General features: G+C 37.0%; 1 long non-coding RNA gene across 1 annotated transcript; it reads right to left on the minus strand.

Annotated features, from left to right (window-relative positions):
• Positions 1-20,323: 20,323 nt before the first annotated feature.
• Positions 20,324-40,543, minus strand: LOC309389801. Its single transcript, XR_014175007.1, has 4 exons — positions 40,340-40,543; positions 39,168-39,308; positions 22,040-22,176; positions 20,324-21,475 (listed from the first exon to the last, which is right to left on the minus strand). It is a non-coding gene; the product is annotated as an uncharacterized lncRNA (long non-coding RNA).
• Between the last annotated feature and the right edge of the window lie 31,546 nt (positions 40,544-72,089).

Here is a 72,089-nt window from a genome sequence, read left to right on the forward strand (position 1 = left end):
AATGTGTAAATGTATGGTAAATATTTGATATGAATATTGCATTGCTTTGGGGACAGTATGGGGACTTTTTTCCTTCTCTTTCTTCTTCTTTCTCTACCTCTCCAGCTGATATAGTAACAACCCGATCACACTGAGAAATGTTTTTCTTCCTTCTGACTGGCTCTACTGAATAATCTAATATGAAGAAAAATGAGCCCCTGTGGAAATGTTATTAATTTCTAGCACTGACACTCTGAGAAATAAAGAAAGAAAATAGTCCTAACACTATAATAGTAAAGAATATTATGGTTGGATTGTGTGTGGTGTTAACATTTGTTCCTGAGTTAGAAATGTTAATTTAGTCTAGTTTTAATTTTATCTCCTGGAGTGCAGTTTATAAAAAAAAAAAAAAAAAGGGAAAGGATAAAGCACAACCGTTTCAGCTAAGGGTTTATTTTTTTCTTTGACTTTATCCATGCTGAACTGAAAGCATTTAAACTAATTTGAGACCGTGCAAATATTTTCTTTGTTATTAAATCTTACTTTCTGATAAAAGAGGAAAAAAAGAAAAAATATATATTTCCAGCGTAATTGTAAAATCTTTATTATAATCTAGTCTGAATACATGAAGAGAGAAGTGGGACTAAGGATTCACGTTCCACATTCTGGAAATCCCACATACTTAAAAGGTGGTCTCTTCAGGAATATTGGCAAGTTACATATTGGCTCTCATTAAACTTTGCCTCTATCCAATTTTGAATCTACCTCTCATCAAAACATGTTTAGTCTTCTCTAAAAACTTCTAAAGAAAAAGAGTATCCGACATATTACACATACATGTATGGGACAAAATGTCTGTTTTATTTTGATTAGTTAGAGACTTGGAGCTTTTCCTGACCATTTTCTGCTAAAAATTTCCTCCCCAGGTTATTCAGTCCCTTGAATTATTCAGATTTTGGATAAGGGTCATTTGGGAACAGATTAGGAGTAAATTTAACTGGAAAATGGCCAGCAGGAAAAGGAAATGATTAAGCCTTGTACCTCAAAACTACTATGCCAGTTTAAAACAGAAACAAGAACCGGTTTGCCTCACAGCTATTTGCTTGTTGTGAGCTACTGCAAATAAATAAATATCACACCTCATATATAATTGATGCACTTTTGGAGAATATTATGAATGATTATTGGAAATTGCATCAAAGGAAAATATTCTGCCTTTTGAATGGTTACGCTCTTGGTTGATCACTCTTATTAAAAGCACAGCATATTCTTCCTTACATTATACTTTTAAGTTGCCTCCAATAAGTAAATGGTTGCAAATCTGTAATATATGTTCTATTGTTTAGAGCTTTCTCACTGCTAAAAGAACATTACTGTTAATGTATTGCCCTGTATTCTTCACACACTAAGTAAATGCCTAAATGGGCACATTAATTGCATATTGGTCATAGGACCACATGGAATTTAGAGGTTTCCCCCTTTTAAATCTATATTTAACTCCTGCAGCACCATATGTAACTAATCTGTTTTTTGGTGTTTTAAGATATAGCTGGAAACACCTCCAAAACATTTTTTATTAAGAAAATGGAAGCATCTGCTAATTCTAAGCTTTAAAAGATGAGCTAGTATCCTTGGCTTGCTGTCTGTATCTTTATCACCTTTTTTTTCACTGTTTCTGAAACATTGAAAGTATTTGATTATTACAATTATGCAGGACTTTGGATTCAAAAGCAAGAGGGTGCTTTTGAGTATCTAGGATTTCTAAGTATAAAGGCTGTGTTTATTGGTAATTCCTTAAACAAAAGATACATTTTCCTGGGTTCTGTGGCAATTATAGAGGGAAAAGATACAGCTACTTTCAGGAGTTGTGCATGAGAGGGGGTGACACTCATGACTCATAGGCTGCAAGGCACATTTTTGCATTCTAAAAACAACATAGCAGACACCTATTGTTTATTACAAACAAACATTTTTACAGCAAATAATTTGCTGTAAAATAATTTTACAGAACACAAAGTAATTTCAATGAAATTATCTTTTTAAAGGCACAAAATCCAAAACTTTTGTCTGAGCAACAAAACAAGCATCACAATAGTGGGACATCTGTTCTGCCATGCATGTGCATGGAATGCAATCACACAAACACAAAAGGATCTGTGCTTGTGTGATAAATGTTTCCATTTGTTATTTGGAGATATTATTAGTCAGACTTGGTCAAACATAAGACTCTTATGCTTATGGGATGGGTACATTAATAAATCACCCTATTTGAATTATCTTTCACATGTAAACAATAGTGGTCTTAAACAGGGAGACCTTTTCATCTGTGGAAGTTCTTGATGATTGCACTGTTCTCCATGCAAAGGATCCTATATTACATGAAGAGGTTCCTGGAACAAAGGATGCTTTCTTTTACAGATGTTTGCCCTTTGTAATTGAAATCCAGTGAGAAGAAGATGTATTTAGTATGCTGATTTCCTTGAATGGGAAAGGTAGGAAGTCATTACTATTATGTCCAAAGGGGTCTTCAGCTGAAAAGGAATCACAGGTGACTTTTAGCCATGTCCTCAAGATTGGGTGGTTTCTTCTGGTTCCATCAAATGTTGAACAAAACGTCCACAGAGAGAGAAGTTGTCTGCCTGATTCAGAATCTTGATAACATATAAGAGACTATGCAGAAAATGCTCAGTGCTGTATTAGTTTCTTCCAGTGCATAAAGGTCCAGGAAAAGTTGTACATGACAAAATAGACTGGTGTGCATTTCCATAGCTAATTTGTTGCCCTTTCTCCTGAATTATACCTGAATGGCATTTGCGTTGTGCTAGGTTAGGAGGATACAGATCAGGGTTCCATAAGAGATCGATCAGGGGGTTGATATAGAAGTTAAAAAGGGAGGGGGACAGGATGCAACCCTGCCGTACCTCTTTTTGTACCCTTACTGGCGCAGTTAAAGTCCCTTGAGGATTGCACCTCACTTTCAAGGTGGAATCAGCATACAATTTTTGTATGAAGAAAAGGAGGCATTTATCGATAGTAGTGCACTTTAATTTGTCCCAGAGGGTGTTCCTGGATATTGAATCAAAGGTTTGCTTAAAATTAAGGAAGGCCATGAAAAGAGAGGAATTTTTTTATTTGTGTATTTTTGTATTAGATGGTGGAGTACCAAGATATGATCCACCATTGATCTTCCTTCTCTAAAACAGGCTTGTTCATCTTTGATTATCCCCCCTGAAATTAGCCAGTCTTGAAGTTTATAGTTTAGGTGTTTGACATATAGTTTACTAATAATGCTCAGAAGACTAATGGGTCTATAATTGCCTGGGTAATTTCTATTACCTTTTTTATAAATTGGTATGATAATTGCTACTCCCCAATCTCTGGGCATATGGCCCGTTTTATCTATAAATGTAAACAGAGATGCTACATTGCTGCTATATGAGGTAGGCTCAGAGATTGACTGACTCTATTAAAAATAGGGACATGTACAGCCAAAACCTTTGCTAGAAAAAGCAGGCAAATAAAGTACTGTGTATGCCTCATTTTACCTTCCAACTTCCTATTTTCTGGGTATGATAACATCCCAAAAGGAGTATAATGGGAAAACAAAAAGCCATTTTCCCCATAGGCATTGTCCTGCCATGGATCAGAGCTTGTCTTGATGAGAGTGGCTACTCTAAATCCATAATCAGGCTTACAATAATGGCATCTTCACTATTATTAAAAAATAGTTGAACTTTGAAGGAGTTATGATCTGTAGAACAAACAGGGAATTGAAGAAATGGATAAGGGAAGGTTACTATATGGTACTTCTTTGATCTTAAAATATTTTTAAAAAGTGAAGATCTGTAAGGATGTATTCAATATTTAATATGCTATTGATATCTTAATATTCAGATGGATCTCTGGTAATTCAACTGTAAGTTTAGAAAAACATTTACTGATGAGTAATTCTAGCTCTGTTGGCTTTTTAGCTATGTTTTCTTTTCTTTGCGTAGTTGTAAATATTATTAATAAAATGAATAATTAACAGAATAACATAGTTGGAGGGACTTTGGAGGTCTTCTAATCCTAACCCTAAACCATTTCAGACAAATGGTTGTCCAATCTCTTCTTAAAAATCTCCAGTATTAGAGCATCCACAGCTTCTGGAGGCAAGTCATTCCACTTATTAATTGTTCTACTATAATTGCCAGGAAATTTCTCCTTAGTTCTAGGTTGGTTCTCTCCTTGATTAGTTTCCACCTATTGCTCCTTGTCTTGCCTTCAATTGCTTTGGAGAATAGGTTGGCCCTTTCTTCTTTGTGGCAGCCCCTTAGATATCGGAACACTGCTATCATGTCACCACTACTCCTTCTTTTAATTAAACTAGTCACACCCAGTTCCTGAAACCATTCTTTATATGTTTTAGCCTTCGGTACCCTAATCACTTTGTTGCTCTTATCTGCACTCTTTCAAGCATCTCAACATTTTTTTATATTGTGGCGACCAAAATTGGGTGAGGTATTCCAAGTGTGGTCTTACCAAGGCTTTATAAAGTGGTATTAACACTTCATGTGATCTTGATTATATCTCTTGGTTAATGCAGCCTAGGAGTTAAAAAAAAGTTGATGGAATTGAACACTGCAAGGCAAAGAAGCTGGTGAGTTGAAGGACACTAACAGTGACATGGACATGGCACTTTGAATAGATATCTTACAAATTCTCTTGCTGCATTTTTCAAAAAAAAAAAAACTTTTTACTTTCTACATTGTAGCTGTACCAGGCCAGATGTATTTTGTATTCCAAACTAAAACTTACAACAGGCATTAATTTTGAGTGCTATCAAATAATTTGGCTCTAGTATAGCTTCTATCCAAAGCTATAGATTTGATTTATTGCATTTCCAAGAGTTGTAGTAAAGGAAGGCAATCCCTTATGAAAATGCTGCATGCTGGCAGAACAGGAAACCAATTAGAAACCAGTAGATGATAAATGGGCATTTGTAGCAGCAGTTTACTTAATATCCCCATTAAATAAGCCTCTTTGCATTGATCATTTAATTTCCTCCCAGTCTTTGTGGTTCTTTAATTGCTGTCTAAATGAGCCTTGTGCTGAAGTCCAAATATACTCTTGGATTGGAAGGGAGTGATCCTTTCCATTCTTCGTCTTCCTAGTTGCCAAGATCTGTCAGGAGTGATCATGTAAATTTCCACTTTTCTTATAGTCTCACTGGAGAAATGGAAAAATGATGGGAGAACAACTTCTCAAAAGAGATGAGCTTTATTGCAAGGAGCCTTCTTCTCAATTGTGTTTCTTGCACTTTTTTTCCTCTTAACATCATCCTGTAAAATAAACTGAAGTTGTAATGTTGCATGGCACTTTTTTCATTTTGGAAAAGTTACTGGGGGTTGAACTAAATTTGCGGCTGTAGCAATGATGTGCTACCGAGATTTTGCAACAATTTCTGGATAGAGGCGACTGGAAGTATTATGGACAAAACATGAGATTGGGACAGAGAATACAGCTTTCAGAACTAAATAATGATAGCATAACATAAAGAACTCCAGAGGAATAGCTTTAGCGTTTCCTTTTATTTTTCTCTGTTAAACTAAAACTCTGAGACGGAGAACGGATCTCCAGAGACCAATAAGTGATTAAAAACTGCGTGTTTATTTTACTTTATTTTTATTTCCTCCAACTTGAAGATCTGAATGTGAATAAAATTTTAATATTTTGAAAACAATAAAAAGAATAGGCATTTTGAAACAGAATTGACAAATTCAATATTATATAATTTTAAAGTGATACAATAATATGTAAATAATTAAAGGTAGCACTTATTTTTGCCCTTTTAAAAATAAATTTGTAAACTCTTTGATGCAAAGCCCCCCCCCCAATATTGCTATGCTGCTTTATAGTCTTTTTTCATATATTTATATGTGTGTTCATGCGAGAGATGAATGAGGAATGTCAGGAATATCGTATTTTTCGGAGTATAAGACGCACCAAGGTTTTGAAGAGGCAAATTAAAAAAAAAAGTAGGTAGGTAGATAGAGGGATAGAGAGGGAAAGAAAGAGAGAGATACAATAGGTAGGTAGGTAGGGAGAGAGAGAGTAGATAGGTTGGTAGGTAGAGGGATAGAGAGAGAGAAATAGAGAGAGAGGGAGAGAAATACAGTAGATAGGTAGGGAGAGAGAGAGTAGGTAGATAGAGAGAGAGAGAGAAATACAGTAGGTAGGTAGGTAGATGTTTCCAGGTGTATTTATCTATGTGCTGGAGAAGGAAATCACTGATAATCTGTAGCACCTAAGACTTTGTTTCTGCTGGCACAGCACTTGATCAATCAGTTAAAGAGCTTTCCAAAAGGGGGAAAAAGTTTTTGCACTCTGCAAACCTCCCCAAATTGGCCCGTTTTTCGTGAAAATGGGCCCAGTTTTTTTCATTAAAAAGGCATGACTAGCCTTGGAGGGGCTTGCAGAATGCTCCTTGGGGGGTGGCCCCCCCAAAACAAGCACAAAATGGGTCAAAACAAATTGTATGCATAACCTTATGGAGGCTTCTAGAGTGCTGCTGGGGGCTGGGGGAAAAAAACGGCCCATTTTTTTGCTCATTTCTGCCCACCCCGTGACCCAGGAGCTCTCTGAAAGCCTCTGTATGCACAGCCATTTTGGTGAAGGGAGGCGCTTCAGGAGGCAAAAAATGCTATATTTGATGTATAAGAAGCATCCAGATTTTCAGCCTCTTTTTTGAGGAAAAAAAGGTGCATCTTATATTCCAAAAAATATGGTATATGTCAATAGTGTATATTCCCAGCAGGATCACCCAATATATGAAGGTCATCCCAGCTACCCAGCTAAAACAAGCAGGCATCTATACTGGGCAGCAACTATATGGGAAGATGCCAAAATCACTTTAATGACAGCGGTAAAAGCATCAATTCATACTGTGCAGGAGAAGCAATAGCAAAGAACTCCTGTTTGTAAAATATAAAGTGATTGATGACATAGAGTTGGATGGCCTTCAGGTTGGATGGCACTCAGTATGCAGCTAAGGAAGAGCTGAGGATCTTTAGGAATACTAATTATGATCAAGGACTTCAGAATATCAAGTTGCTGTTTTACCATACTGGAAAAGAATATCAGAAGCTGCAAAGGTAGAAGTATAGTAAAAGGTAGAATGTAAGAAGCATGAATATAAGAAAGCTCAACATACTCAAAGGTGAAAATGAAATGAGTACAAAATAACATCTTAGGCAGTGAATTGAGTGAATTGAGGTAGACTGATTGGACACTTTTAGTCAGAAGATCACACCACTTATTATTTGGAAAAATAAAAAACAAAGAATAAGTGTTGCTTTTATAGTTAGGAAATGCAAACAATGCATGAATAACATTGATTAGACTTCATGGCCTTTAATATGATGATAATTCAAGTTTATGCTCCAGTCACTGATGCAGAAGAGGGAGTTGATAACTTCTATTAGCAGATTCAATTTGAAATGAATGGAAGATGTGAGGAAGACTGGAGTGCCCAATTTGGAAACATGAAAAAAGAAAATTGAGTTGTATTATTTGGTTTAGGAAACCAAAAGAAACCAGGAGAGCAATTTATTAATTTCTGCCACTCCAATGATTTATTTGTAGGTAACACTATCTTCAAACAATAATGCCTCTATGCATGGACATCACCAGATGGGTATATAAAAATCAAATTGACTATATGATTGCTAAAAGGAGATGGGAGTGCTCAGTATTATTAAAGACATGGTATTGGAACAGATCATGAACAAATGATGGAAATTGCCAAAAAAACACAATAATCTCAGAAAGGAACTTAACAAAGAGTTTCTGCTTGAAGAGAAAAGAAACAATAGTACAGCATCTGCATAAATGTTGAATATGAAGACAGGCATGGAAAAACGAGGAAAGGTTTTCACAAGTTTATCTTAACTCAGAAGGAGGTTTCAGTCTCAAATAGGTATGCTGAAGAATGCCAATGGACATATAGTAACTGATTCAAAGGAGATCAATGGAAGATGGAAGGAATATACAGTTAGGAGTGTACTGAAACATAATACAATGAGTCACATTCAAAATACCTTAAAAGATACCCCTTACTTAAAAGAACCTCTAGTACTTGGAAGATAAAGTTAGTTTTATACTGGTCATTTTCCAGTCAGGAGCCTATAGGAACTGATTCAATAACAGAAGAAAAATCAATCAAAGTTCTAACCATGTTATACCAGCAAATCTGGAGAATGATACAGTAATTTGATGAGGTCAATGTACATTTCAATATCAAACAATGAGATTTAACAGAGTGTGCAAACTATTGTACAATACCCATAATTTCACATGCTAGCAAAATAATGCTTAGGATCATTCCACACAGATTAGAGCCCTATAAGAAAAAAGAGATGCCACAGTCAAACTGTGGAAAGTACTCAGAAAATTGGGAATCTTAGAACATCTTGTGGTCTTCATGAGAAACTTACAGTATATATGTCAGGAAGCTACACTATGATAGAACACGGTGAAACAAACTGACTCCAGGTTAGTGAGAGAATACAAGACTGCATAATTTCTCCTTATTTATTCAACCTATATGTGGGATGTATATTAAAGGAAGCTGGACTGGAAGATGACTGTGGTTTTAAAATTGGAGGAAGAAACATCAACATCTTGCTATGCTGATGATACTGCCCTGATAGCTAGAAATACAATTTGGAAGTCCAAGTACTAAAATACGATTTGGAAGTCCAAGTGCTAAAAGTAAAGCACAGTGAAAAAATACTACTACTCTAACTGCTGCCCAAGTGACCACCAGGCGGCAACGCTGTGACTGGCAAAACCAACCCGCAAGCGACCTAACCACGAACTGCTAGCAGACCCCTGGTTCCAAAACAACCAACACATCTTGACAAAAAGAGATGACCTTGCATGGAAGGGGTGAAACTCTACGTCCCAGAATCCCTACGCACCCTAATTCTCCAGAGGAGCCATGACGCTAAACCAGAAGGTCACTTTGGGTTCCTAAAGACTTTACACTTAGCCCGGAGACAATTCTGGTGGCCTGGCATAAAGAAAGATGTGGATAGTTATGTGAAAAATTGCACCATCTGTGCCATAATGAAGAGATGACTGGGAAACCCCCCAGACTGCTGCAAACAGTAGCAGAGCCAATGAGGCCGTGGGAGGAGATCGCAATGGACTTTATAGTAGAGTTGCCAAAAAGTGGGGGAAACATGGTGATTTGGACTGTAATAGACCTGTTCTCCAAACAGGCACACTTCATACCATGCAGCGGACTACCCTCGGCTCACAAGCTGGTTAAACTGTTTTGTGAAGCATATCTACCGACTGCATGGAGTACCTCAAAGAGTTATTTCAGACAGAGCGGTCCAGTTCACAGTTAAGTTCTGGAGGGAGTTCCTGCAAGGTCATCACAGGGCCTTAGTTCAGCTTTTCATCCGAGCACCAATAGGGCAGCAGAGAGACTGAACACCATGGTAGAGCAGTACCTGAGGTGCTATGTGAACTATCAGCAGTCCAATTGGGCAGACCTTTTATCTTTTGCTGAGGTTGCGTACAATAATACTGTTCACAGTAGCACAGGACTCACACCATTCAAAGTAGTGAGCGGCATGAACTTCGTCCCAATGCCTGAGTATCCAAGGGACCCCCCCCGCCTCCTTGGTCATCTTGACTGATTGGATCTCGATGCTGAAAGCAACCTGGGAAAATGTCAAAAAGGCACTGGCTAAAGCGGCACAAAACTATAAGAAACAAGCAGATAAACACCAGGCTAGCAAGAAACTGGGATTTATAGGACCATTCCCCATAGTAAAGATAATCAACCCAGTCACAGTGCAATTGAAACTGCCTTGATTTCTGGGAAATATACACCTGGTGTTTCATAGTAGCCTCTTAAAATCCGTGATCAGATCCACTCTGAGACCAGTACCCCAGGAGCCGCCAGGCCCTGTGGTCATAGGGGGCCAAAGCCATTATGAAGTTCAATGAGTCCTTGATTCGAGGTGGCATAGGAGACAACTTCAATACTTAATCAAGTGGAAGGGCTATCCCTTATCAGAGGCATCTTGGGTAAAAAGTAGGAATATCTAGGCTGATCGCCTTATAGCAAAATTCCATGCAGAAAATCCAGGCAAGCCTGGGGGAGGAATGCATCCCTAAATTATATACCTGTACTCAAATTGTTTTTGTGTCACACAGGTCACTTTTGGGAAGTGAGGGGAGCCGGATGTCAACTTGTAAAGCGTTGCTATGACTATTATCAGGTTGGCATTCGAGGGAGGATTCCATGCATACCTTCGGCCAGAGTTGGATCTCATATTTCTACAACCTATTTCGTGAATATGATCTATGATGCATGACAGAAGGGAGGCGATAGAGGGGTAAAGTTCAAACGCAATTAAGTGGAAGCCAGTTTTGGCTCTGCAGGAGTACATGCCAGAATGCTGATCCTAATAAATGAATGGATTTCTTTTGAACTTTGCCTTGAGGCTCATAAATTAATTAGGTCATCTTCTGGGAACTTCACACATACGGCTTATCAACTCAGACAGCTCCGATGAGTACATCAGATGCAGCATGGAACTCAGCTGGGCAGCATGGACACGGGGAATGAGCCAGAAAGTTAGTTAAAAATGGAAAGGATAGCGCAGGGCCGGGTGGGCAGGCCCAGCCAGTGATCACAACTACCGGTTCACCTGAACTGGTCTGACCAGCCTGCGACTCACCACGGAAAGAAGACCAAACTAATGGCAACAGGTAGAATAATCACTGAAGTGGTGTTTTTTTTAGGATCAATTATCAAGTAGTCAACCAATACGCCACAGACTAATGCTTGGTAGAGTAACCATCAGGGTTTTGGCAAATGCTCTGACATGTCTATACAGAATCATGCAAACCACAGTATTCCATATAACACTCTGTTAAGTAATTAAGCTCCCCGTTGGGAGAGTGAGTATGCAGAGAAGCATAATGAGAGTGATATGGAATAACACGCAGAAACCAACATACGGAGACACTGAATAGTATAAAAATATAGTAGTTTACTATGTAGAAATATAGTGGTATTCAGTGTCCGGTTAACAGTCCACGTCGTTCACGGTTCAGTAATTCAGTTATCAAAATAGTCAGTCTAACACACAAAGTATAGCTAAACAGTAGCAAACCACAATACCTCAAAATACACCAACCAGCTTCTAACAAAACAGAGAGCTAACAGCCATTCTGGCTCCCTCTTATAGCTGCCTGAGGTAACAAGCCAATTACATCTCTCTAACATTTAAAGTAACAGTAAAGTAATCATAGCTTATATACATTGCCAAGCCAAGCCTAGGGTTACATCCCTAACACTCTCCCCTCTTGGGTTGTCAATGTATTTACACACAACTTCACATTCTCAAACCATAAACATCACAACATTGTTTATGTTTGACCGTACCTTGTGCTTTGGTAAAATGATCAGCAACATTCTCTTCAGACATACAATATTCTAGTTTAATCATTTTACAACTAACACTTTGCCGTACATTCATATATCTTAAGTCAGTATGCTTTGACCTTGTCTTTACAGCAATATTTGTTGCCATCTGGATCACTGATTGGTTGTCCTCGTATACAACAATAGGCTCATGAACAGTAATTCCCATATCTATCAGTAGTTGCTTGTAACAAATTAAATCGGTACATAACAAAGATAAACATGAAAATTCAGCCTCCATTGTAGACAAACTTATATACTGTATTTATTCGAGTATAACGCGCACACGTGTATAACGCGCACCCCCTAATTTTCGATTAAAAATCAGTATAAAATTTTGTTTCACACCAAGAATTGTAAGGGTCTATTTATCTATTTCATTAACTTTTACTGAACCAATGCAAGTACTATTATTTTAGTATAATTCTCATTACATTTTGTTTATATGCTAAATGTATTATATCATTTTGTTTGCTGTCCTATATCTCATGGAATCTTTTAAAAAATGATTTCCTTTTGATTTTGTTGCATATGCAAAAAGAAATATTTTTGATTGAATACATGTATAGAATAGAAATTTGGAAAATGTCTAGCTTTTTAAAGCTTAGAAGGAAGATGGGTTATTAAGGAAATAGGTTATTAAGGAAAAAATCCCACTGACAATGTAGTGAAGCAGAGGCACATGGAGAAGAGAAAATATGACATCAGTATAATGGGGGGAAATTATCTTTTTACCATAAGTTCTAAGAATCACTGTACCTGCTACTCCCAGTAAAATATCTGCGTGCATTTATGCTATAAGTAGAAATTCTGTTGCAATTGCCTCAATTGGTTCACATTTAAGGGAAATAGGACCCGTTCACAGGACCCGCCTCTCACCCTCTTCCTCCTGCCGACTGGAGGAAGAGGGTGAGAGGCGGGTCCTGTGAACGGCGGCAGCAGCGGCGGCAATAGTTGCAACTCAGCTGCCTGCCGCCTTTCCCCTCCTTTGTCTCCCAGCTGGGGCGGCCTGCCGCCGAGTTGCGACTATTGCCGCTGCTGCTGCCGCAGTTCACAGGACCCGCCTCTCACCCTCTTCGCGGGTCCTGTGAACGGCGGCAGCAGCGGCGGCAATAGCTGGGAGACAAAGGAGGGGAAAGGCAGCAGGCAGCTGAGTTGCGACTATTGAGCATGGCGCGGCGCCGCCTGAGGCCAGGATCGAGGCTGCAGTCCGTAAATTTACAATTTACAATTCGCCTGCGCCCTCAAAACCCCAGCCCTCGTTTATAACGCGCACCCACACTTTGATTCCTTTTTTTGGTACAAAATTTTGCGCGTTATACTCGAATAAATACGGTAGTTTTGATGAATAGACCGCCATCCAAGCAACGCTTTTCCCAAGAATATTGCGATACCTGATGTAGATTTTCGTGTGGAAACTTCAGTTGCAAAACATGCATCAACGTATGCGGTTAATATCAGCTCATCCTTAGGCTCTAAGTATAATGTATAGTATATTGTCTGTTTCAGATACCTTAATACACGTTTTGTTGCTTGCCAATGCCGTTCAGTGGGTTCGGCATTAAACCTTGCCAATTGATTAACGCTATATGAAATATCTGGTCTAGACCAATTGCTAAAATAAGATAAACTACCAATTAGGGATTGATAAATATTCTTATCAAACACTGGGCTTTTGTTATCATCATTGCTAAATTCCTGACTTATAGGAGTTTTAGCAGGTTTACACAGTTCCATCTTGTAATTAGTAAGTAACTGATTGATTTTATCAGCCTGTGATATTTTATATTCTCCCCTAGTCTTATCTATCTTCACTCCAAGATATTTCTTTATTTCACCAAGATGTTTTATTTTAAACCTCTTTTTAAACAGTGAAATAATTTCAATGGCCTTCTGCTCTGTTTAAGTTATCAATGCTATATCATCTGTAAACAATAACAATAATGAAGTCATACCATCACTTTCTACCTTAAATAAACAAGGATCAGCTAATCCATTTTTAAACCCTATCCTTGCTAATTCCTTCACTATGCATTGATTCCACTCGTAGCCTGACTGTTTTAAGCCATACAGGCTCTTCTTTAATTTCCAACAATCAGTGTTGCTATCAGTATTTAACCCTTCAGGTTTCTTTAAATAAATAGTGTGTTTCAACGGTGCATGAAGATATGCTGTTTCAACATCTAAATGATTTATTACATATCCATGCTTAGCTGCCCAAACTAATGATGCACACAATGTTATGGCTTTTAAACTTGGTGCAAACACTTAATCATAATCAGTTGCCGACTGATTAAAACCTTGTGCTACCAATCTAGCTTTATGGGTAACTGTCCCATCCACACTTGTTTTAATCTTATAAATCCATTTATACCCTATCGCCTTTTCACCTGGTGGTAATCTTACATTCTCATATACTTCCAGATCTTGTAAAGATTTCAGTTCCCTGTTCATTGCTGCTTTCCAAACTATTTGCTCCTCTTTAGGACACATTAATAGTTCATTATACATTGCAGGAACTTTATCTACTTGACATGCAACAGATGCCTGATACCTATCAGGTAGCCTCGTTACACGGGCTGACTTTCTGGGTAATTCAGGGCTTATAGGTGGACTATCTTGAACGTCCTCCTGCTTTATCACTTCCTTCTCCTGAGTAGACTCCTTCCCTTCATCACATGTTTCTGGTATTCCTGATACCTTATTTTGGTCTAGTCGGGTTTCAATTACTACATCATTGTTTATTTCCAGTTTATCCCAACCAACATGCTCTAAAAACTTCACATTTGCTGTGATAGATCTTAATTGTCCCTAGTTCCCAGAACCTATAAGATCTATGGTTTGAGTTATAACCAACAAAAAATAATTTCCTAGCTCTATGTTGTCCCTTTAATCTAATCTGTGCTGTAATATGCATCCATGCAGGAACTCCAAACATGTGCAAATAGCTCAAATCAGGTTTCCTACCATGCCAACGAGTAAATGGTACCTCTCCAGTAGAAGCACTTACAATGTTGTTCAGTAAATGATTAGCACACATCATGGCTTCACCCCATAATGTTTCAGGTAATCCTGAATCGACTAACATGGTTCTAGTCATAGCTTGTAACGTTTGCCCTCTTCTTTCTACAAATGAATTATGTTGAGGTCTATAAGGAGCAGAACGTTTATGCTCAATACCAGCTGTTTTTAACATAGTTTGGAACTTATAATTTGTAAACTCCATCCCATTATCAGTAACTACAGTAATAACATTGGCTTTTATCTTCCTTTCCGCAAATCTCAGCCAATTAAAAAATTGTTGAAATGTTTCTGTCTTGTCTTTCATTAAGTAGCAGAAACCATATCTTGAGTAATGATCCATGATGCTCAAAACATAACAGGCACCTCCCAAACTGGGTTTTATAGGTCCAATTAGATCAGCAAAAACAATTTCTAAAACTTCCTTCGTTTTAAACCCATTATGTCTGTTTGCTGGAGTAACCTTGCTTTTTTCCTTACTACATACATTACAATTTAAATACTTACTGCAAGGTTTTAATTTCACTCCCACTGACAACTTTACAGTTTGTTGCAGCGTCTTGAAATTAATGTGCCCCATACGCCTATGTAGCATATGTATGCATTCATCATGTGGCTTAGTATTTGTATACACAGAATTAACTACACTTTCATCAGACATTACATACAAACCATTCTTTAAATTAGCAGTAACCATTTTACCTGCTTTCTCTATGAGACATTTATCTCCCCTAAAGGTTACTACATAGCCAATCTTAACTAGAGCTCTTACTGATAATAAATTAAATTTCAGTTTAGGTATATACAACATGAATAAATGCTCATTTACAAATGAACACCTTGCCATACCTTCACCAGATGCTTTCACCCTCCATCCATTTGCCAAAGATACATGTTGCTTGCTGGCAGACATTTTTATAAAACAATTCTTATTTCTAGTAATGCACTGTGATGCTCCACTATCAACAACCCATGAATCATGGCTTATTGGTGCATTTCTAGAGATAGTCAAAGTAGACATACCTAAGTTGACATTAGCATTTTTCTTGGCCTTTCTAGTATTCTGTTGTTTAGCATTTTTACAGAATCTAGCTATATGCCCCTTAGCCCCACAAGAAAAACATTTTCTAACAGTACAGGCAGTTGAAGGTTCATGTTGTGGTGATTTCACTCTCAGTTGCTCTCTTTCCAACCTTCTTCTGGACTCTTCCAACAGGCGTGCAGTTATGTCAGTCAATGTTAGTTCATTTCAGGTTAGGACCTCAAGGGACGATACAAAATCATCATAACTCTCATCCAATGATGACAGAATGATGTAAATTTGATGTAACTCTGAGAAAATAAGTTCTTTTTCATGTAGCTCTTGAAAAACTCCTTGTATAAAGTTTAAAGGAGCTAACATATCTCCTCCCTTCAGAAGACGTGCTCTAAACAATTTGCGGGTAAGATGTATATGTGCAGCTATAGTGTCACGTACATATATCTTCTTCAAATTCTCCCAACATCTTGCTGCAGAATTCTCCCCACGAATATGAACTAACTGTTGGTCAGTCAACGTTAGACCAATTATACACAATGCTCGTTCGTTGCATCTTTGAAACTCTGCTATCTTCTTGGCATCATCCTCGTCATCTGGATCCCAAGAAATCACGTCCGGTGGATTCTGTACAGCATCCCACAATCCTTCAGTACGCAGAAGTAAGCTGCACTTCATTGACCAGGAAACATAGTTTGTTCCATCCAACCGGGTTATCAGTGATAAATTTGCTGATGGTGTGTGTGCCATCTTCTTCACAATAGTAAAACTTATAAACTAAACAGCTATCTGTATATGGTATTGCATATCAGTACCAACTCTCTCTTTTCAGCTATGTCTGGCACACTCTGGGCCCATAACCAGTGTTAAATAATTAAGCTTCCGGTTGGGAGAACGAGTATGCAGAGAAGCGTAATGAGAGTGATATGGAATAACACGCACAAACCAGCATACAGAGACACTGAATAGCAGTGACGTGCGGTGAGGTTTATGACTGGTGAGGCACTGACACAGTGCTGAGTTTCAAATATTTTTAGACTTGTGGACTTCAACTCCCAGAATTCCACAGCCAGGCGTGCTCAATTCCAATTTAAAGTGACAGCATTTGTTTTTCTCCTTTGCTCCTTCTTTCTTTTTCTTTTTCTTCTCCTTCCCCTCCTTCCTCCCTCTCTCCCTTCCTCCCCCTCTCTCAAACACACACACACACACACACACACACACAAGTTGGATTGGACTATCTCTCCTACCCCTTCCCTCTCTCACTCACTCTCAAACAAACCCCCCCACACACAAAAGTTGGATTGGATATCTTTTCCAGTGGCTTGAAAGCAGCTCCTCTGCCATCCCCCCCCCATTCAATACAATACAATACAATACAATAGTAGAGTTGGAAGGGACCTTGGAGGTGTTCTAGTCCAACCCCCTGCCTAGGCAGGAAACCCTATACCGTTCCAGACAAATGGCTATCCAACATCTTCTTAAAGACTTCCAGTGTTGGGGCATTCACAACTGCTGGAGGCAAGCTGTTCCACTGATTAATTGTTCTAACTGTCAGGAAGTTTCTCCTCAGTTCTAAGTTGCTTCTCTCCTTGATTAGTTTCCACCCATTGCTTCTTGTTCTGTCCTCAGGTGCCTTGGAGAAGCTGCCCCTGCTGCCTTTCCCAAACACCTCCACAATTGCAAAGGCAGCCTGCTGTCTGGGTGGGAAATGCCTGGAACACAATAAAGCCCACCCACCACCTCCTGCTGGCAGGCTGGGGTGAGAGGAGAGGCAGAGAAGCCGGAGGGGAGCCGAGCCTTCCAAAAGAAAGAGGCTGGGGGGAAGTGTGTGTACTACAGCATGGCTCTTTGCCTGGCTTCCTGCCTCCTCCTGTGGTCTCCTCAGTGCTCGCTTGTGCTCTCCCTCCCCAAGTGTAGTTTGATTGCAGGTGGAGCCACGTTGCCTTTTCAAACTTGTAATCAGTGAAGGTGGGCTAGATTTTTATATAGTTTTATCCAGCTGTGTGTGTGTGAGAGAGAAATGAATGGGGGCCTGGGGAGGAAGTCACTACACTTGGGAAGGGAGAGCACCAGTGAGATTAAGCAGAGTCATCCACGGTGAGGCAGCAACTAGCTCAGCTTTTTCCTTTTACTTTTTTTTTCATGATGAGAGTGGGGAGGCTGTGCCTCACTTGCCTCACCTGACTGCACGTCACTGCTAAATAGTATAAAAATATAGTAGTTTACTATGTAGAAATATAGAGGTATTCAGAGTCTGGTTAACAGTCCAGGTCATACACGGTTCAGTAATTCAGTTATCAAAATAGTCAGTCTAACACACAAAGTATAGCTAAACAGTAGCAAACCACAATACCTCAAAATACACAACCAGCTTCTAACAAAACAGAGAGCTAACAGCCATTCTGGCTCCCTCTTATAGCTGCCTGAGGTAACAAGCCAATTATATCTCTCTAACATTTAAAGTAACAGTAAAGTAATCATAGCTTATATACATTGCCAAGCCAAGCCTAGGGTTACATCCCTAACACACTCCATGGAAGCAATTATAAATATAAGGACAGACTAAAATTAAAAAGGATTAGGATTACGAGCGGTCTTAAAAAATTGGTATGGAACAGCAGTGGTGCGTTCACTGTTACTGCACCATCCACCTTCAGCCTAGACATTTTCCTTCAGGGTCCCATGCCAGGTGGTAGAGCCAGGTTTTAAGGCTTTTCCTTAAAGATCAGAAGACAAAGGATGGATCTCACTTCTGGTGACAAAATGTTCCAAAGGGCAACAACTGAGGCATAAAAGATTCTTCTAGATTCCACCAGTTGAAATTCCTTGGCTGATAGGATTCACAGTAGACCTCTTCTGCTAGAGTGAGCAGGGGAGGTTGATTCCTTTGGGTGAAGATGGCTCCTTAGATGTATGGAAGTTAGAGGCATGTAGCTCTTTTTCATACATAAAGTGAAACTATTGATGGAAAAATAAATGTAACTATCACGTGTTTTCCACATGGAAGAATCAATAGTGACATAGTAAACCGATTCCATTGAAGGAATTCACTTGGATACTGAGCCATTGTCTATTGCTTTGCCATTGGAGTCTGGATGGAGGATTCGCTTTTGAGCAGATACTAAAAGATGCTTGAACAATTGGTAGAGTAGAAAGTGCTTGGTTGTCTTATGGTCTTAGAATTGGTGGTAATGGGAGCATCATGTTAATGTCAGCTCCACATCTGATTTGCTGCTATTAATTACTGGAATTAAATAGCTATAGCATGAATGATAACAACAGTTAAATTGTACTAAAAATTATTCAGACTTTGACCATTAGTGAAAAAGAAGTGCTCAGTTTCCTTGAATCAGATATTGCTATTGATGCTATCCTGATGGTTATTTTTATCAGAAGACTGATTTTAGATAATTAGGCCTATTTGAAGTTTATCCAATTTTAATGTTGCTTTAAAATTAAAGTTTAGATGGGAGACAGAAAGTTTCTGATTCTCCGTGTTATATAAATTTTCCATATCCTGCTTGATTATTTTTTTTGGTCTTGCTTTCTAAAATCTGCAGTTTGGAGACAATTTAGGAACATGAGCTTTCTGTTGTAACTCCATTTAAAATTATATGACATAGTTGTTTGATGATTACAGACATGATGGGTTCACACACCGATTAGTTATTTAATCCTGGTTTGTTCAATAAGCGACAATTCACATTTTTGCTCATGCAACACATAAGCTAAAATCAGGAGTGTTGATTTAATCGATTTTAATTTTAAATTTTGTAGGGAAAATCAATGCAGTGTACATAGAACTCATTCTATTAACCGCCACAACTTGAAGTAGTCTGAGCTAACAGAACTTGATTGTAGCTGAGAATGGAATAGAATCTAGATCTTCCTGATACTAGCCCAATACCTTACTCAATATTACAGTTCAATACTGTTCAATATAGTTCAGTAAGATTTTCACTAAAGTCTCATAGCTAATTAGATATTATTACTTAGCAATATTGCCTCTCAACTGCATATGGTCCTCCAGATATTGCTTTCCTCCATGTCCTTAAGCTTTAATTGAAAGACCAGAAAGCAAAACATTTGGAATAAGACTTATTCTCAGTTGGGATGGATTGAGGAGAGCATATTGATTAGTAACTAATTAACTCTTTGATATCTACACACACACAAACACACATACACACACACACACACAACAATTCTTTCTCCTTAAAAGGAATATTGAAAATATTTGTAGGTAAGGATATTTCATCCAAAAAGTCCTAAGTGCTCAAAAAATCTTACAGCCAGGATTGAAACTGACTGCAAATTGTCTGGCTCCTACCTGAGCTAGCATAGTCTTTGTCATTGATGGCAAATGCAAATTGTACAATGCTCTGAAATGCCTTGATAGCTATTGCCTGAGTATGTCAGGTCTTTCCAGGTGCAGGTTTACATGAATAACTGAGAATAGCTTCCAAATATGTCTTCATGAATAACCGTAACTTTTGCTTTGATCGATTTTCACTTGCCATAATTTGGTGGTTTTCTTCTTGCTTTATGGTAAGGTAAAACAATAAAATGCTTGAATGTGCTAAATTTGATTTTAATGAAGTAAGTAATACAAATTGTATTGATTGGAAAACTAATCATTCACTCTCTGAGTATAGGTTGATATTCAGAACTTCTAACATATGAAATTCCAGCGATTTTCTACTCAGATCCACCTTCTCATTTTATTCAAAAGTGACAGAATACAGACTGTTTTTGTTCAGTCTTGTATAATATATTGAGAGCAAATAAAATACGGTACAAATATATAATTCAGAGTCTTTACTAAAAGATGATTTTCTTTCTCTCCCCCCCCCCCCACCTCAACCCAGGTTTTGAAGGCATAAAAGAATATTCAGTGAGGAGAGGAAAAATGAACAAAGTCTGCACGGATGGACTTCTTTCTATGTAATTTTAGATTCCAACCAATGAACACCCTGTAATGGGTCACTAAAAATACCAATTATTTCAGACACTCTGTGGAATGTGATTAGCATCTACAATCTTGCAAACCCAGAGCACATCTTTTTCTTCACTAGCGATTTAATGTGGAAGCCAGTCTTCATTGTGTAGATGTAAAAATGACAGATAATTTGAGTTGTCTTCTCTCTGGTTCCATTCTCTGTTAACACAATGCATGCCAGGATGCCAACATTTTCAGACCAACCATTGGTTAAAATCAGATCAGTGACATAGCTGGTATATCCTACCAGCTAGTGAGCTAAGGGAAGAATGTTTTCATACTTTTCTATCCACCAAGAGATTCCTGCAACAGGTTGTCCAATTTTGCCCCCTTAAAAAGGAGTGGCGAAGCCTTACGGCTTTTGGTCAGCTTCAGAAAGAACTTGTTGCTGTCAGGAGCAGAAAGGACTAGCTCAAGACTGTTTTTCTGGGCTTCAATTGATTTAAGACAATTGTTTGGGCTGGAAGCAAGTTGCAATCAATACTCTGTGATCAAGGAGGCATCTTGTGGTGATGAATGTGTTGATGCAAACTGCAAGTGGGCCAACAGTTTAAAAGTTCTAAATTTTGCAAAGATTTTATGCCGATTTATTCTTATGTCTTCTGAAGAAGTTCAGGAAGTTCATATAATTATCTGGTAATGAAGCCTTTACCTTTTAAAAATATAGAGAAGTCATAGTCTTTTAATCTTGCCTAAAAGCTATCCCCCCCCAGGTTTTCTGCTCTTATGTCCTCTTTTGCAGGCAGATCATCAGCAATGAAGGATGAAAGACTCTTGCACATTAATCTTGCCAAATGAATAACACAATTAAGGTACATGTGGAAGTGGAGTGACAGTAGCATGTCCCATAAGTACAAACCCCCTCAGGGGCTACGCTACAATAGGCAATGATTTATTTGGCAGCTATTTGCATACAACCAATGTCTTGATGGTGAGGTGGCTGATGACTGCCCTGTGAATAAAGAGCAAGATTGTTTTAATGACTCAAATTGACATCACAGACAAGAAGACTATTTGGTATAAAACAAATTAATGCTTTCATTTTATGAGTGTTCCTCTTTTGTGAGGATTGAAATGTCCATTTTTCCCGACTTGATGTCCTCCATATGCATTAGGCCTGAATTCTATTATTCTCATCCAGGATAGTATGATTCATGCTAGCAAGGGATGGTGGGAGTTATGATCAAAAGATACATTTTAATCCTTTCTCTGTGTCTGTAGGTTTTCTTTGCCCATTTCCCTTCAACTGTTTGAGAATGTCCCTTTCTGGAACAAATTTTGTCTCTGAATGAACTTACAGCTGAGTTGCCTTACCAGAAAGGAAATTCCCTTTAGGAAATCTTCCAAAATGCTATTTATTTCTCTATTCTCTATTCCTAGTCTCTATTGCTTGAAGTCATATGGAGAAATGAAGATGATGAGCACCATCAATTCTGCTATGTAAATGGCTGCAAAATAAGAGATCTATTTTTTAAAAATCTATGGCTGAGTTTATTTATAATAAATCAGTTCATACCTGTACTCAGGCATTATCACTTGAGGTTGTCTATAATGAACTTGTGCTGCCAAATGTTTCCAGGTTCTCTCCCATTCCACAGGTCTTTTTGTTTTCCATAGGAACTGCAAGCCATCCCTTGCCTCCTAAAGGATCAACTGAATCATGCAAAGAAGTCATATAAGCATTTGGATAGCTATCATCACCAAGAAGATCACCTCCATTAATACTGGAGACTGGTTTTCTATCAAATTTCAGATATCAGCATGACATATAAAAAGGTAGCTGCTAACTTTATTAGATCCTTTCCTGTACATCCACTGATAGTTCTGTTGCCTTTCTTCTACCATGCTGAAAATATGGTTTTAATCATCCTTCAAGGTGTTGTAGCTTGCATACCTTGCCACTCATGTGAAAGAATACAAAGTGGAATGTATTTTAGATTCCTTGGGCAAGAAGAGCAGAAGGGAGAAGGTAATACATTGGAAGGCTCATGGGAAGCAACAAGTGATAGATAGGTTGACTTCGACTTACAACCATAATCGAGCCCAAAATTTCTGTTATTTATCAAGACAGTTGTTAAGTGAGTTTTGCCCCATTTTACAACCTGTCTTGTCGCCATTGTTAAGTGAACCACTGCAGTTGTTAGGTTGGTAACATGATAGCTAAGTGAATCTGGCTTCCCCACTTGGTTTGTCAGAAGGTCGCAAAAGATTAATTTTGATCACGTGACCCTGGAGATACTGCAGTGGTTATGAATGTGAAAAACGGTTGTAAATCACTTTTTTCAATACTGTTGTAATCTCAAACAGTCGCTATATGAACTGTTGTAAATTATACATCTATACATTACCTTACCCTTTTTGACTGCACCATTTATAATATCCTCATAAGCCAAAACCATTTGACTGGGGAGAGAGAGAGAGAGAGAGAGAGAGAGAGAGAGAGAGATAGAGAGAGAGAGAGAGAGAGAGAGAGGGAGGGAGGGAAGGAGGGAGACAATTGATTTCCATGCCCTATAGGAGGCAGATCTTTTGCACACTTCCAACTTCTCCCATTATAGTAACCTATTTAACAGGGTTGAGCCACTAAAGCTTCACGAATGATGAGTTCTGAATGGTTAACAACCATGCATGGCTTAAAGATTGACACTGGGATGTCTCCTATGTGTTCAGTTCATATAGACTCTATATCAGAAAGTACAGCTCCATCATATAACTGAAACTAGGAAAATATTTGCTTGATGCTAAAGAAATGTCTTTCTTCTTGAAAGGTGTTTTCTATGCTCCCCTTCTAATCAAACATTTTTCTTTAGGCCTAGAGACATATCACGTGCTTGACAATTGTCCCAATTGGGCTTCTTCACTAAGTAACAAACAGGAAATTAATCAATTAATTAACTTTCTATTTTGATTTGTGTTGTAAGCTACACCTTTCTGGATTGAACCATGTATAAAATCTGCAATACTAGGCCAGAGTTAATTTTAAGTGTTGTTTTGCTATTGATTTCCCCAAAGTAAAAACAAAATCAGTACTGAAACATGGTGGAAGTAGGAGAAGTGTATCTATATTTGTCGGTGGAGAGAGAAAGAGTGAAATTAAAAGTGTAATGTTGAGATGGTAATGACACGTGTCCCTTAGAATGAATCTATTTTTCTTCTCAGAGTTCTGAAATAACTACTCTGTCCAAACAATTTAATTTCAGCCATTAAAGATATCTGTTTTGTGCCTCTGAGAAGTGATATTTTTCCTTCCATCTTAAGAAATATTAGAAGCCCATGGACTAGAAATGAAATTGGAGAACATGTGCAACTTTGGGGTGGCAAAGGTTGAGCAGCAGGAAACAGCCACAATATAAATGCACAATTATAAAATGCCAGTAATGATTCCATCTATGGCTGTATTTTTCATCCTTGTACACAGGAAGACAGAAAATGCTCACAATGATAGATATCATTCTTTTGTTACAATATACCAGTAATAGCATCCTCCACCTTCCAGACACCCATGCTTTCATCTTAGATCTACAAACTCTATCTACTTCATGAATCATATAAAGTAGCTTCCTTTATCAGCAAATTTGTGCCACATTTAATTTGTCAATCTTAAAGGTGTAAAAGGGATTCTGTTATTTTCCAATCTGATAATATATCTTATCTCTCTTCTTCTCCAAACTGAGGTTTTCTACTTGAGCATGACTATTATTCTCGTAAACTCCAATCAGTTATGGTTTAAGAGGACTGCAATCCATCTTTCTACCTGTCCTTGTTTTCAGATTTCTGGTGAACCAGTTGTCTCTTCTATAAAAATAGCAAAGCATAGCATAGCATAGCATAGCATAGCATAGCATAGCATAGCATAGCATAGCATAGCATAGCATAATAGAACAGAATTGAATTGAATATAACATAATTGAATCAAGTAGAGTAGGGTAGGGTAGGGTAGGATGGAACAGAACAAAACAGAACAGAATAGAATAGAATAGAATATTTTATTTGACCAAGTGAGGCCAGACACAAGAAATTTGCCTCCGGTGTTTCTCTGTGTACTTGCAAAGCAACCGGAAATAATAACAACATGTGGCTGACTGTGTGATAAACCATAATACAGTAGAAGGTGGAAAGTTATTCATATAATGCTCCTCATGTAAAGGAAGACTCTGCCCATGGAATCTTACCAGGAAGGTCTGGGATTGTCTTTCTGCTGTAAAATTTCCCAGATTGTATGCTATTCAGTGAGAGAGAATGATTATGCTTTTATTGGCTTTCAGAATGAAGCAAGTAAGAGCACTACATCTTCATTAAAGATACTTCAAAATGTTTGCATAATCCATTTTTCACAATCATGTGCCCTGAGATTTTTATGGTTACACCTGTGAACTGTCCTCTATTAGAAATTTTATGAACAAAGAGCCAGCAGAATCTACTTATCTTGAACTAAGTTGGAATACATGGTATCACATTTGCTATATTATGTATGAAGACTCAAGTAGCATATACTGCATTACATTCCTCCTCCTCCTCCTCCTCCTCCTCCTCCTCCTCCTCCTCCTCCTCCTCCTCCTCCTCCTCCTCCTCCTCCTCCTCCTCCTCCTCCTCCTCCTCTTCCTCCTCCATTCCTTGGACTTAAAGCAATTTACAAGAGAGCTTTCCTTAATGTCATCTCCATTACAACAATCTGGGAGAGTCTGAATGGCCAAGTCATCCAGTGAACTCCATTGTTGGATGGAAACTGAAGTCTTACATGCAATTATGGTACTGAATAAAAGAATAACAGAGTTGGAAGGGACCTTCAAGGTCTTCTAGTCCCTGCTCAAACTGTGAATCCTATACCATTCCAAACAAATGGTTGTCCAATCTGTTCTTAAAAATCTTCAGTGATGGTGAAACCCCACTTTCTAAAAGCAACCCATTTCTCTAGTTAATTGTTCTCACTGCCAGGACATTTCTCCTTCGTTCTGGGTTGGATCTCTCTTTGATAAGTTTCCATCTCTTACTTGCCCTCAGGTGAATTGGATAATAGATTGACCCCTTCTTTTTATGACAGCCCTTCACATGTTGGGAGACTGCTATCATGTCATCCCAAGTCCTTCTCTTTGCCAGACATATGCAGCTCCTGAAAACATTCAGCATACGTTTTAGCCTCCAGCTCCTAATCATCTTTGTTGCTCTTCTCTGCACTCTTTCTAGAGTCTCAATATTTTTGTATCCCAATGACCAAAATTGGATGCAGTATTCAAAGTGTCATCTTACTAAAGCAATACTAATACTTCACGTGATTTTGTTGTTGCAGCCTAGGACTGCATTGGCTTTTTTGGTAACTGCAGCACACTCATGCTTAAGTAGTTGTCCTAGATATCTCTCACACTTACTGTTGTGTTTATTCCTGATGACCACCCCAAATTTTCATTAAGTTATTGTGGATATTTTTATTTTAGCAATAGCACTTAAACTTATATACCACTTCAGAATGCTTTATAGCATTTGCTCAATGGTTTACAAAACCAGCATATTGCCCACAAAAATCTGGGTCCTCATTTTACCTTGGAAGAATGGAAGGCTGAGTCAACTTTGAACCTTGTCAACATTAAACTCCAGACTGTGGGCAGAGTTAGCCTGCAATATTGTATTATAACCATTTTGCCGCCAGGGCAGAAGGAGAATATAAAGTTGTTTTCAGATACTGTGAGTTATTTCACTGAGAATGAAAAAAATGTGGGTGATAACAATATGACTGATTTGTTTATTATCTTTTCACACATTTGCACCTTTTAAGTTGCAATTCATTAAAAACCTTTTCACAAATATCTGGGTAAAAGACATCTAAAGCATTGTCAGTGGAATACTAAAAATAATAGATAATAATAGATATCATAACAATTTTGATAGAATTGCAGTTCCCATGATTTTTCCTGAGGAAACTGGTTAAAATGATTTATATGTGTAAAGTAAACACACATAGTTTTGGAACTAAATATCATATCCTTGCTTAATTCCTTGGTGAATTAAGTTTATCCTAGAATCTATCTCTTCTTCTCTTTACAGCTTATTTTTAAACTGTAGATGTAATCCCTGTTTAAAAGTATGAAAGTCTTTTTTAAAGGGAAAATAATAATTTACATTCTTCAATTTTTCTTCTTTAAAACCTAATTGAACTATGTTTTTGACAGCTAAATAAATGGATTTTATTAAAAAGATTATTATAAACTCAGATTATTTAGTATTCCTTTTTTATTATCTACTGTAGACTCTACTGGGAACTGTGAGTTTCTTTTCTTCATTTCCAGCATTGATTCCTGCATTAGATGGTTACATTGAATAATTAATATACTTCAAGTGATTGATGATTTGCATGGCCTGAATATTAGGTTATCAATCACAGCCCACTTGTTCTAATGTAATCATATTGAAAATGTGTCCAACTCTGTTTATTCAATGATGACAAGAGAAGCAGGCAATACTCAGGGTATGCCAGACACTTCAGCAGGAAATAGCCTGGTTGAACATTCATAATGCAAAGATTATGAGCTCCTCAAATTGATGTAACAAAAGCCTGGAGCTCTTGGTGAGAGTTATCAGTTCCAATAAAAAAAGCCCTTTTTTCAGTTTGAAAATAGTCTTGATTCCTTTGCCTTTTATCAGCTGTTTAGTGACTCTGTTAGACTACTGTGGAAAGTAATTATGTTCAAAGCTCCACAGCACCAGTCAAGTGCTTTAAAATATGAAATGCAACAGCAATGATTTGAAGTGGGGATGTTGCTACTATCCTTTCTCAACTGGTAAGCAACAAAAGCCCCATTGTGATTGCTTTGGTCTCCTTTCCTTTATATTGACTAATAGAAACCTTCTGAATTGCAGAAGATCATCTCCATTTGCTCACATTTACTGTAAATGGCCTTTTCGTATCACTCAGCCCAAGATATTTTTCTGCCTAAGACAGGCAAGGGGGAGAAGAAGACACCTCTTTACCCATAAAAAGAAATACAACAGGGCATGCAGCAGAATCTTATGCTATGACGAACAACAGTCTTCATTGGAGGCCAATAGGCTAACCTGAAGGATGGTGTACAGGAAGGCTGCCCCATCTCCCATCTACTTTTTAATTGTAATTAGAGTAGTTAACCTCAGCAAGCCTACACTGAAGAAAAACGGTTGCTTTAAAAAATAAATACTCCCTTGAAACATACTGGGCTCCCAGTGACAACATGAGCATGTCTATGTGGTTTTCTTTGCAGTAACAGAAAAGGTTTGTTATCAATTTCTAGGATGATTTTAACCTCCCAGTATAAACCATTCTTTAATTTCTTGGCAATTTTCCATCCAAGTAATAACCAGAGCCAACCCTGATTACCTTTTTTCACAGCCATTTTACTGCTATTTCCCAGGGGACAAGCTAGTTTTATATTCCTGGAATGAACGTAATAACACCCTAATTTTAGGATGTTATTACGAATTTAGAAGAAAATCTAAATTCATATTAACCCAACAGCATCATTAGACTAAGCTGAAACTGTAGGCTTTTGGTTCTAAGAAATTGTTCCTTTCTCCCTCAGACAAAATGGGAAAAAAGTAGAAAGAAGAAAAAGGAAAAAATATGGCTGATATCCAAGTTATGTCTGCAGTCCCTGGGCCTATTTGCAACACCATCCTGTGTTGATTCTGGCTTAACTCGAAGCCATTTTAAGAATAAACTGCCTGGACCTATGTGCAAAAGATTCTTCCTTTTACAGGTTAGGTGCAAAAGATATTGCCATGGGGGGCGGGGGAGCCCTCTATACAATTCCCAACTTTTCATACGAGGAAGTCAATATCCAATGACTTTCTGTGTTTCAGGCCTAACTAGACAAACATATTTTTGTGTGTGTATCTGTATGCTACACATACTTCCACATACACGATGGAAAGTAGTCCGAAAGGACTAAAAAGGACCATGTAAGCGACCAACTTTTTGCATCTGACTATTGACTAGGCAAGTTCTAGCAAATATAGATCTCATGATTCACATAGTTTCCTTACTTTGCTCCATTATAAATGGCAATACATTGGCAACTGTTAATGCAATTATTTGGATCACTAACCAATGGATAATCAAAGAAACCAATATCCTTTATTCTTAGACTGTTTTATGGATATTTTTCTTCAATTATGTAACCTGTTGTGATGGTTTGAATCTACTCATTTGATGCACAGTGACTGGAGCAGAGGTGGGTTGCATGTGCAGAAGTGTCGCCCGCAGGCGGGAGTGCGCCCGAACCGGTATTAAAGAAATGGGCAACCCACCTCTGGACTGGAGACAGTACAATTATATCAGGATGGAAGGTTCTAATTCTTTCCCCACAGCCTAGGGAACATACATGGAATGTTGAGAACATTTGTGAATATTCTCACAAAACAGATGTAGGGAATGTTTGCTATGGTAGCATTAATAAAGGCAGAATCAGTTATGAATTTGCTATAATCTATTTTGTTTTACTATATAATATTCTGTGATACCTCTGTAAACGTAGACATTTTTTCTAGAAGATCTCTAATGTTCCTCCCAAGCCTATGATTTTGAAGAGCACGTCCAAACAAGGCCCTCAGAATCTTGCATGCTATAGTATCATGCTATACTATAGTATATAGTATGAATGGTATCTATTTGTGGCCGAGATGCAGTCTTGGAAATAGGTATGATGCTGTGGATGGGTGCTTAGATTTGTAGCATGCAAGGTTCTCATGTTTTAAATTAAAATATTGATAGAAATATAAAGAGTAGACCTTGATGAGCAATCAGATTGGAGATCAACATTCTATCAAATAAATAGTTCATTATACTAAGCTAAGGCTAGATGTTACTATATAATGGTTACTTGTCTAATAAATGTATTGCAATAAACTGATATAGCCAACAAATAGCTTGTTTTGAAATGGTAACTTTATCTGTACTGCTAGCATGGATTACAAGCTCCAGGTCCAAAATAATGAGTGTAGTAGCTGTAACGTTTTATAATAATAAGAGAAATACAACAGTTGGAGCTTTCTATATAGTTTTAGAAAATTTTGAACATACCTTTAATACAGTGATTTTCAGAATGGATTCCATATCCCACAAAGCATTGTTTTTTTTCTACTAGGGTGAGGCTGATGCCATTAGGATGTAGTTGGAAGCAAGTCACAGCCACCTGGACTTTGTTTATTGAATGCAGCTTTGACATGACCCTGGAGAATTTGCCATTGTTTGTCTGCTGTTACCTACAATTTAAAGCTTTTTTTTTTTTAATTGGAAGACTTTTATACAATAAACATTTTCTTTGTGTATGTGTCTTAATGACTGACAGTACTGTAACTGGCAAGGATACAACTTGACAGTGTCCTATATGGTCAGTAATGGTTGACTACTTCATGGAAACTATTCCTATTTTTTACTCCAAACAAAAACTGCCTTCAGAATGCCCAATATAAAAGAATTTTCCTCTTTTTTATAATGCTATAAAAAAATTCTCTTTATTATAGGATAAATACAAATATTGCTTTAAATGTTGATGAATTCCTCCTACTAAACTTTGCTATTCTAGCATAGCACTGTTACCCTCCACTGCAGCATTTTAAATTGACTGGACTTAATTTGTGATTGAAATTAAGCCTCCCCTCCCCCCCTCACATTTTTCTTTCTCCAGAATTATCTAGAACAAACATTATTTGTTTGTTTGTTTGGTTTTGTTTTGTTTGTTTTATTGGATTTATATGCCGCCCTTCTCCCAAAGGACTCAGGGCGGCGTACAGCATTAAAAAACACATATTAAAAAAGTTAAACGAAAATTAGAAACAATCCAAAAAACAAACCCAATTAATATAACACTAACATTATAAAAATTAGATAAAATTAACATTATTATTTAATAATACCCATTTTTTTCTTAAAGGGAAAGCATGCTTTATCAGTACATCCTAAAAAAGCAAGTTAAGAATTACAGTCATGTAAGATTAACAATAATTCATTGTAATAAAAATCTACTTTGATGCCTAAAGGCAGGATTTTGCTAAATCAGAAAGCTCAGCTGTTTAGTACAAAGTGTACCTTACCAACTAAAATCTAGCCTATCTATATCCCTAGAGTTTCCTAGCAGTCCCCAGTCCAGTTACTAACCAGATCCAACATATTTAGCTTTCTGAAATTAACCAAGACTGGATGGGCATTTTCATAATCATAGCAAAGAAATGCTGTATTTCAAAGTTGGTTTTTCCTCCCATTATGGAATATTTGGTTTTTCCTCCCATTATGGAATATTCTCCAAAGCACCTGAGGGTAGAACAAGAAGCAATGGGTGGAAACTAATCAAGGAGAGAAGCAACTTAGAACTGAGGAGAAATTTCCTGACAGTGAGAACAATTAATCAGTGGAACAGCTTGCCTCCAGAAGTTGTGAATGCCCCAACACTGGAAGTCTTTAAGAAGATGTTGGATAGCTATTTGTCTGAAACGGTATAGGGTTTCCTGCCTAGGCAGGGGGTTGGACTAGAAGACCTCCAAGGTCCCTTCCAACTCTACTATTGTATTATTGTATTTATTCTAAATGATTGCTTTTATGAAACAATAATGTACAACTGCAGTAGTCAACACTAAGCTGTTACGTTAAAATGAATACATCCACAATACACCCTGTCTACGTTTCACTTCATACCACTCTAGCTATGTTTTCATTCCATTATTATTATTATTATTATTTTGTCTCCCTAGGGTTGTTTTCTTGATTTACACTGATGAGAGCAGATTGATGACTGATAATAGGGAGTGTGTATCACTGTCCCTTTCCCACCGCAACCCTTTCACAACTTTTCTTTATTTTTTTCATAGCTGTGCATTCAAGATTCGGGCAAATTAGTGGTGAAGCATATGTGTTTTGTTTTTCTCATGTGATTTCCTTTTCCACCTAACCAGTCAACATGGATTATGCTCAATTAATTCCGTCATTAAAGAGCTTCTCAACTACCCCCCCTTCCGCTGTCCCAGCCTCATCTGTTCTCAGGCAAGATGACAAGTATTTCCAAATATACTGTTAACTATATATGGACAAAGGCCAGTGCGTGCTTCATGTGGGAGATTTATTAAAATAAAAAGAAAAGCAATTTAATCTGTGCCAGAGGACTTTTTGAGGGCATGATTTACTTACTGAAACCCCTAAGAAAATTGTCATCCTCCTCCTTGCAAATTATACTACAGTTCCCTGATACCATTGACTATCAAGAGTTAACATTGTATAAAGAAAAGTGTACAAATCAATACTATGGAAAACCATTTTATGAATAAATTGCTATGTGTGCATCTATATTTATATCTGACTAAAAGAAGCATTGCTTTTTTAAGGTACAGTCATTCAAAAGCATAAAATACACTTTTGTGAAGAGAAGACACCTACCCAAAAATTCACAGTAAGCATGAGATTGCCGCTGCAGACAAGATAGAAATTCACAATAGAATTTTGACACTGTAAAGGTAAAAGAGAATATAGTGTTGCATACAATTCAGAATTATTCAGCTTTCTGAACATTATGCATTTGACATTCTGCTACCTGGGAAATAGCTGTGAAATAATGAAGCACATACTTTTATTAAACAACGGATCTGTATTTTGAACAAACATTAAAAAGAAACATGATTTTTTTTTAAAAAAGTGTCTCTATCTATATTTGTGGTCCTGCTATGACAGGCAAAGGTTAGATATGTGAGTTATATGGGCGCATCCTTTCAGTCAACAAGGTCACTTGTGGCAATAATCTGCTCATTAGAGGTATAATCCATCACTCATGTAATATCAATTTAATGCCAGGGTTTTAATGCAGGTTGAACTAATCATTAACGGCAGTTTGTCAACTGCATAATCCACAAGGGATTGTGGGTATGCATGATTTACCAGATGACCCTTGGCTTCAGCTGAGTAAGAAGCTTGCCTCAGAGGCAAAATGAAGAGAGACAATAAACAGTATTCACTCATGAACAATTATTATACTTAATAGCATTGACAGTCATTTTGGATCGAACTGCATGTATATCAGGGAACAGGATGTTTGTAAAACTGGATTAAAATGTATTTGAAACTCGGTTTATATAACAGCAAAAGTTACTACTGGGAATCTACATTCCTTCTCACTGAAACAAATCTATCGAGCATTTAGAGAAACTTATCTCCAGCCCAAATAGTTTGCAAGATTTCCACAACAGAGTTATTTATTCATCATTGCTAAAAATTCAGGTTGATACGGTATCTACATAAAGTGCCAAATGCTTGGATTGACCTGTGACTGTCATAGGTGAAAAATATTAGTTGGGAAAGTCTGCATTAGTGTCAAACTGATAGCAGATGTTCCCTCAGGCAGTTAATTCATTTGGAGGGAAGAGGAGAATAACCAGAAGTGAATTTTTGTGCCCACCTGAAATCTACTCAGAGAATTAAATGCATAGTTTGATTTACCAATCATTATAAATGTAGTGTAGCATCACGTGCTCTATTTCAACTGTTGGGAAAAATCCTTCGTTTTCCAATTTCCAATTTCAGAAGTGATGGATGCCTTGCCTTGCTATGCACTTTACTGAAAGAATATGCCACCTGTTCTCTAGCTGTGAATAATACCAATCAGCAATCACACTACAATAAAGGAACTTTTAAAATACAATTAACCAGAATGAACTTTCCCATATGGGAAATGGAACATAAGGGTTTTGTTTAGTAGCACTCTCTCTCCCCCACTCTCTCCCTCTCCCTCCCTCCCTCCCTCCCTCCCTCTTAAAGGATGAAAACAACACAGACAGAAAAATAAACCATAATTATACCCTGTATTTTAATATTAAAAAACAGAATGATTCAGGCAGTGCTTTTTCCTGTGACAATAGAATCAAAATTTGGATTTCGAAGAAAAAGTAAATGATAGAATGTGTATCAATGCTTTTGAACATTGGTGTTTGAGAAGACCAAGAAGACCTGAGAATACCAAGAAAAAAAAACTAAGAGATTGTCAGACAAATCAACCTACAGTTCTAACACTAGGAACAAAAGACCAGGCACAAATTATCCTACTTTTTGTTCATTGTGCAAAGACACAGTTTTTTTTGGAAAAGGCTGTAATGCTGGGAAAAGCAGAAGAGAAGAAGAGGATAAGTAGAAGTAAGATGATCAACTCAATTACAGCAGTGATGGGTACATTGTTGGCAAACCTGAAGAACGAAGATGAGAACAGATCCTACTGGAAAAAAAATCTATCTATGTGGTGACTAACAGTTGCCACCATAATCAGTCAATCAAACAATACATTACTTTTTAATGTGAATTTACCAAGTTCCTGGAGCTATGTGAAATACAATGCAGTAAAACCTGCCTTTGTCTTGTTTATTAAAGAATTCATAAAATGGTTATTAAACTACTGATATGTTTTCATGAAGCATAAAGAAACCAAAGCTCAATGTATAAGCAGAAGTACCTAAGTTTAACACTCCATATCTTAAGTAAAGGATCTTCAGCAGTTGGGATGACATTTGTCTTGAAAAACTTGAATTGTCTTTATTAAACAGCATGGGTTAAAGGAAACTCTTGTGATGGCTACAGAAGAAAGAACAGAAACCAGTCCCTAATAAAAATGAATAAGGTAACAACAACAACAACAGCAACAACAATTTATTATAATAAATAATTATAAACCTATAATTATAATTATATACTAAAATCCAGTATAAAGGAACAATACTATGCCATAATTGATTCTCAATTCTCAAAATATTGCAATAATTATGTTATTGCAGTCTACACTCTCTGATTCTTATTCTTATATATTACTTCCCGAGTCGTATATGATGATTACATATTCCATTAGTAATTTTTAAAGGAGTTACAGGAACTTACTTTCCTGGAAACCAGTCCCTTACTTTGTACAATATTACATGTTGGAACATTCAAATTAGAACTCATTTTAAAGACATTCTCGAAAATAAACACTCCAGCTGAAGACTGTAGAAAACCCTGGGGGAAAGGATCTTTTGCTGTTGACTTTGAAGGATCACTTGCAAAAGTGTTAACTACAATAATTGCTTAAAAGAATGAGAAAGCCATAGCATATGGCAATGTTTTAGCAGACCAGTTCTTCATTTCAAAACCTTTAGGCCTAAGTTTGGGATATATGTAGGAATACTCAATTTAGCCCTTACAGCACAAGCCCTAATTTCTGACAGATATTGCAATATGGTATAGATCAAAAGAATTGGATTTACAGAGAGCTGTATGGTGAATGGGGAGGGTCTATTATAACATACCATTTGTATGTAGTATATGCTCTTATTCTCATCTCAGTGTATAGATAGCTTTTTAATAGTAAGCGAGGTAACTTTGTGTTCTTTGTTTAGTGACCCAAGTTCAACTCCCCCCAAATAAATTGAACCCACAGAGTCTCTCTAAATTTAAAGCAATCTTTTCCATGAACATAAATTTTAGGCTTCTCTTATTCAAACATCATTTTATTCTGTAAGAATATTTTTCTTAGTGTCTTGGGAAATTCAGCGTAGCTTGAACTGATAATTCATTAATTAACCCAAATTGTGGTTTTATTAATTTATCTGATTGTAAATTGATCACTGTAGGGTCATGCCATACTGGAATCATATGAATTTTGAGTGTCTAAATATGTATGTGTGTTTTTTTTTTCCAAAAAATTTTATTGGTTTTTTAAAACATTTATAAGGAAAAGGGTAGGTGGAATGGTGTACAAATTTTGGCAGTTGCAAGTGTGGCAGACACCCCCTCCCTCCAAACTCATAATATACATCTAAGTATAAAACATTAATACATGATCATATAAAATCAGCATATCAATTCTAAAAAAAAATTTCAATCATTTTATATATTATGATATATAGTCTAGATATAATTTCATTATTACTTTCGGTCTGTTTATAACAATGTGGTTTTCTTATTCATTTTTGTGATCTGAGCTTTCTTGGTGTTGCCCCTTCTCCCCCCGCTGGCAGAGCTCCGGCCCCTCCCGTGTCCTGTGTGACCGTTGTAGAGTCTTCTGTTTTTTCTAGTTTCGCTTTATTTTTTTCCATAAAGGCCTGTGCCTCTATGGGTGTATTGATTCTGATTCTTGTCTCCTCCCAGAATATCAGCATACCTTCAGGCATCAACCATCTAAACCACACCCCCTTCTGGTATAATTTATTCGCCAATTGCGAATAATTTTTCCTTTTCTCCCTAATTTTTTTGGGGATCTGCGTCAAGATGGTTATCTCCCTGTCGTGGTATGTCAATGCTTGCCCCCTTTGTACACCCAGAATTTCGTCTCTTGTGCTTTTCCTAAGGAATTTAATATGGACCTCCCTGGGTACATTGTGTGTTCTGGCATATGCGGAATTCACTCTATAGACCAGATCTATCTCCCATTCCATCTGTTGTTTATCTTTGTGTATGTATTCAGCTAAAATATTAGTCATAATGTCCCTTATATTTTCCCCATCTGCTTCTATAACATTTTGGAATCTAAGATAAAAGGACATTCTCTCAAACTCTGTTTTCATTTGTTGGATATCAAGTTCTTTGTTTCCCTTCTGCAGAGCCTCTACCCCCCCCTTGCCTCCGCCACCCCACCCTCCACAAGGTCCAGTCTCTGTGAGTTCTTATAAATTTGGACTTGATTCTCTTTAATTTCTTCCTTCATTTCCTTTAATTGTTTCTTAATTTCTTCCTGGCCCTGTATGAGTTGCTGGAGCATTTGTTGCAAATCCATCTCTGTACTCTTAGGTTGCATCAGTTCTGTAATCTTTGACTGTGTGGCAGGACTGGATGTTGCAGATGTCGGTGCGGAAGTAGCAAAGCCAGGTTTTCCAGGGGGTGGTCTTTTTGGAGACATAGTTTATAAAACAGAGAGATCAGTCAGTGTAGAGACTGGACAGCTGGAGAGGTAGAGCAGACAGATGAGTCCAGGAGGCAGAAGATCCAAGCAGGTGGGAGTTTTTTTAGTCAGTCTAGCAATAGAGAAGGATTTTCTCTCCAGAGGGTTCAGGAAATAACAATCCACAAGAGATTCTTCTGGGTGACACGGAGACAAAGACCGGAAGCCTGAATTTTAAAGGTGGAGTCAGGTTTCACAGTTTATGAAGACAACGGAAGTGTGCCATCTTGCCCTGCCAGCTTTGGGCTCAGAGGCATAGCAAAGTTTTAAAAGTTCACAAAATTCTCAGGTCATCCATAAGTTCTGGAGCTAAATCCAATGAAAATCACTTTTACAGGGGTGAGGCATCATTAGTTGGCTCTCCCCCCTCCTCCTTCCCCTGGGGGCGAAAGCAAAATTTTCTCAAGCCGCTTGTCCAAGGGGGGGAAAAATCCCCCTCCCTCCAGCCGCACCTCCAAAAGAAATCCAAAAGTTTAACTTTTAAAGTTGCTGAAAAGTCCATCAAATCAAGAGAAAGGGAATGAAGAGAGGAAGCACCTCACCACACCGCCGCTGCTTCCTTCAGTTTTGCATTGTCCGATCGGCATGGAGCGAGACGCAGGCGCGCCCTCCGAGACTGCTCCCCGGTGCCTGGAGCAAAGCGGAGAAGCCCCCACCAGCCGCCGCCGATGCCAGGGTCCTCCGCGAGCCGCTCCCTCGGCAGGACGCCTCTCCGGGGCGTCCTGTGCCCCCCCAGAGGCGGGGAAGCCCACCGGAGAGCGGGAGCGGGCAAAGAACTTGCCTGTCGCCGTAGCCGCCGGAACCGGAAGTCAATATGTATGTGTGTTTGTGGGTGTGTATGTGTGAGTTTGAGAGAGACAAACTATATGTATGTGTAACACACACCATCCCAGTCTCCATCTCTCTAACACATAGAATGGGAATCTCCTATTTTTTATTTTCAAATGTAGTGTTCCATTCAAGTGAATATAATGTTCTTTTCTAAATTTCCAAGGGAAATTCTGCCATCCATAAATATGAATTTCTTGTGCCATCCAAGAAGAATGAATATATTGTGCTTTTGCCCAGATTGTGTGCTTTTTGAGTAGTGATGGTTATCTGCATTGGCTTTTCTCCTCTCCTTGTTTTGATGTAAGTAGAATGAGTGCTCATATCTAATGAATGCAAACTTTTGACATGTCCATGTGAACACTTCCGAGTTAGGAATTCGTAGCACCATTCACCCATCAGGCACCAGTATCCAACTAATGAAGATAGATTTCATGCTGTAAGGGTTGGCTAAGCGATATTATTAATTGCTAGTGTAGAAATGCCAGAATTAAATATCTTCTGTCCGATTTTTGTTATGGGGCAACTCATAAACAACTCAATCAATAATGAAATATTGAAGCAATCCAAAAAGTTGGAATTTGATTGGAGGCTACATGGAAAGATTTGTAGCAACCTCCTGTTTTATTCAGTGTTTCTCATTTGCATCCCTTTATCTACCCCATTCACATTATATGCAGAACAGAAAGTTGATTTTGAGGTTCTGGAGGGAAAAAAACCATAATGTTCAACAGTAAGCCAAAACAATGTTTTTTTCATTTTCAGTGCTAATGAGTGTATGTTTGTTTTCACACGAGGAACCATATATTTTAAATATATTTTCCTAAATCTAAAGAAGAACATAACGTTAAGTAACTATTAATGCTAATTGTACAATCAGCCTAATTAATTTAAACTTTCTTTGTAGACCCACTCTAAAAGAACCTGACTGCGGTTTAAGGATTTGGTTGGAGATAATAGGCTAATATTAAATATTCTGAGGTTTTCTATATATTTAGAATATTTACAACTATTGTGCAACAATACATTTGCTACACAGTGGATAATGGATGATGGACAAGACATATAAAAGGTAGTCAGTCAGTAAAATGTTAATTATAGTCAAAGACAAAAACAATTACAAATACTCAACTTTGTTTAACATTATTCTAATTAAAAATTCTAAAATAAAATAATAACTATAGAAGGTACAAGAAATGTCTATTGCTTAGTAGTAGAGCATCTCAGTGATCTAATATTTAAATATCCCAGACTTCATACTTGAAGACATCAAACTGGATAAATAGCTATGATTAGCTGCTTAAACAATGACCAGCATAAGGTTTACTATTGGTTAGCACTGACAAAACCATAAGGAAATATATTATTTCTTAATTCATTCTTGATTTGATGAATTATAGAAAACAACTGGACAGTATGCGTGGTGTAATGTTAAAACAATTGGTTGTGAAAGGGAAATTCAAATCCAAATCTTTACACAGTCATGTTGCATTTTGGATTGCATTTACTGTATATTACAAAGAATATACATACATGCATGCATGCATGCATGTATTTTCAGAGATTGTGATGAGTTCTTAAGAGCAGCAGCAACAGAAGTAAATAGGTAGAACTTGTGCTGAATTAATTGGACTAATTCTTTTTCCAAATGAAACTCATTGTTCTAATAAAGGAGAATATTTGGTAGATGAATATACAGCAGTACTATGGCTTCACCAATTTTATTCATTACCGAAGAAAAAAAGTAGGTAACATTTGAATGTCACAACTAATGTAATAAAATGGAACAGGTAGAAAGATCTTAATTTGAAACTTTTGTTTGATGTTGATAATTCTGCAAAATCTACGTAATTTGAAAAAAAAAAGTCTAGATAATTAGAAAGAGTCTTGTGCATTAGAAAATGTACTTACTCAGAAGGGACATTCACAGAGCTTAATTTCAAATTCAAACTCTTGATAGTTGTTTTGTTTTGTTTTATTGGATTTATTTGATAAAGCTCTTCCGGTGCATTACGTCTTATATTTATCCCTGCATCAAAGGGAGAGGATAAACTGAAAAAAATAAAAATAAAAGAGAGGGAGAGGGAGACTTGAAAAAAAGATAATACTTGAAAAGTGTTTTTCAGCAAACCCATACATCATTGTCAAGAGAAAAGATTAAACTTTATTGTTTCTTTTTGAACCAGGAACTCAAGGTGAGTGGAAATGTCTTGAAATGCAAAGTAGTTTCGCAGATAAAGTAAAATGGAGATGAAAACAGACAATAAAAAGACATCGGCAGTAATAGAAGAAACAGTCAAGAAGTTTACTCTTTTTAACTGTAGTCCAGAAGTTTTGTTTTATTGTTTGGACTTTCTCTTTCTTCCTTTCATCAGGTTCAAGTATTCCAATTTTTATCTTTTTAAACAAAATGAAATCAGTTTAAGAACGGCACCAAAGTAATTATTGTAATTTGTTAGTTATGTGCTGTAGCTGCTGCCAAAATAAACCGCACATTTCATTTAAAATATCTGGAAATTCCATTTAAGATGGTAGTTATAGACCCATTGAGGATACAGTGTAGATCAGTTTTCCCTAGTATTAATCCAGCCTCTTAACAATATAACTGCAATTGATCCAGACTGTCACAATTATTTGGAAGTAATGGATGTCAGGACCCAAATGGTACCACAATGTTTAAACATTATTTTTCAAGTAGTAACTTTTGAAAAATTTCCAGCAACTAATTGCTACATACAAAACTACCTCCAACAAAAGTTTCCTCTTGATATCATGAATTATTGGCATGAAGAGCCGTATAAATATTTCTATAATAGTGTAACTTCCTCAACATTTACTCTAGCCTGCTCAGCAGAGTTTTTTCCCCCTTCCCCTCCGCAGTTTCTATCTTCTTGTCAGTCTACAATTCAAGAGCAGAAGGGCTTTGCATACATATAATTATTTAACTTTAATCCTTGATGCCTGGTCTCATATGTCTTCATTTTATAACTATCAGTTGTAAATCTTCCATAACTATGGAAGAATAAGTAACCATTTTACCTTTATTTAATATACTTTCCATAGAAAGCAATCTTAAAATATACCTGCTTCAGAAAGCTGTCTTTTTCACATTAAATAAATGGTGAGGCACCTTTACAGAAGGGAACAGCTGACATTCTTGAACAGAGAGTTAGGAGGGAATTGACAATAGAGAGGAGTTCGTTCCTTAGATCATCATCTTGAGAGCTCAGTGTTAGAGTTGAGAAGAGAAGGTTGATCAGAGGCATCTGAGTAGGCTGAAGAATTATCTGAATAAGAAGCCAGGAGAAATATGTGGGAGGGAAATTGAGTTTTGCAAGTTTCCTAAAGATAAGATGGTGACAGGTTGACCATTAGGAACTCTCTTGATTGCATTCCCAAACACTGTTGGATCTTCTTTATCATTACAATAGATGGGGAGAATCTAGGGGAGGGGCTGTAACCACAATTGATATGTAAGCTTTTTATCAACTAACACAAGGACAAAAAGAGGTGCTTCTATTATAGGGTTCTATTAGCGGATAAAGCATGACTATTTGAAGCTTTGTCACAAGACTGCTGACCCATGCTTGTAGATTATGTACTGCTTGTAAACCAACAAATCACCCATAAATTTCAATTTGGAGTTGCTTTATCTTTATTGTATAAACTAATCTATTAATTAAAGTGTTTACACTAAAATATAATTAGCTTCATTTTTTCTCTTGCTATAGTGTAGATTTATTAACAAAATCTTTGAAATACTTAAACTCTTGTCATTTGCAATACTTTAGATAATTGTGACTGTTATTACAAATAAGATTAGATGTATTTGAGATAATCATGAAAAGTAACTAGGTGATGCAATAAGAAGAAAAAGGAAAGGACATAAAAAATTCAAAAAATAGAAGAGGCAGCAAACAAACACAATACTCCAATTGTTAAACAAACACACTAAAAATTTTGCAGACATAATTCCAAGTTTGGAGTATGACTATAAACATTCATTGTTGTAATACCAGCTCATAACACTATTGAAGACAATGTAATCTTAAGGTATAAAAACCCAGTCAGTGGGTACAGAAAGTCAGAGTCCTTTCTCTAAATTTAAAATAAAACATAATCAAATAGCCATCTGCTAGCATAAAGTTTTTGGAGGCAGGGATGCTGAGATCATTCTCTAATCTTTCTCTAGGTCTGTGTTGAACAGTGGCCAGTCCAAAAATCAGGTTAGAGGTCTGATCACAGGGAAGGACTAAGGAAGAACATGGAACAGGATGTCAGAGAAACATACATAACAAAGATAGTTTTCAACAATATGTTAGTTCTACTAAACTAAGAGTTACCAAAATGCCTACCTTCTCAAAAAACATGCTAACTTCTGCTATTTGGCTCTTTTTTTACTGGGAGGGTAATTGGGGGCTTAGCATCTTCCAAAGAACTAGGTCTGATTCCTTACTATTGGAATTAGTGATCGCCTGCTCAGAGCTATCGTTCACAGATGGTTGCTCTGGGACTGCAGGCTGAGAAGGTTTTAGGTTCTCCGGTTTTGTTTCAGAGTCAGTTGAGTCCTTAATATTTAAGAAAGGATTCTCAGTTGAAATACAGGACAAGTTAATTTGGCAGAGTTCTCCAGAATCTTTGGATTAATCCAACTCTGATTATAGAAAGGCAACTAGAGAAAGTGCAACAGGATACAAGTGGGAAAGGATATCTATCAGTTCTCTTTCACTTCTTCCTCCTGCCATCTGCCTGCTTATTAGAAGTTTCAGATGAATCCATATAGTTGGACACTAAGAGAATATTACTACTTTCCAAAGAAAAGCATTACTGATACATTCAAAGGCTACTTTTATTCTGGAGAATCTGATCATTTAATAGTATTTATTTGGTATGGATTTATATATACAAATGCTATACAACAAGTATTTTTCCTATTTCACATGCAATTTCACTCTCTACCAAGGATACAGATAAGGAGAAGATGAAGATGTTGAAGTCATGGGGTTCTACCCTTTCCTTCTATTTGTGGTTACGACAAAAGGAAAATTAAAATTCCAGTAAAAAGAAACGATTCTTTGACTGTAGTGGAAAGAATAAATGGCCATTCTGCTCCTCCCTGATACTGTAGTTATGACAGGAAGAGGTCAAGGGAGAAATGTGCAAAGAGGAAATGAACATTTCCCCCCTCAAGCAGAGACAATTCTCTCCCCACTCTCCCTCTCCCTCCCTCCCCCCTCTCTTATATTCTCAGTTCTATTCAACTAGCAAATAAGAACAATGGATGGAGGAGTGTGAAATAAGAATATGGAGTAAGTGGTGTGAGGACTGGAGCTAGCCAGGTGGGAAACCAGAAGCTAGGCTATTTTGTAAACACAGCTCAATTGCCATCAATATCAATAATGTGAGAAATGTTTGGCAAGAAGTCCATTATAGCCAAAGAGTGTGTGAAATTCAGGATTTAAACTTCGGGATTTATTTATAAAGACATCTGGATTCCTTGAATATATAGAAATGATCTGAATTGAAATTAAGGCTGCTTGATCGGCTTTAAACTGTTCTGCTCTCTGCCCCCAGAGGAGGAGGAGGGGGGGAGCCTGGAATGAAATCACGCTTATAGCAAAGGCAGATTTTTTTTTACTGTAATTGTGAAAATGAGGTGATGATCTGTTTCTTTCTGAAAACTTTGAAAACTTTTGGTTTGTTGCTCTCTGATCCCGGAGCTGGCAGGGCAAGATGGCTTCCGTCGTCTTCATGTACTTTGAAATTTGACTCCACCCACAGAAACTGCTGGCATTTGTCTTTGTCTCCGTGACACTCAGAGAAATCTCTTGTTACATTTTACCCTGGACTTGGAACAAAGGATTTTATTGCTTTATTGCCTGGAACTAGAATTGAGAAAAGGTCTTTATCTGTCTGGACTTCCGGCCTCGCGATCTCTCTTGGCTATCCACCTTCCCAATTGTTTCCTCTCTGTATTGACATTGTCATCTCTGAGCTTTGCTTACTACAATGCCACCTAAAAGACCACCACCGGGGAAACTGAGTTTTGCTGGCTCCGCCCCAGCATCTTAAACATCCAGCCCCAGCGGACAACAGACACCAACTTCTTTGTTCCAGCCTAAGCCCCCTGAGGTGGACTTTCAACAGATGTTTCAACAACTCTTAAAGGGGCAGGAGAACTTAAAAAATCAATTGAAAGAAATGAACGAGCAGCTCAGAGAGAACCAAGACCGAGCGATCCAAAATTCACGGAGATTGGAACTTTTGGAGGAGGGGATGGCTGAGATGAGGAGGGAGGTGAAGGGGGTGCAGAAAGGAAACCAAGAACTTGAGAACCACCAGATAAAAGTGGAATTTGAAAGGATGTCTTTTTTTTCCTTAGATTTCAAAATGTAATTGAGGCTGATGATGAAGATCTGAGGGATATTATGACAAATTTATTGGCTGAATATATTAAAAAAGACAGACAACAGATGGGGTGGGACATGGACCTGGTCTATATAGTAAACTCAGCATATGCCAGAACACACAATGTTCCAAGGGAGGTACACATTAAATTTCTCAGAAAGACCTCAAGAGATGAGATTCTGAGTGCACAAATGGGGCAAGCACTAAAATACAAGGATAGAGAAATAGCCATTCTGAAACAAATCCCAAAGAAAGTTAAAGATAAAAGAAAAAACTATTCGCTTTTAGCAAAGAAATTATACCAGAAAGGGGTGTGGTTTAGATGGCTTATGCCAGAAGGTATGCTAATATTCTGGGAGGACACGAGAGTTAGAATCAACACAACTATGGAGGCTGAGGCCTTCATGGAAAAAAAATAAAGTCCTCGTAGATAAACCTGATGATACTATACGGGACATACAGGACACGGGAGGTGCCGGAGCTCTGCTGGAGGGGGGAGAAGAGGCAACATTGAGAAAACTCAGATCACAAAAATGAACTAGAAAATCTGTTTGATATAAAATGATTGAAATTGTTTGAAGATAAAAGTTTATGCTGACAAAATACTATTAAGTAGCAACAATCTAATGTATTAATAAATGAAAGTTATGAGAATGGGGGGAGGGCCATTTCCTGCATAATGTAACTGTCAAAATTTGTAATTTTACCCATTACCCCTTTCCTTGATTATTTTTTAAAAACTAATAAAATTTTGTTTAAAAAAAAAGAAATTAAGGCTGCTTGATAACTGAAATAAAGTTACTTATTTGTTTAAGTTTCATCTCTGAATACCTTCCGTTAAGCACCTAAGTGTATATATTTCCTTCTGATAAGTTCCATCATGTCACCATAAAATTGGTACATATGGGCAACAGGCATATTCCTATCATCCATCCATCCATCCATCCATCCATCCATCCATCATCTATCTATCTATCTATCTATCTATCTATCTATCTATCTATCTATCTATCTATCTATCTATCAAAATATTAGGATAGATAGATAGATAATCTATCCCAGGGGTCAGCAACCTTAAACACTCAAAGAACCACAAAGATCCTAACCGGAAGCCCCTCATTCAATTCTGGAGCCAACCAGAAGTTTGGTTTCCCCACCATAGTGTCTCCTCCTAGTGTGGCATCCTTTTTCCTCTACCTGTCCTAACCGAAAGTCCTATCAATTGTGGAGCTGACTGGAAAACCCGCCCCTTGCCATAAGATCTCCTCCTGGTGTGCCCTGATCCCTCCGCAACCGGAAGCTTCTCTCAAAATTGTGGTTCAACTGGCGACAGGGAGCTGCAGCAGAGGGATGAAAGAGCCACATGTGGCTCCAGAGCCACGGGTTGCTGACCCCTGATCTATCCTGATCTTCTAATATTTTTCAATTCCCAGAAGATGGTAATGATGGCAGAAATAAAGCTGAAGACTGCTTCTCATTCTCACACTTTTTCTCTTCTTTCTCTAACAGTTCCACCCAAATTGTGACTGTTCTGGACTAAATAGGATAAGCACCAAGTATGGAGAAAAAGAACAATTAGAGTCAGCTGACTTCCACATGTCTTCTGTTTTTAATTTTCTATCTTAGCACTGAAATACACGAGAAAATAGCAAAGGAAATGTTTTTTTAAAAATCCCACTGAGAATTCCCAACCAACCTCTATATGTCTGAGAATACGTAGATGTTACATGCCTAAATCTTGGTGAATAGTTTAAAGGTAAGTTTGGCACCTGGCATGGGAAAAAAAGGAGATTCATTTCAGGATAGAGCTTTTGAGCCTTAGTAGAAGAAATTTCCTTCCACTGCTGACTTGGGTAAAAAGCAATATATGTGAACACTGATTAAACTTTTCTCAAGCTTTCCAAGAAATTCCCCAATCTGGAAATAACTAAGTTGTTTGGAAAATCAGGCCTTTATTTCAGTAAATTTAAGGGCATGGCATTCTTTTGGAAAACTAATGGAACATTTGTACTAGAATTTACAGTAATATAATTTGGATTTGAGCTGCACTGCCATCTGCTCTTTATTTAAAGGATTGCCTGTCTATTCCTGATGTCATTGCAATCAATGACTGTTTTGTTTTGGAAAACTCAAGGCTTCAACAGATAATGTTACATGGAGATTAACACTAATTGGAAAATGGCAACATTTAAGTTCCAGTTAATATTATCTGGCCAAATGTAATTAAAAGAACAATATAGATGCCAGGGATTTACTAGGGCAATATAACACTTATTTAAGCAATATGTAACCTATAGCCCCGAGGGATTTAAAAATGATTTGATATAATCTATAAGATGGGAATAGCAATATGCCTTTAGTGGTCCCAATAACCCTGAGTAGATAACAGTGGTGTGCCACATGAATTTAATTCATCTGAGTGGTCCCACTGACTTTTATGGTCCACACGTGTAAACTGTAATGTGTTCAAGCAATATTGTGCAGATTTTGGGCCTTCTGCCAAGAGATCTTGGCTGGGATCTTGCATGATATTTACAAAATGCCACCCAAAGCAAAAAATTAAGTAGCTTCCATATTTTTGCTTCATCAATCAAAAGCTTCTGTATGCAACATAATGAAGAGTATTTGGCAGCAGGGAAGAAAAGCTAGCTCTCCCTGCCTCCCCCCTCTTTTTGCTAAAATACAACCAATGCTTCAATAGATAGCAAAACAGTTTGTGTGTCTGGGAAAAGCATTCAAGATTTGTGAATTGCGCACCAGTAAGTGACAACTTTACTCAGCCATTCCATCTTTTAAGGACAAATCATTATGCCAGGAACCTTCAACGCTATTTCAGTTATCCATTTAATCCACCTATTCATTTAGCAAGAGTGGTAATTATGGAAAAATTACTGCCAAACTATGAGGCTCAATTAAAATTCAGGCTATTTTGTGTGATGCACAATCCCCCACCTTCTTCCCCCCAATCATCTTACAAATCCTCTGATAGAAAGTTTGTGGCGTTTTCTTTTTCCTCCCTCACACTCTCTTTTTAAACACAGCTTATAATAATAAGCCATCTGGCTGACTTTAACATGAAAGATTAAAATGATATACAGTATGAAGGCTTCCTATTCAATTGCTAATGTCCAAGAACCCAACTCCAGTAGTGAAAGCTGTCATTTGGGGGATGGGGTGGGTGGATGGGAAGGAAGGGGTAATTAAAAGATATCCTTGCAGAAACAGTGAGCCTCGAACAAGAGGCTGGCACACACAAGAAGCAAAACTAATTTTTCCAAAAGAGGATGGTATTGGCCAAATGTCCCACCGGCTAATCTTCTGTATCCTTTACTTCACTGTCAACTGCTTGAGTGGGACTAAAAGATGGGCAGGTGACTAAAAAGATAAAAGCGTGTGAACCTTGCTTTGTTTAGCATGTCAACACAGCAAATGCTTTATTGCATGAGGTAGAAAGCATGATTAGAATTTGGTAGCAATGGGGAAATCAGAGAGATTAAAAAGTACCTTAAATTTCTTAGGAAATTAAAAAAAAGAAGGCAGAAGCTTTTTCAGAAATTGGGGCATATAATGGGAAGCCTGTGAACAGAACTGACTTTCTTTCAAAGAGCCTTAGGGGAAAAAGTTAATTAGAAACCTGATTTGAAAAATTAAATAGAAAAGTGACTCTGTTATTTGAAGTTGAGGAAAACAACAACATTTTGATACCCCCTCCCCAATTTTAAGGAAATAGATGCCTAGATATCGAAGGGAATAGGGCTAATGCCTTTAGGCTGTGTAGAACATGAAATTACCTGCCTAGTGCAAAAACAATATACACATAGTTTATGGGATAAGTGTGCATATTTTCTGCTACATTGGAGTCTTGTCTGTGGTTCCCCATAAATTGCCATCAAATATAGAAAAGTGAAGGATGGTGAAAATTACATAGAATCATAAACTGCAATTAATTTAGTTTCACTGAAGTAAAAATATGCTTTGTCCTAGTCTTCACCCCAAGAATTGACCCCCTCTCTATTTAAATAAAGTCTGTGTAGCAAAAAGGCTGTGTATTCTATTACAAAATATACTGTCACAGGTAATCCATTAATGGCTTTCATGAAGAATGAAAATAATTGTGGATAAGTTATGTTAGTGTCTAACTGCCATGCATAGAGCTCTGTACATATTTTCAGAAATTCTATTATATTCTTTTAATGAAGCCAGATTTAAAGTTTAGTCTCTTTCAATCCCATGTAATTATTATGCACCAAGTTAGGAAGTGATGTTTCCTGAAGTAGAGCTATCTAAACAAGAATTTTTAGGAAAGTTATCAAACAATAATTGATGCATACCTTGTACTTTATGATACATTATGGCTCTTCAGCCAGTTCAAAGGCTGGTTGTGTCATTGAATGCATACAATGTGGGGATTAAAAATAAAGATTGAGTTCCAAACTTTCAGTTCGAAACAGGATGATTTTTTGGTATAATAATAATAATAATAATAATAATAATAATAATAATAATAATAATAATAATAATAATAATAATAATAATAATAATATAATGTGGGAACATAAGCCTGAAAAAGTCGTCAAGGGTCAGATGGTCAAGATCTTGTGGGATTTTTGCATACAAACGGATAAAATACTGATGCATAATACACCAGACATCACACTGGTTGAGAAAAATAAGGTTACAATCATAGAAATCGCAATACCAGGTGATAGCAGGGTCGCCGAGAAGGAATATGAAAAAATCGCGAAATACCAGGACTTAAAAATTGAAATCCAACGATTATGGCACAAACCAGCAGTGGTAATTCCAGTAGTAATCGGCACACTGGGTGCTATTCCAAAAGCACTGGAATTACATTTAAAACAGTTAAAAATTGACAAAATCACCATCAGTCAAATGCAAAAGGCCGCACTGCTTGGATCCGCACACATATTACGAAAATACGTTATGACGTCCTAGGCCCCTAGGTGGGGCCCGACTAGTAATTAATGCCAAATCTGGCGAAAAAACTGGCCGTTGTGATACAATTCTGTTGATGCAATAATAATAATAATAATAATAATAATAATAATAATAATAATAATAATAATAATAATAATAATAATAATAATAATAATAATAATAATAATAATAATAATAATAGTTGTTGTTGTTGTTGTTGTTGTTGTTGTTGTTATAGCATAATCAACCAGATGTTTAATATAGAGACTTAGCATTTATGTCCACCTTCTGAGTCCTTACCAAGGACCTAGAATAGGCAGATAGGCAAAATTCTTCAAAGTTTAAATCCAATATAGGAAAATTATTTATCTCACTGTACTGGTTTGTTATTTGTATATTCTTTTAAATTATTTAGACATCACCAGATTTCTGTAATATACCCTGTATAATATCTTTTTCTCTGTCATTCATGTAGCCTGATATTTAAATCCATTTTCAAATCAGTCATGATCTTGTTATGTAAAACCTGTCCTCTTCCATAACATCTTTTATACATGACCTATCTGTAGCAGACAAATTAACTTAAATTTAACTTCTGAGTCCAGTGTTAAAAATATCCTTTAATATGTCCAATGTTAAAATATTTTTGCTTCCTTCTGCATTAGTAAGCCAAATGTAAGTTTTTTCAGCACAGATGGTGGAATGTATGACAAATTTATTCCACATAAATAAACCAAGGTGCTATATTCTTTCATTGTCTCTGCACTGCTTGCAGAGAATTACAACTAATGGGACAGACTATTCAAAAAGGATGGGTAGCTGACTGACCAATGAATGACTCTGACTATCATCACTGGCAGTTTGGATGAAATGGTCTTTGATTTATTCCAAAACCTCAAACCAATGGTTGTGACTATTGGTGGTAGAATTCAGATGAAGTTATAAATCCATCCTGCCATTACAAAAATGTAGCTTCTGTTGTTGTTGTTGTTGTTGTTGTTGTTGTTGTTGTTATTGTTATTATTGAATATGTGAAAGGCACTATGTTTCTCTATAACTTTATGTCCTTGCAAACAATCCTTAATTACAGTATATCTTCAATTCTTGCTGAAGCTTGTTCTTTAATCTTTTCATCTCTTTTTTTTGGGAGGATTACCTCAGTTTCAACTACTACAACTTTCTTGGTGTCCCCTTCCCTCTTGATACATCTGTGATTTATTTATAGATTTGTTTGGCAAGCCACAAATGTTTTTTTCAGAAACCTACTTCACACATAACACTGAATTATGATATGATTGCATCTTGCTTAGGGTGATATTTGAATCCACCACCGGACCAATGGTTTTATTTTATTTTTTAAATAAAGGACTGAATTATGGCTTGGCACAATGTATCAAGTAAGTAATTTTGCTTTATAATTAGGCCATTATTTTTATACTTTTGAACTAGTTCTGAACAAAGAATACATATAAATTCATTGAAATTATATATTTTTTAATCAAGTCATTCTATGACTGCCTTGGTCCACCTGCCATCAGTTCTTCTTGCTATGTGACCAGTCCATTTCCATTTCAGTTCTTTTTCTTTCTTGATGATATCATACACTTTTTCTCTAATCCATGTGCACATCTTTCTATATTGTCTTGTAATGCCAAGGATATATCTTTCCGTGGTTCCTTGCCCCACTCATATGGTAGCCTTTGCATCTATTGTGAGGTTAGTGTCAATGTTTCACTGACATATATTAGAACCCGCAGCACACACGTGTCCATGAAAGAAACCTAAAACAAGATGGATCAATGAGATTAGCAAGTGGGCCCAATTGGCAAAAGAAAGCTCAGGACCATCTTGGTTGGAAACATGTGGAAGAGTCCTTAATCCAACAGTAGATAGACAATGGCTAAAATGATAATATAATTGTATTATACAGACATTATTCTTAAAAAGTTGTTGAAGCATTATGATTCCACATGGTTATGGTATGGAGTCAAAATTATCCCAAGGACATTAGGAGGACTGAGAACAAGGTCATTTAAATTAATTTTGATGAACCAGCTAGAGTTTGGCAAAATATTGTGCGTATTGGATTTTGTACATCTAACTTGAAATTTCAAGGTGAAGAAAATTTTAAAAATAAAACTAAATTCCATATTTGTATCATTTCATTGAGGTTTACATAATCCATTTAGATCTTTTCAATTTTCCTAAAATGTTACATTCATAATTTCCTTATTAAGATTTACAAAGATGTAGAATATGATTCTTTATAATGTCAACCAGCCATATGTAATCATAAATGTGTATAATACAGGTTGCTGCTTTTAGTAATGGCCTCGTACTTTCTTTTTGAATGCATTGATTTATATGTAGTCTACATCTATCATTTGTCTATTCCAAATTAATTGCAGTGTAAAGAAAGAGCTTCTGGCCAGTCAGTTAATGCAAAATATTTTTCAGTACATTCTCTGTTGTGCATGCCTGCAAGTGTGCACCTATATTTGGGTACTTCTTTCAAGATTAATTCATACAGTGTTATTCAACAGCAGTCATTACCTTAACTTTCTTTTGAGCACTTGGCATCATTCCAGATTAATTCCTCTGGGCTAGCCACACTTTCAGGCCAGGTTAAATGAATTCTCAGAGAAGCACCCTTAACAAATGGAATAAGTGATCTCTTCACCCCACTTCATTGTTCCCTTCAAAACTGTAAGGAACACCTTTTATTACAGAATCCCATCTGGAAAAAGAAAGTGCTTATTCTGCACTAGTTACTCTAACTGGCTAACAGGTACAACGTGATTTGCTCTACTGAAAAGTGAGAAGAAAGAGGCAGGGTTGAGGGGACTGATTCTACTGTATTTGCTTCTCTTAAGCAGCTCTTTTGCCTTCAGCCCCGTTTCTTATCAACTGAATTTCTGACACTTCTGCCTTTTACTTTCTGTAACTCTGTCTGGCAAATTGATGGAAATTGACGTGCCCCTTTCATGTCCAAGGAGAGTCAATCTTCTTATACTTACAAGCACAAACAGCTGTAAGTATGCATTGTGAATCCATCTCACACAAGTCTCTTCTCAGAGGAGAAGGAGAGAACAGACTGATTTCACTCGGAGCCACGCTTTCATTTTATTGAGTTGGCTAACAAAGTTAAAATGCCACCAAAGTTAACAGAGAGAACAAAATCTATTAGTGAGCAAAATGCTATCACATACTTCCCTGGCAGCTCAGGAAAAAGTGATTCTTTAAGAAAAAGTTTCTTATTCTATACATTTTCATAATTTTTCATTGTGAGCAGATAAATAGTCTATGCCTTAGTGCAGTGATGGTGAACCTTTTTTGGCTCGTGTGCCATAAGTGGGGGGAGTGCAGCGGGGTCATGTGTGGGCGTGCCACACCCATAATGCAATGCACTACAGGCACTCCCCCATTTTTACATGCTTTTTTCGCCCTCCCCAGGCTCCAGAGGCTTTATAGGAGCCTGGGGAGGGCGAACAACAGCCCCTCCTGCCCCCCCAGGATGCCCTCCGGAGGCGTCAGGGAAGCCTCCGGACAGTCCCTGAAGCCTTCGGAGCGCACAAAGTGACCCTCCAGGCAAACCGGAAGTCACTTTCTGTTTGCCCAGAGGATCGTTTTCAGCATGCAGAAGGCTTCAGGGACCGTCTGGAGGCTTCCCTGAGCCTTCGGAGCGCTTAAAATGATCCTCCGAGCAAACAGGAAGTGACTTCTGGTTTGCTCGGACGGTCATTTTGAGCGCTCCGAAGGCGTCAGGGAAGCTCATGAAGCCCCCGGAGGGCCTCCAGGGGGGGGGAGGCTCTTTTCGCCTTCCCCAGGCTCCTATAAAGCCTCTGGAGCCTGGGGAGGGCAAAAAATGGCTTTAAAAAGGGTGAACTCAGTATGCGCACTGGCCAGCTGACAGGGCAGTGCCTCACGTGCCCTGACAAATGGCTCCGTGTGCCACCTGTGGCACGCGTGCCATAGGTTCGCCATCACTGCCTTAGTGTAATTGCCTATAAGATGGTAGGCCATGAGTAGAAGACCTGTGATGCTGTTGAATTGCCATTCCTATTTGCTCCAACAACATGGCCAGTATTCAGCAACATCTGATGGGCCACAGGCTTCCTGTTTCTGCATTAAGTCATCAACTTGGCACAGGTTACACAATGAACTGCATTAGAAACTATAAATATTACTACAAATTAGCCACAAAGATATTTGGAAAATGATTGACTCAAGCAGTTGAATCAAGAGCTACGATACTACTGGAAGCGCTGAAACAGTTTCAACTATACCTTAGAAGCAAGGACATATAACTTTAATAATACACTAGCAATTTGCCCAGACAAAGTCAAATAAAATGGCACAAAGTTATACAAAGGACTTTGGCAAGACTGCTAACCTATAAAAAAATCAATGTGACGTTTAATTAGTAGCCAGTTGGATAGTCACTCTAGAGATGTTCACCTGTACCCAGGCAACAAATTAGGTATATAAACTGTTAAGCCTGCATAATTCATTACCTAAACATCAGCTAAGAATAGATGAGTGGATCATTTGTCATCTAACCCCTAATTTAAAAGCTCAAAACTTTGCAGAGGTTGCTAAATTATACTCCTAGCACCTGTTTGCCATCAACTCTCACGGCTCGAGCTGCTGGGAATTCAATCAGAAATAACTGGGGGTCAACAGGTTTCCCATCCCTATTGTAACATCATATGGGTGATGTAGGAGTAAAGACCAAAAACTGAATTCAGTAAAGTGCAACTCTTAATTTAGTGAGATAATTATTTAGACAAAATAAGAGCAAATCTTGTTTGCAAGCAATGTACTAACTAAGGAGTAAAAGGTGTATACTGGGGAAATTATATTGCATGCTAAAGTAAAAAGGCAGTTCTTAAGGTATCATCCTATAGCCATTTTTCCAATTCATGCCCAATTTCTATCTACTTTATCACAGTAGCTTTCAAAAAATAGTTTCTCTTACCCCTCAGTGACATACAGAGCCCATCCCAATTTCATTCTGACAATATTTCTAGAAATGGGATGTGTGAACTCTTCATTGCCTAAGCCAGAAATGCATAACATATTACCCTCGTGCTTTGAAATACCTCTGGCTGCTGCTTTGTATTTAGTTCATCACTAAAGTTGGCTAGTCTCCAATAGCTTCTGGCCACCATGATTGTTAACATCTTTTGTCAGATATCTCAGGTACTATCTACAGTCAAAAATGTCACACTATGTACATAATTCCCAAGTAAAAGAATGCACAGAGAACACACTAAAGGACAATCCCATCCCATAATAGGATATTTCTTTGGGATTATAGCTCAGAGTATTAAGGGTGAAGGATGGTTTATACAACAGATATTTGAGAATCTTTATAATAACATGGATTAGAGTTGAATATTAGATTGGCTTTTTCCAGTTATTCCTATTCTGCAAATTGTTTATCATTTATTTTCTTTGAGCAACATGTGATCACAGGATTGTATGAACTACATTTGAGGGATCATCTGTAAATTCTCTGTGTAATTAGACAGAGTTGACATGTTCTGGTCCCATCAATTAAAATTGTGTCATCTAACAGGAAGCAGGCCTTTTCTGTCATATCACCTGCCCCCTGGAACTTCCCCAGAGTTTTGAATTTCCCTACATTGCCTATTTTTAAATAAGTCTTGAAAACATCAGGCCTTGGACTAGGACAGTGGTGGGCAACCTTTTTTTTCAACTGAGCCAAATCTCGCCAAAACCACAATTGAAATTTACTTTGAGAGCCACATTTTTAAAACCGAAAATACATAGGATGGTACACTGTTTTTAGTTTCAATAAGTTTTTATTGAGAATATTCTGCATGCAAGTATCCACATAGGTCGGGAGGATACAAATAACACAACTAATAAAAAAAAACTTTAGAACGATATTATTTATCGATAATGTTAAATTCCGTAAAATTTGCCTTACAATGTAGAGAAAATTACATCCTGACATTGACTGACAAAGTCACAACCACTAATGTGAACATTGGCCTTGCATTTCCTTGGATAGTTTGAGTAAGTCAGGTTTGTACGTTGTTGTTTTTAATTTCATCTCTCTCTCCCACTTTCTTTCTTTTTTTCTTTTTCTTTCTCTCTCTCTCTCTGGCTCTTTGTCTCTCTCTCCCTCCCTCCCCCATCTCTGTCACTCTGTGTGTGTGTGTGTCTGTCTGTCTCTCACTCACTCTGTGTGTGTGTGTGTGTGTGTGTCTCTGTCTCTCCCTCTGTCTCTCTCCCCTCCCTTCCTCTCTCTCTGTCACTCTGTGTATGTGGGTGTGTCTGTCTCTCACTCATTCACTTAATCACTCACTCTGTGTGTGTCTCTCTCTCTGTCTGTCTATCTTTCTCTCCCTCCCTCCCCCTCTCTGTCTCTCTCTCTCTGTGTGTGTGTGTGTCTGTCTGTCAGTCTCTCTCTGATTCCCTCCCTCACTCCCTCTCTCTGTTCCTCTCTCTGTCTGTCTGTCTCACACACACACACACACACACACACACACACACTGTGGTCACCTTGTTGAGTGTTCCAATCACATTTGAAACACTCAACAACTGGCCTGCATTTATGGTATTTTGCAGCATTCTGCAGTCATAGGACCAAAATTGGTTGTCACTCGCCCGGGCTTTTGCAGAAGCTTCCCTCCGAAGCCCGAGAGGAGGGAGGGGAGCGGGCACCCGGCACACAGAAGAGCCGCATTAAAGGGTGTAAAGAGCCGCATGTGGCTCGCGAGCCGCGGGTTGCCCACCACTGGGCTAGGATAATTGTTGGGTACAATATGGAAATAAGGCTTTTACTGGTCCTTCAGGTAGTTATCACTTTTCTTGATATTATGGGATATTACATGTTAAACCACACTTAAGTAAGCAAGTATGTAGGTAACTAGCTATTAAGCAACATCAGTTTAAACCCTACAATTTTAATGTGCCCAATTAAAAGACTGGGCACTGTTTTTGGTAGGTGTGTCATCTTTTTTCAACTCAAGATGTTATTCTAGAAGTGACACTGCCTAAAAGGTAGCTGACCATTGGTTATTTGTAGCATATTGGTTAAGTTATAGCAATGCATTATACTTGGATTAAAAAAAGGTAAAGGGGTCCTTGTGATTATACTTGAGCTTAGTTTCAAAATGACTGAAAACTTTAGTGGCCCCAAAAGAAGTGATAGATGAGTAACAGAGAATGGTAAATATAAGCATTTGAGACAGATATTGTAAGCAATAAAGGTTTTTAACTTGCATTTGTTTCTATGTGTTCTGAGTTTCTTAATAAAAAAGAATAATAAGCAGTACTAGAGACCAGAAAATTTTTTTTCATGATCCTAAATCAAAAGAAAGAGAAATGATGCATAACTAACTCAAAATCATATTCCCAGTGTGCTCATCAATGGTTTCTTATGAAAGTAGAGAATACTATTGAATATGGTGCTTTAAGGATCAATCCTCACCTTTTTACTCTTTACTGTTAATGACTTGGATGAAAAAGCTGAAGGAATGTTATCACTTCTGAAAATGACACATCATTGGATGGGCTAGAAATAGACACAAATAAGATTCAAAATGATTTTGATGAGGTAGAGGATGGGCTGAGGATAAAAGTGTAATTTCCTCACTTAAGAAGCAAAAGTCTAATGCATAAGTTTAGAATGGCTCGAAATATGTTGGAATGTTGGAAATAAATTATTGTGTTTTTTATTATAATTTGAATATAAGTCAGCAGAGTAATGTGGCTGAGGAAAAGAAGGCTGCATCAACTGAAGGATAATTTCCAAATCACTGGAAGTAATAATGCTACTTTATTCTGTTCAGTGATATGCCATGTCAGGCAGTGTGTCTAGTTTTGATTACTATATATATATTCAGAAAGATTCAGAAAAATGTGATAGGTTTAGAGAGGGGCAATGGGTATAGTTGGGGACTAGAAACTAATTTCTATGATGAGACAGTGAAAGAGATGGATATATTTTGCCTTGAGAAAAGACAGCTTCAGGGCAGGATGATGGATATGATAGCTTTCTTTTAAAATGATGCCACTTAGAAGAAGGTCAGGATATGTTCTCTTTTGTTCCTGAATGCAGGATATAGAATAATGGATGCATTATTTTAAAATATATCATTTCTACAGAATTTTAATGTAACTTTCATGGAAGTTTCCTTTACCTTTCCCTCTACAGTATAGCAATGTTGTAATGGAGGCTTGTCTGAGAACAAATAAGAAGTCCAAAATAACCCAAGGAACTCTCATGACTGTGAGAAAAATTAAATCTGTATCTCTGGAGTCATAATCCAACCTCACTGCATTATGCTGAGTAATATAATAGTAGTTGATATTAATTATGGGAGTTTTATATCAACATGTTTGAAAATTACCAGATTATAGAAAGCTGCTCTATGGATTAATTTTAGGGAAGCAAAACTTTTCTGTTATGAACAGAGACAATTTAATTTAAGTTAAACATATATTCCTGTTTAATCTGTAAATACAATTAGCCCACATTATTTTTGAAAACATATACAAAATAGGCTAGGCCAAGAGACAGACAATATTATTAGGAAGTAGAACTATTCATTTCAAATGTATTTATTCTAAAAGTAGTCTTCAACGTTTCCCAACTAAGCGCTTAGTGTAGCCTCCTTGGTAAAGATGAGACCCAATTATAGATTGTATGTCCTGGATGTCGATTGGCTTTTAAAAGGTAGAAAATTTGTATGATCTGATTTTTTAAATGTATTATCAAACATATGGGAAATTATCATATCAAATATAATTAATTATCATCACATTGCATTAAGCTGAGAGCAATTTTTGGTACTGACCTTACCAACTTTTACAGTGTGGTCAATTCTATTATATTCAGTTGTTACATGTAGTTGTTGACCCACAAAAGTTTGCTCTACTCTGGCCAGGAATAGTAGAATAGGTCTACAGCCTTTTTGTTACCATACTGTCTCCTACCCCCACCCCATTTTAACCCTTTCTCACCTCTTATTATTTTTTATTTTCAAAATTCTGTTCTGTCAGGCAATGTCATCTAGTAGATGATTAGCATTCTTGGCCATTATTTTAAGCCTGTGTTTGCTCTGATTTTCAGAATCCACGTGCCTTTTAATTTAGGTACTTCTAAAATGATAAAATGAAGAATGAACAGTCTCTTGGGATTTCATAATCCTGTATGAAGCAACCTCGGTTTCATTTTCAAAATTGGATGCTTTTGTTAATGAGGTCCAAAAGCATAATTCTTCATCTGTTACCATCATTAAAAATTACTCTCATGTACCGGTATTTTGAATACTGTAAATATAAGTTTCTATTTATTGAATATATTCCAGAATATTTTCTGTTTTAAGTAGTAGTAAAAGAGATAATAAAGAGACTGTTTAAATATAAGCATGATGAAGGAAAGATAAAACCACAGGGCTGTATTGAAGCGGTTCCTAACTATACATATAGGCATAAATATGTTCAAGACTTGGCAAATTTGCTTTTCAGGCCTTTTTCTGGAAATGTTAACGAGAAAAACTTTTAACAAGGCAAGCCCTGGAAGTGACCCTCTTGGATCTAAGCACTGTTGAAAACTCAGGCAAGGACAGATTTGACGGAGACCATCTTGCTGAATTTCAACGGTCTTCTCTTCAGCCAGCACTAGGCATGGAGAAACAATTCACTTAATGAGGTAAGATCAATCCCAACAGGAAAATCCTGTGATAGTTCAGATTTACATTCTTGTATGTGGAACACACATTGCAACTAGCATTTATAAATCTTTGAAAAATAAAAATAGTGTCATTCTCTTTTAAAAACCAATGTTTGCTTTGTGAAGCATTTAACTACCGGCTTTTGAAGCAGCAGCTTAGTTCTTTTGTAGACAAGTTGTTTAATGTTACCCAGACAAGGTAAATCAAAGTCTAACAGAGTAGAAAAACAGCAAAGGCAGAAAAATAAGTAAAAAGATAAATCACACAGGAAGTTTTGCTCTTTTTTTGGTTATTATATTCATTCAGATCAAAGTGCTTGTTTCAGCTCTAATTAACCAAAGCTAATGCAGATTGGAGACCTTCTGGCGCAGAGTGGAGCCTTGGAGGATACATCTGAAATTTTCTGAAGATTTAAATAATTAATATGACACTTTGCGCTTTGAATGGGAAAAATAAAATAATAATAACAACAACAATAATAAATCCAACCCTGTGCTCAAGTTTGACAACCAATGTCATTGCCATGTTGGATATAATTTGTTCCAAGGAAAATGAAGCAAGGAGACTGCCCGGACTGTATTGTTTAATAGGATGGTCGTTCAGTGGATTGGTTTATCTTTTGTTATGCTAAGGGGGGTCTTTTGTGTGTCACTCCAGCCCCTCCCCAAATCTGCGCTGGTTGAAGAAAGATATGGGGGGGAAAGACAAATCTGCTTTAGGAGTTAGAGGATGGTCATTTAATGGTTTTTAATCCCCTTAATCCACGTAAGAATGGAGATCTCTAAGTGAAAATCCTATCCCAGAAGTCCTTTTGATTCAAATGTCTGGCTCATGAGACTGAAATGAAAGAGGAGGGTGCAGAAAAAAATATAGTAACATAATCTCTGGACTTGTGACATTATTCCATACTATTCTTTGTTTTTTCCATAGATCAAATCAGATATAAACAAAAGTCCGACTTCTACAAAAGCACAAGTTGTGTTTTTTCCAAGCAACTTATTCCTTCAGTGGAAAACTCTCTTGTTCTAATTGTCTCAACTGTATGCAAATTATCCCTAGCTTTGCCCATGCACTAATGCCCTTTCCAAGCTGTTTCTTAAACTTGCATATTTTTTAAGCGACTGAAATCCTCTATTGAGTTTTGATCCAGATTAGTGCTAAACTATTGACATAATCATAGTTAAGCCTTTGGCGTAGTTCATTACTACTCCATAAAGGCAAGATTGCTCCCCACACTATCTTTAAAAAAAAAAATCACACAGATCCATCGTAGCTAATTTGATACCTTAGTCTAAGTTTACTATATGACATTATCTCTTAAACACAGCAGCTGAATGAATAACACAATAAGATTGGTTGTTCTTCCCTGAAAAATTAGCCTATTTTTAAAGAATATTATGTAGCTCATCAGTAATTCAACAGACATGGGATGATTCTGCTCAAAGCAGGAATCTCAAAACAGAAAATATTATCATCATAAAATGAATTGTTTAACATGGAGATAAATTGCTAAATTACTTGGATTGGAGCAAAAAATGAGTCTTTCAAGATTTTTTTTTTTTTGGTAAGTGGAGGTGTGGGAACCAAATAGCATTATGAGAGGAGTACATTCCACAGGGCTACCAGGTGTGGGTTGCCCATTTTGCTGCTGGGTAGTGAACATCTTGATTTTCTTGTAGCTCAGCTCTGATAGTTCCGTAGTTTAGAAGCAGTGCAAGAGAAAGTATTTCCCTTATAGGTCTTTTAAAAGCAAAGGTATCTCCTGCTGATTTTCATGGTTTGATAGAATTGTAACAGGAAAGGACTTCAAATATCAGACCTAAGGCACATAGGATTTTAAAGGTAAATAACAACATGTAAAATTGTTGCTACTAAGCATTGCTAAATGTAGGTCTTTCCATTCAGACATCACAACATCATTCTACTTTGATATGGCGAGCAGCTTAGCATTTTGCACCCAAGGCAACTTCAAAGATATCTCTGTATATAGCATCACAATGCAATTTATCACAAGTCTCAGTAAAGTTTGAAATATAATTTGAACAGGGACTATTAATTGTTTTTAAAGTTCAAAGTCTTATTTGTGTTCATTTGTACTTTTTAAATTATACAATTCCAGAAATTGTAGACAAAATACACTTTATGTGCTAAACACCTTACTTTCTCTCTTGGGCTATTTTTATGCAGTATTTATGTTTATCTTATAAACATTATTACACTTAGTGTTATTAATAATAACCCTAATAAGAAAAATAATGGAAAAGACTCCTTGAATACAGAAAACAAGATTGTTAGTTCACAACCAACAATTTGCTCCTGTACCTTGATAGTCACACAAGAATATTTGAGGAATTGGGTGGCAATGAATTCTCTTTTTTATTTTCTCAAGTGTATGGATCTGTCTTCCTTCTATCTATCACTAATTAACAAAGGACAGTTGGTTGGATGGCCTAATTTATAAGGCAGAGCCCTAAGTTTGAAAGATCTTGACACTAAATCACAAAGACTTCAATCATCTCTTGCCAGACTTCCTCCATTTAGGGAGATGCATTGTGTATCCATACAAGTCAAAATAATAATTCCCAAGCTCTACACATACAATAACACACGCATTCATTATTAGAAACCAGACAATTGCTACCAAACAAATAGATAAAAGGGGAAAAAACATTTTTGTTGCTTTCCAGGTGCTACTTTTGTCTTGTGTTCAATGATCTAGTTATGTAACCTTTATGAACTTTATCTCTCTAAATGAGTTACATTCATCTGGTTTTTCAACAACAAAAGAGGTCACTTGGAGACAAAATAAAACCAATCTATCAAAGTCATAAAAGGAGAGAAGACTGGGAAGCACTTTCCTCTGTGGTTCTCCAGTCTATCAAAAAGCTGACATTTTTGAAATTGATTTTTTGAGTTTTGTCAACTATTCCCAATGTCAGTAAAGTACATTATGGGCTTCAGAAAATTCATGCTGAATTTCATAGAGTTTGTCAGGTCTAAAAGAAATGGCACAGTCATACAGTTTTCACTGACATAGATTTAACCCCCTCGTTACATAGCATGTATTTATTCAAAGAAAACGAACAGCAGAAGCAAAGGAAACTATCCACATGCACATAGTCATATAGTCATGTACACACAGCAAATAGACTTCAGCTGGTAAGCACTGCAGATATGACACTACAGTACAAGAAAAGTAGATTGCTTCAAACATTTTCAAGGACAGAGAGTATACCCCTATTATCAGACAACAAAGATTCCAATAACTTGAGATCCCCAGGGGTAGCATAGTGATCAAGGAAAACACCCCTAGTCAAACCTTCACTTGAATATCTTTTGAAGGAAAACACAGAGTTCTAAAAGGGATATGAAACAGTAAGGTCTCTTGAGACACGGCCTAATGAAATTTGCCACTGTCAAAATTAAAATTGCCTTGAATATGGCAAAGTATATTAGGACCACAATAACAGCATTGATTTTTAAGGACTCCACCCTAGTCTGTTCAAGAAAAAAAGCATAGTTTCTTGAAAAGATAATAAGAATAAAGCTTTCCCTCCCAGTTGAATCGTTCTGAAAACTGGTGTGTATATATTTGTACACGGAGAGTGAATTTCAATGTTGGTTTACCTGCAGGGGAAGGAATAACAGTTCAAATGCATTTTTGTTTTTGTTAAAGTTGTGTTAAATCAATAGCTGATAGCACTTTGAGGACTTTCTTTTTATCCTTTCAAAATATCTATTCCACTTCAAATAGATTTAGGCTGGATCATATCAGACTGCTACATCAGAAATTTTAATCTGATTGGTTTTGATACATATTTTGAAAATATGACCTAGCTGGTCATATTGTTAGGAAGAATGAAGCAATTGCCTCAATGATCAGATGTTTGAAGGCAATAAACTAGATCGCTCAGATGTTCCTCCTGAACACTACACATATCATCTCTCAGATGAGAGAACTGTATTGGTGTGTACCTGGGTATATACAATTGGTGTGTACCTCCAAAATTGACCACATTATGTTCTCTTTCCAGTATTGGTTAAATTCTACTCCATTCCAGTTTGCTTCTTTAGGTAATGTACAATGGAAGGTTTACCACATTTGGCTGGGCCTTCTTGTTCTATTGTGTAACTATTGTCTTTTGCAATAGTACACATGGTTTACTGATCAGATGACCTAATCTACATGATAAAACTAAAACATTGCAATATAAACTAGGAGATTTATGTCAATGATTTGTGCTGCAGGTCTACATGCACTTAATTTGGAATGTTCCAGATGAAAATTTGTAACTTTGTCCTTCCTGTAAATATTCATCTAAAGTAATTTTTTAGTGGTAGATGGTTTTGCACATACAGTATAGCATGGATCTCCATATGTATACTTCCGTGAAGTGTCTGATCATACTGGTTTTGCAACTTTCCTGAGTTCCTCGTGTTGCATCCCTAAAACCTGGGATCTAGTTAATATGATAGGAAGGCTCTCTTCACAATGATGAATAATATCATTCTTCTGCAAACTAGTGGTCTCTGAATTTTGTATCTTTGATTTCCCAATCACTAGTAGCTAAGTTGGTGTGGCATTCTGGAATTTGTGGACCAACATAGCTAGGAACTGGTTAAGCTGTTGTTAGACTCCAAGTGTATTCATCCCATGCGCAACTCCTCAATGGATTTGTATAGGTCTTTTCAAAAATTAATAAGATTTTTGTGCATTGATACTCTTTAGTTCAAGAAGATTTTCTTGGACCAAGTACAATAGATGATTTACCACATTGACTGGATTATTGTGGGCAGAATATTTACTTTGGATGGGACACTATGAATCTTCTTCCAATTTCTCTCTTAGTGACGAAAAAGTGAATACATTTAAAATATTCTAATGCCAATACTTGTAATGATCTAAGAAATGGATTGCTAATTATCTGCTCTTTTTTCCTAATGACTTTTATTTGCCAAGTCTTAAAATATGGAACATTTCTCCATAGAATAGGAGCAGGCAATGACCATAACAATTTCTTGAAGTAAAAAGATATTTTGTCTAGGTTTTCCCCCCCTATATGAAATCATGCTAGAATTCAATGCAATATTTAACATAGTGATAAAATTAATTAATCTCAAATGGTATATTTCAGAAGATTAGTTATGGGATTATTCCATCCTATACAGTGACTAGTTACAGATTCTGTCCCATTTTAGCTAAGAAGCTGTTTCTGACCAATTCTGCACAATAGTTGCAACTTGAAAAACTGGTTTCCATGCAGGAAGGTGTAAAAATAATGTACTGCAGCAATAATTACTGCCTTCATTATTAAAATAATTAACTGAGCATTTTACAATGACTGCCAATAACAAGGGAGGGAGAGAGGAAGGGAGGTAGGCTGGCTGTTCATTCACAACACTCACAAATACACACACACATATGCATTTACACATACACAACCACTTGTAAATTTAAATGTAATGATAGTAACTAAAATTCTTTGTTATAAGGACACATATACTGTTTTGAATATATCTATATTCTTTAACTTTCCATATTAATTTAACACATCCATGTTTCATCCTATTTCTTCTAATTTTACTACAACTATCTCCTAATCTATTTCTACTGCATTCAGCATTCTTTGATGTTTCTGACATATCCAATATTTACTTCTATATAATGAATTATAAGGAAGACCTGAAAGAAAAACTGGAGAAGGTCTATCGAGTGTGGTCATATTTGGTGTTAATACCAACTTAATGGCACTCAATTAATCAATCATTAAAAAATGTGTAGAATCCTGCAAAGTCTTTGTGTATTTCCAGACACCTATTCTCCTGATATCCCTGACCTATGCTTTGTCATTTATAGTACTCAATATTATAACCATCCTATTAGATTCATATTCATTCTTTTCCTATGTATGTATGTATGTATGTATGTATGTATGTATGTATGTATGTATGCGTGCATGCATGCAATGCATGTATATATGTACATGCACACACATAAATATATGTATATGTACACACACACACAAACACCAGTGGTGGGTTGCAGGCAGTACGCCCCGTACAGGTGTACCAGTGCCTGCTGGGAGCACTGGGTACCGTTCCGGTACGGTGCTCCAGAGGGCCCGCCCGCCTGCCTGTCCTCCTTACCTGTATTTGAGCTCTTTGGTGTTTCCGCACATGGAGAGTATGGCACCTGCGCAATGGTCCGCTGAGCAGCTGGAGCATCACGGAGGCATCGCAAAGCGTAGCAGGAGGTAAGGGCACATGCGCACACTGTGTGTGTGTTCGCGCACGCGTTGTGCACATTTATGTGGTGGACGCTGAGCCCCGTTGCACCGTACCAGTTGCACCGGGATTTGGACACACACACACACACACACACACACAAACACCGTGTTTCTCTGAAAACACGACCCACCCCAATAAGCCCAACCCTAATTTTCGGTGGGTGGGTCTAATATTACCCCTACCCCAAAAATAAGCCCAGGAGGATGGGCATGGCCAGCATGGGTGGCGGCATGGGGGGGGGGTGAACTGTCCGGCTGCAGCTGTAGCCCACTGGCCTCATGGTACAGCACAAATACTGCTTTTGCACTTTAGTATACATTTAACCTCTTGGGATTGGGGCGATTCTATGATCTCATGCTTGGTGTTTAATAAAAAGCATCAAACTAACCTAATATTGTCAGGTTTATTTTTCATTAAGAAAACTTAACAATGAATGACATTATTTGGTTTAAATAGGTGCTTGAAGATCTCTTTCTTTTCAAAACCAATTAGGATCATCTCATGTGTTTGGAAAGCTATGTTCTAACAGACGATCTTTAAGCCAGGTATATATGTTTGGAGATGTAGATATCATTTGTCCATAGCTCTTTTGGGTATTCTTTCTTTCTTTTTGAATGGCCAAGAAAGGGTCACTATAATATATAAACTATAAACTATAAACTATAATACAAGATTTTCTCAATACTAATTTCTCAAGTGTGCAAGCTTTTTATTCGTTAACCGAAGATCTTCATTTATGAAGCTATCTGTATTATCCTTTACCAAAGGAAGTTTTTCTCAGAGGAAGGAATGAGAACGTATCCAAACTGGAACAAACAAGAAGGGAGATTTTTAAAAGGACCCTTTTTCTTTTAGGTATGTATTCTTTCTATCTCTCACATTCAGCTTATGACACAGATGCTACTATATCTGTATTTTATGGTTGCTGCTTTTTACTGCCGTCATCAGCGATCTGTGAGGTGTGGTCTGGTCCAAGGAGTCAAGATGGAGACCTATTAACCAAATGATGTAAGCTCCATCTGTTTTCTAGGTAAACTGCATGGTCAATCTTGACTTTTTACTATTGTACCCTGTGGAACCGCTGCATACAAGTAGTACCTCCATTACTTAACAACTTTTCAAAGTTACAATGGACTCAGAATAGTTACTTAAGAAACAACCTTGAAGTTACAACTTGTGCATCACCTCTCATGGTCATGTGATCATATTTTGGGCACATGGTAACCACCTCATATTTATGACTAGTTGCACTGTCCCACAGTTACATGATTGGGTTTTGTGGCACCCATTGGATAAGTTGCTTAACAACTTTCATAAAAGTTGCTGCTAAATTGGAGTGTGGTCATTCAATAAAAAGTCAATGACTAATGACCAAAATTTCAGGCTCAGCTGCAGCTGTTAATCAAAGTTCCTCTATTATAAGGCATATTTTACAAAGTAACCAGTCTTTAATGTAGCTATCATGAGGTTGTAGATTGTTTTAGCTCTAAGCCTGGCATTACAAAAGTTAGAAGTGCATTCTGTCATTGTTTGGATTTTACTTCTATACTGCACTTATCTGAGATTTAGTGAAAAATAAAAAAAATAGAAGTGAGAAAGTTCCTTCAGCTGCTTTAAGAAGAAAAAACTTCTTAAATAGGTGATTGTGCCCAATTTATGGATCTTTCCGTTCTCTTGAGGATTGGTATCACTGAATTTAATTCTCAATTACCTGCTTGTCCCTGTACTGGTGTTATTTAATACGTTTTTACAGAATATTTTGCAACCTATGAATCATTTTGGGTGGGGTGGAATTTATACTCACAATTCCCATTCTGTGCTTATTGTAGGGCATTTCTGACTGCCAGGGTGAGCAGAGGTGCTGCTCATGAGAAAAGGTGAATAGTAGTAGGTGCTTTCTTATAGTTTAACCAGAAATGGTTCTCTTAACTTCACTACTTGTCAAATTATTTTAAAGTTGAGGCAGCATGGAGGTGAATTCTTACAGCAGTTTATTTTTATCACTTATTTTGCAAATTGATTTGAAAAGAGAGGAAAAATATATTAATTTAATTCTCTACAATGCAACTTTACAATATTTTTTTTAAAAAAATGCATAAACTTTAATTGTTTTGAGTAAATTGCAAGTCACAATTCATGCAATGAAGTGATAAAGTCCATGACTTGAGCATTTCTAGCTGCATCACTTAATGCTTTCATCTATAAATCCTCTGGTATACAAAAACAAAATTGTAAACTTCTTCAGGAAAATAACTTATTGACAGGTTGTGCTTCCTCAGTACTGTCTTCTAGAGGGAGAAAATGTATTTATTGCAGAATTTGTGACATGCTTAAGAGAGTAGGAATTTAGGTTCTGGGGAGCTCACAATCATTAGTATCTATTTCTGTCCATGTTAAACTCACAACAAGCTTTCTTTTTTTCTGTTGCTTGCTCTTTCATGCAGCTGTTGAAGCTGGAAGTGTTTTTTGTCAAATGACTGTGTTTCAAATCTCTAACATCAATAGGATCTAACAACCCTGATTGCATTTCTCCCCCCCCCCAATCTTTATTCTGACACAGAGTGTAGTATGAACAGCCATAAACAAATGTAGACATCTTCAAGAAGAGCTGGATTTGTTAATAGTCTTACTGTAAAATTCACCTTTCCTAACTAACAAACAAAATCAAGGGTGCTTTCAGACAGAGGGCAGCTGGAACATGATATTGAATAGAGCCCTCTACTGATCAGTTAATGCTATCACAGTGGAATTACCTTCATCCTGCTCCAAGATCTAACTGTTGCATAATTAAAGTTTGTAACTCCATTCTTCAAGAAGCAGGAAAGTTTACAATGTCACCTAGAGTGACCTGCATGATAGCTGAAGTATATTTATCCACCCTTTCAACTTCTAATATTCTGTTACAGCAAGGAGCAGAAAAAAGTCCAAATACAAAGTCATCCAAACAGGGAGTATAGTGTAGTATAGTCACCGTAGTGATCAAATGGCAGGTTGGCAATTTACTTCCTTTCACTTTTTTGAGAGTGAGGGTGGGGTGGGTGGATATTTTTGTTTTGATGAACAAGGCAAGAAGACCACTGTTTATCTACTGGACCAGCTTGGATTTTTCCAAGAGCACTATAGTTTCAAAAACAAGTAAACATGCCTATTCCAGCTATATTCTTAACCTTAAATCTTCAGAAGAACTTGCTGAGGACTTTTATAACTTCCCTCCATTTACTACCTTATTTTCAAACCTTCCACCCTAAAATATATTTACTGATGCTTTGCTACCTTGTTCTACTGCCATCCTCTGGGTCTCTCTCCTCATTTTAAGCTTCTGGCTTTTGGGAAATTTTTCAACGCTCTGTTACTGCACTCTCCCTGAATCCACATTCGAGCTCAAATGAGAAATCAGATGAAAACATGATAGCAAATGATAGAGTGACAAAACCACGTTCTAGATGTTACGTTGTGGCCCATAGTGTGACATTGTTTCACCTACTTTACATCATAATTCTATTAGCTAGAGATATAATTTCCTTTTCTTTAAATATTAGGCAGTCTGGTCAGTGGAGGTTTTCCATATATATGAATATGATTTCCGGAACTTTAAAAATATATTTATCACTTAGCTTTTGTAAGCAACTGCTAACATCGTCAGAGTGTAAAAGTCACTAAAAAGATACCTGCCTTATAATATTAATCGATTTGGCCATTATGCGCATGAATGCTAATTACAGTTGGGAGGCGGGTGGATGGGCCGGTCTGACAATGTTAGCAGTTGCTAATGAAAGCTAAGTGATAAATATATTTTTAAAGTTCCTGAGATCACAATGTCTGTTTCTTTCCTATCTATCTATCATCTATCTATCTATCTATCTATCTATCTATCTATCTATCTATCTATCTATCTATCTATCTATCTATCTATCATCTATCTATGTATCTATCATCTATCTATCTATCTATCATCTATCTATCTATCTATCTATCTATCTATCTATCTATCTATCTATCTATCTATCTATCTATCTATCTATCATCTCCTAGATGGTCCATATTTTCAAAGAGGTAATACAACCATATAAAAAGCAGACTAGAAACAACCCAGTAGCACTATGTTTCATGGCAAAAATCATATAACATTAAAAGCATTTATTTCTAGACTGAGGACAACAGAAGATATTTGGAGAGTCTTTGGTGCTCTCTAAGCTTGTTTGTTTGTTTGGAGTTATTTCATTCAAAAGAGATTCCATAAGCCAAAATACATGTATAAAAACAAAGCAATGACATGCAAAGCTTGTAGTCTCTGATACCATATCATCCTATGTAACTTACACATTCCTTGAAATATTTAATATTCCCAACTGAAAATTTGGAATTCCTTTCTTTTGGGTAGCAGCCCATTGGACCATATTAAAAAACTTGTTTTTGATTTTTTCCTGCTGATTCAAAAGTAGTTCATCATATCACCTGAGCTAAAGGCTGCCATCTCTTTCAGAAAACAATACAATTGGAACTATCTATAGGATTTCTTGGTCCTGGCCAAGATAATCTTTCTTAGTAAGTCTATTTGATACCAAAATAGAGAGGAAAAAAACAGATTTTCTTGAAGTTTGATTTAGCTAGGCTGTTTTTTTCCCTAAACATGGAGAAAACTATAGTACTGTAGCTGTCTGGCTGGTTTTGAAAGGTCTATAAAGCTTTAATCCTGTAGTTAGCACTACAAGGCATACTTCTGTCACATTAAATAATTGTTGAAGTTGAAGTGGCTTCTTTGAGCTGGAAGTGAGAAAAAGATAGGATTCTATCTTCTCTTCTAGTGAACATAATTATGAGAAAACATGACTTAATTCTCATACGCAAGTTTTCAAAGCACTAATCTACACCTGTATGCTCGTTTCCTCACTAGCTAAGGCCTCTCAGCATTAAAATACATTTTAAACAGGAGTGAAATTCAGCAGGTTCTGACAGGTTCTGGAGAACAGATAGCGGAAATATTTAGTAGTTGGGTGAACCAGCAAATACCACCCCTGGCTGGCCCCAGAGTGGTGTGGGAATGAGATTTTGCAATATCCTTCTCCCAGGAGTGGGGAGGGAATGGGGATTTTGCAGTATCCTTCCATTGCCACACCCACCAAGCCATGCCCACAGAACCGGTAGTAAAAAAAAATGAATTTCACCACTGATTTTAAAATATTTGAAGTGGGCCTGGGAGTGATTGATCTCAGAGGATCAATGTACCATTATCAGGGTTCATGATATAAGGACAATAAATATTGAGCTTGACCTTAGTGTGGATGTGGGTTTAAGATGTTTTACTTTTTGATGATGACATTTCTATCCAAAAGGCACCCAGAGAAGATCTCTGATGGAAGACTGAAATGGCTGATTTTATATATCATGCACTACCAGCATATTATTGATAATGTATTGTTGAATTTTTAAAGGGAAAGATGTGAGCCAATTTTACAGAATGTCATGGCTCTATATTTAAGAGGCAGGCAATAATAGGAATAATAATAGGAACAGTTGTTCAATCACTCCAGTTTAGTCTTGGCACATAATTGCACAAGGCTAATGCAATCTGTGCTTGAAAACTATGGTGGGCAGCCTACTTAAAATTTGAATGGGAAACCTGCCAAGAATGCCATAGCCCAGAATACAGTCTTAAAAAAGACAATGGGAAGCCAGTTCCCTATTTATTATTCCTAAGTAAAATATAGGTTATGTCCATAATTTATTCTCTTTGTGCCAGGCAGACATAACACACTGAAGTAATTTAATCCAGAGTTTACTTCAGCATGGATTATGGAACAGGCTGTCATGGACCAAACTATCCTACTGGAGTTGTCACCAAATATTAAGAAAGGCAATTCATGCCTTCATATTACTTGGTTGACCTGTTAGTTCTAGAAGCATTGCTAGACTACACATTTTCTGGTTAGTAGCATAATCAGAGGATTGGGTAAGACAATCTGAACACAACTTCCTAAAAACTGAAACCCACCAATCCTTCATGTTCACATCTTTAACATGATTATTGTTATAGACAATAGGTGGAAAAATTTGCTCCTTTTAATAGCTAACTGGTTTAGTCAACAAAAGCAGAGCTAAAATCCTGCCATTGAGATATGACATAAGATACGAGCATGATCAAAACAATTCAAAGATACCCTTCTAAACTGAAGAAGATCCCACAAGCAGGGACTAGGAGGAAGATCACTAAAGACTGAGTATGATACAGAACATTCTCTTAGAAAAGGAAATATTTAACAGTATATAAAATCCTGCAGAAGGCATAACTGACTGGCTAGTGCTCTAAACTTGGCTATTCCTGCCTGGAATTAAGGAGTATACTTTGCAACCTTTGTTGTGTTCATATTTTAAAGTAATCTAAGGGCCTCCATTTCTTCTTAGACAAGTGTTTTCTAACTATGACAAGGAAGATTGAAGAGCCAGGTTAGACACACAATTGCAATTCTGCATGAAAGCTGGTATATAGTCCTAATATCCATTATTAATGGAAAGCAGCTTCTTGCTTCCAAATTCTTAGCCCCATCCATAGAACAAGGCAAAAACACGTCCATATGGAATTTGAAATAAATTACTTCACATATGTAGTTTTTGGCATGCTGTAAAATTATTAAAAATACTATAAACCAATTTAAAAATGTCCTTAATAATTCCATATAGTTACTTGATATTTAACAGCAGTCTGTGCTCCCATTTCAGGTAAAGTATATGGTTTTTAATACATTTTTAAACATATGCACTCAAGTATAACCCTAATATTCTATGATATGTTTGCTAGTTATGAGGATTAGTGTAGTGACCTAATTTTAGGCTATTGTCCACTTGTGACTGAGAGCATTTCCATAGCCCTACCCAGCCATCATTGAAGCAATGCAGACTGTTTCCCAGCTCATGTTATTTTTGCACAACAAGGGTTGGATGACTGTAATTGGGTAAGTCACTAATTGGGTACTTGGAACAAAGATATGCTACGCACCTCTTTCAAAGTTCTGCAGAGAGATTCCAGTAAAAATGTAAACTCAGTGCACAAAATGTCCATGTAATTATTCCCAATCATATCTTTACTACATAGCTATTCTGAAGCCTCCACTGTTGTTAAAAAATGGAGGACTTCACCTCATTAGTTGTTAAGGTTTGGTATTTTGTTGAGATAACAGTAACTTTTTAATATGTATCCTGCCTGAATAAAATATATTTAATAACCCCACATTCTCCAACTTACTTTTCTTCCCTCCTACTACCAGGGACTAATCATAACTCACAGCATTTTCTGAACATCCATTGCATATAATAGCGTCCTTTTGAGTATATTGCTTTTGAAATTTTGATTTATATACTCCTGAACAATCTTTATTGCACTTCTCCCTTCTATGCAATTGACTTTGTTCATTTTTAAACATTCATACTTCTTATTTTTCTTCCCCATTTTTATTCCACCAAATTCCCATGGGGTGATGACAGCAGGTGG

The sequence above is a fragment of the Natrix helvetica genome (genome assembly GCF_964273705.1).
Source record: "Natrix helvetica genome assembly, chromosome: 3".
Taxonomy (NCBI): Eukaryota; Metazoa; Chordata; class Lepidosauria; order Squamata; family Natricidae; genus Natrix; species Natrix helvetica.